The 71147-nt window shown below is 48.4% G+C and overlaps 2 protein-coding genes across 3 annotated transcripts in view; both read right to left on the reverse strand.

The window, feature by feature from the left end:
• The window catches only part of CDK5RAP1 (CDK5 regulatory subunit associated protein 1), a 36539-nt gene extending 34537 nt beyond the window's left edge, over positions 1-2002 (reverse strand). Inside the window, exon 1 of one of the 2 annotated variants that reach the window (XM_021689013.1) lies at positions 1135-1204. The gene's annotated coding sequence lies outside the window, so the exon portion shown is untranslated. Of the gene's footprint in view, positions 1-1134; positions 1205-1985 lie in introns of those variants that run through there. The other variant, XM_021689014.2, reaches the window with a different exon arrangement.
• Positions 2003-8936: 6934 nt separating this feature from the next.
• Positions 8937-37797, reverse strand: SNTA1 (syntrophin alpha 1). The gene is made up of 8 exons (XM_021688940.2): positions 37360-37797; positions 33944-34129; positions 17401-17605; positions 13707-13914; positions 13433-13563; positions 10577-10773; positions 9644-9831; positions 8937-9560 (listed from the first exon to the last, which is right to left on the reverse strand). The coding sequence occupies exons 1-8, from the start codon at positions 37667-37669 to the stop codon at positions 9468-9470; spliced, it is 1518 nt and encodes a 505-aa protein (XP_021544615.1). The 5' UTR covers positions 37670-37797; the 3' UTR covers positions 8937-9467.
• Between the last annotated feature and the right edge of the window lie 33350 nt (positions 37798-71147).

Raw genomic sequence — 71147 nt, forward strand, 5'->3', positions numbered from 1 at the left:
CATGTGTAACGCTATTCAATGCCACAGTGTTTCTAACAGCAAAGGAATGGAAAAGATTTAGATGTCATCACAAGGGGACTAGTTAAATAAGTCGTGGTACATCCATGCAATGGGATAAAATGCAACTGTTAGAAAGTAAGGCTGTATCCATACATGACAAAAACAAGGAAGCAAAGTGCCCAATACTATCTATAGTATGCTACACTTTAATCTGCAGGGGAAGGAGCACAGGAATATTAACGTACATACTTGTAAATGAACACAGTATCTCTAGAATGCGTAAGAAACAGTGGTTGCCTCCCAGGAAGGAACCTAGGTGACTCAAAGTACAAGAGATGGAGACACACTTCCCACCTCACATCCTTAACGGACGTCAGTATCTCCAGCCTGACTGCCCCATTCTAGTCATACCATTTTTGTACTGATCTTCACTAGCTTCTAGGCTTTTATACACTCTGTTCCCTCTGGCCGGTGTATCTTCTCTCTGACTCAGCCAACTCCTGTGCTTTTAGGTCTCTGTTTCATCCCAGAAGCCTGTCCTGGCCACCATTCTCAAAGTCTAGGCTGGGGTCCTCCTGTAGGTTCCCAAAGCCTCCTTCTAATCCCCATCTCAAGACTCATCATACTTGGCTGTTAATTACTACTTACACTTCTGCCATCCCTTACAGGCTGGGAGGTCCCTAAAAGCAGGGAATAAATCTCAACCATTTCTACATCTTCAGCATCTCTCATTCAGTAACTGGCTCATGGTAGGTGCTGTACATGTAAAATGAGCACATGTAGCCTTTTACCCCTCTAATTCGATCACCTGCTGTATATGCTACCAGCACTTTAGGCAGGAGCAATGCTAACCTATATTCAAGTATCAGAGAACAGACCTTTAAATGTGAGCTTTAAAGTCACGCTTTTCCTGGCGCCTGGGTGGCTCAGTCGTTAAGCGTCTGCCTTCCGCTCAGGTCATGATCCCAGGGTCCTGGGATCGAGCCCCGCATATGGTTCCCCGCTCCGCAGGAAGCCTGCTTCTCCCTCTCCCACTCCCCCTGCTTGTGTTCCCTCTCTCGCTGTGCCTCTCTCTGTCAAATAAATAAATAAAGAGAACCATAAATAAATAAATGAATGAATGAATAAAGTCACCCTTCTCTGCTCCTTGCTTGCTGTGTGACCTTGGGCAAGTCAAATTCCTATCCTGAGCTGCCGATTCCACATCTGTAAAATAAAGATAAAGGTAGTACCTATGTCCCAGAGGCATTGTGAGAATTAACGAAGATATTAAAAACCCAACGCGCCGTACGCTAAGTCTTCAGTAACGGCACACTTGCAGCCCGCACTCCCTTTCATGGGAGACACAGAGCACTCCTGTTAAGAACATGGACTCTGGAGTCACAGTCGGCCCCAACTGCTGCCTAGCCCGGTAACCCTGGGCACCTGGGGAACTTCTTAAATTCGGGGAGCTTCCATTTCTCCGTAAGTAAAATGGGGATAGTACCTATCTCTGTGTCTGCTGTGAGGATCAAATGTGATAATGCAAATAAAATGTTTGCATTGCACAACGTAGGAGCCACGGGGGGGGGGGGGGGGGGCGTGCCTCAAAACTTGGTAGTCCGTAATACCGACGAGACAGCAGCCTCATCCCAACAGAAGTAAACCTAAGCGATAAAACATCCCAAACATTTTGTTGGGGTGGCTACAATGCTTCAGGCGCGATGCTTAGCGCTTCCCATGGATTACGGTATTTAATCCTCACGGCAACATCGTCAAGCAGGTTCTATCACCCCCACTTGACGGGTGACGAGGCTAAGGCTCGGGGGGACAAGGGGGGTGACGTGCCCAAGGTCATAGGCGAGTAGGCAGCGGGGCTGGGGCGCGAACCCCGACAGAACGACTCCAGGGCCCGCGACATCCTCCCCTTCAACACCAAGCACTTGCGGGGCTCCGCCGCCCTCCGGCCCCAGGCACCGATCGCCTCCGCCCGCCGCGCCGCTTACCTCCCGCAGCCCGAGCGCCCAGCATCCGGCAACGGAAGCTCGCCTCAGCCAGCCGGGATGCCGCCTCAGCGTTCCGCCGCCGCGCGGGCACACGAGCGACTTCCGTTCCTCCACGGCTTCCGTCCGGGACGTCCCAGCGGAAGTGCTTCCCCCAGTACGGTCCGGGTGGGTACCGGTTCGCGGCCTTGTGAAACCGCTGCTACGCTGACCCGAGTGGTCGCCGCTAGCCGTCCTGTGGCAACCGAGTGCTTGGAAAGGAGTGAGTGCGAACTGATGTGCTTTAAACGTAAAATACACACCGGATGTCGAAGAAGGAGTGCGGAATAGCTCATCAATCATGTTTATATTGATTACGTGTTGAAACAATATTTAGGATATACTGGGTTAAATGAATATAATTTAAATTGGTTTCACCTGTTTCTTTTTACTTTTTTAATGTGGCTACTGGGAAATTTTAAATGGCATACGTGGCTCACGTCCTCTTTCTACTGGACAGTGCTGAGCTGTAGGTTAAAGACTTCCCATTCCCTGTTCCAGCCTGGACCCTCCAGCCCCCGGGGTGGGAGTTACAGACCCATGGTTCGGTTGCATAAGGGGCACCTCCTCTTGGGTATCTAATGACTGACCCTAACTTAATACAGAACTCTTGGGCGCCTGGGTGGCTCAGTTGGTTGGGTGACTGCCTTCGGCTCGGGTCAGGGTCCCGGAGTCCTGGGATCGAGTCCCACATCGGGCTCCCGGCTGGGCGGGGAGCCTGCTTCTCCCTCTGACTGTCTCCCCTCTCATGCTGTTTCTCTCTCTCTCTCTCAAATAAATAAATAAATAAAATCTTTAAAAAAAAAAAAAATACAGAACTCTTCATTTCCATACTCACATCCTCACCCAAAACCTGTTCCTTCCCAGTTGAGACCATCTCAGTAAATGACCCAACCATCCTCCCAACACTAGGAGAAATGGAGGAGTCTTTTTTTTTTTTCCTCTCCCTCAAACTCTACAACCTGTCAGCAAGTCCTGTCAGCTCTAACTCCAAAATGTCTCAAATTTATCCACTTCCCTTGCTATAACTCTGGCCCAGGCCACCTTCATCTCATCCGACACTACTGCGATAGCCCGCAAAGTGGTTTCCTTGTTTCTGCCCCCCTTGTCTCCTACAGACTATTTCCCATAGGGAGCCTAAGAGAATTTGTTTGGGACCCTTGGGTGGCTCAGTCGGTCAAGCCTCTGACTTCTGCTCGGGTCATGATCTCAGGGTCCTGGGATGGAGCCCTACCTTGGGCTCAGCGGGGTGTCTGCTTCTCCTTCTCCCTCCGCCTCCCCGCACTCATGCTCTCTCTCTCCCTCTCTCTCAAATAAATAAATAAATAAATAATCTTAAAAAAAAAAAAAAGAATGTTACCATGGTGGGCAGCTGGGTCTTAATTCTGTTGGGGAGTTCCAGGAAACAGTGTAGTACACACACCCCAGAATTATTTCATCCAAGAGGAGAGGAAGCTAGAGTAGTTCTATGTTAGCAGTCAGGGTGGAAAGACGCTCCTATTGTATTAGTTCCTCAGCACTTCTGCTCTGTCTGTGCACGGAGGTCTGTGGTTTGGAAGAAAGCCCGTGTGTCAGTAAGATGTGGACACTGGCCCCAGCACTCTGAGTCAGTAAGACTCTGGGGGCCCTGCTGCAATGACTTCTTTGACTCCTCATTAGAACTCTATGAGGTTATTATTGGCCCACTTGAACGCAAGAAAACTGAAAATACAAAAGGTGGTCACATGCTGAAGCTGGCACTAGTGCATGGCAGAACTGGGATCCACCCACAGGCTGGTCTGACCCCACAGCGCTATTCTTACCACTGACTGACTAAGTGAAAGTCAAACTGGCTGGGTTCCCATTGAGGCTCTGACACCATGATAGCCAAGGCCAAGTGAATCACCCCTGCTGATTCCCAGTTTCTTTGCCTATAAAGTGGCTGCTATGTGGAGAATGCACTGCATTGGGGGTAAGAGGATGCAGAGACAAATAAGGAGAGCATTTAGGAGGCTGTGGCAGTTGCCCAAAGATCGTTGAGTCCAGGACCGTTGTGCTGTCTTGGGGCAGTGGGGATGATGGAAACAAACCTGGATTTCAGGAGTTTGAGACACTGGAATCAAGCTCATACTCTCTTCTTAGATAACCGCTGGGTGGCCAATTCAGTCAAAAATACAAAGGCCAAAAACTGTATTATGGGTCTTAATTTTTACTGTGGCTTTTCCAGGTAACCTAGAATGTGATCTGATCATTTGGGGTAATTATCAGTACCGTGAGGGTACAACGTTTCAGAATTCCTGGAAAACGCTTAAACTCAAGAGACAAGTTCCTGGACACTCTGGGATCTAAAGACTCCAGTTGGAGAAATATTCAGGTTTACTGTGAAGTTTTTTACTGCAAAGGGAAGATGTCCTATCCTAATGTGGCCCCGGGGGGGGGGGGGGCACCTCTGCCACACAGAGCCCCACTATGGTGGCAGCACCTGCATCCAACATGAGTTATGTTGAGGAGGGGGATGCCTTCCACACTGCCAAGGGTGACAATGCCCCTTCTCCTTCCCTGGTGACCATCAAGCACGGGCCCTGTCCTTCCATGCATACCAACTCCGTTTCAGGTCCTGCTTATGGTATCATCATGACCCTTCCCTCTTTACTCTCAGTCTTGTCCTCTTAGGGTCACAGGAGAGAGGAATTCTAGAGCTGGAAGGAAGCCAATGTGAGAGGGTTTCAATGTGAGAGTCAGGGAAAAGTTAGGGTTTGAACCCAGGTCTCTAGGGCTCTTAGAACTGGTTTTCAAATCTGGCCCTTCCCTTAGCAGCCCCATAGGGAGATGTCACCTTCCCCCTCTGTGGGCAGGGCAGGAGGCTGCAATTCTGATTGCTCATAGAATGAAGCTGGCAGCATGAGGGATGTTCTGTTATGCCGGCACCCCCACCACACACACACACACACACACACAAACAGCTGTGCCCAACATCCCCTACTATCCTGCCCCACACCCATACCAGCCCACATGGGGAACCAGGGACCATTTCCCACCACCCTCCCCATAACATCGCACCACATTCCAACCACAAGGGTCTACTTTTAGTTGCCATGTTGTAGAGTCTTGAACAGTGATGTGTCTTGGACAATGAAGGTAATGAAAATAAACCCTCCTCCTCAGATTCCAGGAGTTTCGAAGCCCCTTTGACCCATCTCACCCCAGGATCTCTCACCTGGGATGCCATTCCCCCTTCCACCTAACTCTTACTGGTTGGTAATAGTTCCGTTACTGAGCTATTATTCCTCCCCTGCCCTTTCTCCACCAATGGCTCGGCTACAGGACTTGTTTTGGCCAATGGAATGAGAGAAGACATAATGCAGACAGAGGATGTAACCGTGCTCGTGCAATTTGCTTGTCTTTGAACTCCAGTGACTTGCCAGGAGAAGAGAACATGCCCTGAGAGCTGATGTCCCTTCACCCTGGGCTCCAGAAAGAACATAGAGTAGACTTGAGCCCAACCCATAGCCTGCAGCAAAGCCACCCAGCCAAGCCCAGCTTATAATGATCAAGCTGCAGTCAACATGCAGCCCCAGGAGCATGAAAATAAATGCTTGTGGCTGTGGGTTGGGTTGGGCTCCCGCACCGCGCCCCCCGCCCCGCCCCCGCCCATAGCATTATAGCAGTAGGAGCTGATTTTTAGCATACTCCTTTAGATGAACATTAGCTCCCATGTCTCCTTCTGAGAGAAACCTCCCCTAAACCCCTAGAGTAGGTCAGGTCCCCGCTGGGCCCTCTGCTATCTCCATGTCTGCTTAATCTGTATCACACATATGATTGTGGGAGATCTGCTGGATTTCAGTTCCCTGTGCATGGGGACCTGTCAGTCTTGTTCTCAGCAAATCAGCTCCTGGCCCCAAGAACTAGCACAGAGAAGGCATGCACTAGATATTAGAACAGTGAATTGACAGATGGATGGGCAGATGGATGGACGCATAGGCAAGGCTGGAGTATCTCTGCTCACCTGCATCTCCCCAGGCTTCCAGAACTAGCTCTGGCTCTGGCTTGTTATGTGACTTCACATAACAAGGGCCTCAGTTCCCTCATGCAAAGGCTTGCTTAGAACTGCTTAGTTCTACAACAGCCACCAGCCACATGTGGCTACCAAGCACTTGATATGCAGCTACTGTGAATGAGGAACTAAATTTTATTTAAATTTAATTCATTTTAATTAAAAACTGGCAATTCAATTATTGGAAAATTGAAGTGCATTTGGAACAACTTGGGCCTGTGAATCTACTTTTTCCAACTATAAATTTTATGAAATATAAATATAAATCAAGAATTTCCAATTGGGACGCCTGGGTGGCTCAATCGTTAAGCACCTGACTCTTGGTTTCAGCTCAGGTCATGATCTCAGGGTTGTGAGATCCAGCCCCATGTGCTCAGCATGGAGTCTACCTGAGATTCTTTCCCCTTCTCCTCCCTCCCCCTCTGCTCCTCCCCCTGCTTGCGCTCTCACTCTCTAAAAATAAATAAATAAAATCTTTTAAAAAAAGAATTTCCGGGCGCCTGGGTGGCTCAGTTGGTTAAGCGACTGCCTTCGGCTCAGGTCATGGTCCTGGAGTCCCTGGATCGAGTCCCGCGTCGGGCTTCCTGATGGTGAGGAGCCTGCTTCTCCCTCTAACCCTCCCCCCTCTCATGTACTCTCTCTCATTCTCGCTCTCTCAAATAAATAAATATATCTTTTTAAAAAAATAAAATAAAAATAAAAAAAGAATTTCCAATGAAAATTTGGCACCTAAATAGAGATGTGCTGTAGATATAAAATACACACCAGATTTCAAAGAATTAGTATTAAAAAAAAGTAAAACATCTCAATAGATTTTTATATATGTGAAGTGATATTTTTGACACATTGAGTTAAATAAAATATATTATTAAAGTTATTCTCAGGGCACTTGGATGGCTCAGTCGGTTAAGTGTCTGCCTTGGACTCAGATCATGATCCCAGGATCCTGGGATCCAGCCCTACCTTGGGCTCCCTACTCGGCGGGGAGTCTGCTTCTCCCTCTCCCCACCACTCACTCTCTCTCTCACCAGCTCGCTCTGTCTCTCAAATAAATAAAATCTTTTTTTTTTAAAGATTTTATTTATTTATTTGAGAGAGAGAATGAGAGAGACAGAGAGCACATGAGAGGGGGGAGGGTCAGAGGCAGAAGCAGGCTCCCTGCCGAGCAGGGAGCCCGATGCGGGACTCGATCCTGGGACTCCAGGATCATGACCTGAGCTGAAGGCAGTCGCTTAACCAACTGAGCCACCCAGGCGCCCTAAATAAAATCTTTTAAAAAAAATAAGGGGCACCTGGGTGGCTCAGTCATTAAGTGTCTGCCTTCGGCTCAGGTCATGATCCCAGGGTCCTGGGATGGAGCCCTGCATCGGGCTCCCTGCTCAGCAGGGAGCCTGCTTCTCCCTCTCCCACTTCTGCTCCCCCTGCTTGTGCTCTCTCTCCCTCTGTCAAATAAATAAATATTTTTTAAAAATAAATAAACATTAAAAAATAAAATCATTCTCACCTCTTTACATTTTAAAATGTGGCTACTAGAAAATGTTTAATTACGCATGTGGTTCACATTACATTTCTAATGGATAGTGCAGGGCCAGGATGTCTCCAAGGTGCACATGGCTCTGAAGCGAGAAAGACCTCATTTGAATCCAAGCTCAGACACCTCAGAGCTGTGTGACTTTGAGCAAGTCACGTTCCCTCTCTGAGCCCCAATTCCTGCACCTGTGAAATAGAGATCATAGGTGTGTGGTGAAGATCCAATGAAGAGGGCGCCTGGGTGGCTCAGTCGGTTAAGCGTCTGCCTTCAGCTCAGGTCATGATCCTGGAGTCCGGGGATGGAGTCCCACATCAGGCTCCCTGCTCAGCGGGGAGTCTGCTTCTCCCTCTGACCCTCACCCCTCTCATGCTCTCTCTCTCTCTCTCTCATTCTCTCTCTCTCTCTCTCATTCTCTCTCTCTCAAATAAATAAACAAAAATCTTTTAAAAAAAAATCCAATGAAGAAACGTATGCAGAGTACCTGGCAGACAGCAAGCACTCTCCAATGATAAGCTCTCACTACTGTTGTCACTGATTTTCTGGACAATGCCAGCAAGTAGAGAGTTATAAACGTGGCATACTCACATCCAGCCAGCACATTACAGTTCTAAAGAACATTCCACAAAGCATGTTCCAAGTGTCCTCTCTCCTGCAGGAAAGGAGCCTGAGGCTCTCTATGATGTTTTTTAAATAGGCCCACAAATTCTCTGACATTCCTTTTTTCAATAAATGGAGCCTAATTGCCCTCCCCTGGAGTGTCAGCTGGGCTTAGTGACTCCCTTCTAATGAACAGAATAAAGCAGAACTGACAGTCTGAGATATCCAAGACTGGCTCATAAGAGGCATTGTGGATTCCTCTCAGCTCTCTCTTCTGTGTCACCCACTCTGGGGGAAGCCAGCTGCCTTGTCACGAGCACACTCAAAAAGCCCTATGGTTAGATCCATGGGGTAAGGAACTGGGGCTTCCTGCCAATGGCCAAATGAGTGAGCAATATTGGAAATAGAGCCTCTAGCCCCAGTCAAGCTTTCAGATGAGTGCAGCCGCAGCCAATACCTTGATTGCAACCTCATAAAAAACCCTGAGTCAAGAACATCCCAGCTTAGCCTCTCACATATTCCTGATCCACAGATCCTGAAAAATAATAAACATTTGTTGTTTAAGCTGTTAGATTTGGGGATAATTTGTCACACAATAATAGATAACAAATACACTTTCTTTATGGCCCTGTGGTTAAAGGTCTGCTCTTCTCCAGGAAAAGAGCTCCGGTCCTGGGTCTGGTCCATCTTGGGACTACGGGGGCCACCGAAGAATCCAGAGGCCAAGGCACAAACCACCAACACTAGGCCAGGCTGCCTACGCGCTCACAGGCCATTTATTTATCCAAGAGGAAGGAGGAGAGAGGATGAAGAGGAAAACTGATGCCCCAGGTGGTGGAGCTGAGGGGAGAAATGAACAGAAAGGTTCCTCTCTTTCTCTTGCCATGGACCCCCAGGAACTCCAGCTTCAGATGAGGGCTCTGAGGGTGGCTTTGGGGCCTCCAGGAGGCCTGGCAGTTGTGGTTTGGGGTCAGGATCGCCACAGGGGCAGGTCCCAGGCTCGGAATGGCTTTTGTGTACACAAAATATCTCTCTGCAAAAGGCACTGGTAGGGGAATGGTGGGGCAGCTGGGAGGTTACCCCATCACAGGCAGGATCCACTGTGTCCTAAGTCTGGGTCCCAGTCCCAAGACTATCCCCAGCCTCCCTTAGAGGCTGGGACTTTGCACTCTTATTCCTTTCCGCTCCCTTCCCTCAGCCCAGTGGTGAGCAGGCAGTCAGTGGAGGGCCAGGTCGGGCCATGTGGCAGACACCCTCTCTTCAGGGCGAGTGCATCCGGTGACCTCTAGGCCAAAAGCCCCAGGCGGGTGACTTTGGCCGAGAGGAAGGAGTGGATGATGAAGACCATGGTTTTGGGGCACGAATGCAGGTCCAGCTCCTGCAGGGTGGATGAGAGAAGGGTCAGGAGCCCCATCCAGCCTGGCCTCCAGGACAACATGGCCCCCCGCCCCCTACACTCACAATCTCTCCTTCAGCACCCCCGAAGTCCAGGAAGAGGAGGCTGGCACCATCATCCGAGGACATCTGCAGCTTCTCAAAGGGCTGTCGAAGCAGCATGGCTCGGGCGGCGCCGGGCTCCACCGCCCACAGCGTGAAGCCCTTGTCGATGTGCACGGAGAGGCTGCAGGGACGGCCGTTCCACGTGCAGGCTGCGGGGGTGGGGGGGGGGGGACAGGGACTGCTGGCACCTCAGAGACCACGAGCCCCGTGTCCGACCCTCGCCAGCAACTCCACGAAGAGGGCTTGAATACCACTCGGGATGGGAAGCTCACTGCCCGGTGTGCCATCTGTACATTCACCCTGCATCGAGTTGCCCCACCCTCAAATACAGAAAAACGGGCGCTCAGAGAAACTATGCCCCACTTCTAGTCCCACTTCCAGCAACACCAAAAGTGGAAAGGGAAAGCTGAAACTCTGCCATGTTCAGAAGGCCCACTCCCTCACTCCCTATAAAGGTATCAGTAGACCCACCGAGCATGGCCCTTGGAGACCTTAGAGACCTGTAGAATTGCCCAGTTAAATGTGAATTTCAGAGAAGCAATGGATAATTTGGACATACTTACACTAAAAAAGTATTCGTTGTTTATCTGAAATCCACATTTAAGTGGGTGTCCTATATTTTATCTGGCAACCGTACTCCAAAAGCCATCTCTCACATCCCCCCCCCCCCCCGCCGCAGTGGAATCACGAAGCCAGGGCAAGTAAACCCAGGGAAAAGGGACTTACTACGTGCTGGAGCACCTGCACACCCAAAAGAGAGAGTTCTTAGGGACCCTAAAGCCCACTTTATATCCCCCTCCTGAAGCACCTTCCCTCCTGAAGAGGGAAGTTTGAATGCCTCTGGGGGTGAGAGGCTCATCACCAGAGAGGCACTCCCAGACCCACCCAGCCCACCTGTAGACACCTCCTGCACACCCTCAGCAGCCCGGTGACAGCCATCCACCAGTTGGCGGGTCCAGGCGGCCAGCTCTTGTGGCGACTCCACACTGAATAGGCGAGAGTCCACACCATGACGTGTGCCCGTGCGCAGGGCAAAAGAGAGCTCTGCATCGTAGGGCACCGCACCCTTGGAGGGGCCTGAATACACCAGCCTAGGGGCGGGGCAGGGGGGAGAGGGCTAAGTGTGAGGTCTCAGACAGTGGGGAATTAGGCCAAGGGCGTGCTGACCTGGGAAGGGACCCTGTGACTCCTTTACCACCTCATCAGCGAACAGGACTTCCAGCTGTGCCCTGATAGCCTCACAGGAGCCCACCTCCTGCCACCCTACCCCCTTGTTCCCTCAGCTCCAGCCATACTGCTGTCTTCAAACATACCGGGCACATTCTTGCCTCAGCACGTCTGCACATACTGTTCCCTCTGTCAAGTGCGCTCTTCCCTGGCCTGCGTGGCTCACTCCCTCACTTCCTTCAGATTTTGCTCAAACGTCGTCTCCTCTGAGAAGCCTTCCCTGTCTAAAATAGGCACTCACTAGCCTTACTTTTCATCATGATACCAGAAATTATACTTATTCTTTATTTGTTTCACTTGGTTTTTGATTGTCTTTTTCACCAAAATATCATCTAGGATATAAATTTTTGTCTAATTTGTTCACCACTCTATTCTCAGCAATTAAAGCAATGCCCGGGGGCGCCTGGGTGGCTCAGTCGTTAGGCGTCTGCCTTCGGCTCAGGTCATGATCCCAGGGTCCTGGGATCGAGTCCCACATCGGGCTCCCTGCTCGGCGGGAAGCCTGCTTCTCCCTCTCCCACTCCCCCTGCTTGTGTTCCCTCTCTCACTATGTCTCTCTCTGTCAAATAAATAAATAAAATCTTTTAAAAAATAAATAAAGCAATGCCTGGCATGTAGTACGTGTTCAATAAACATCTGTGACCTGAATTAATGAGTCACTTGATTAGTGTGGCAATCCATGACCTGCTTATTCCTGGTAGACAGCTGGCTCCTGACCCACGGGCCAGAGCCCCATCCAGAGGAAGAGACATGAGCAGCAAGGGCCCAGGCATTCAGTTCGATTCCCACTTGCATGTAACCTTGGGCAGCTTACTCCCCCTCCCTGCGCAACAGACTCGGAGCTCTGGCCCTTAGCCCTCTTTGCTCCTCACTCCACACACTGTCTCATAACTTCAGCTACGAACCAGAGCTGCTGCTGACACCCAGTTTCCCATTTTCCAGCCCAGAACTATAAACCCACAATTCCCCAAGATTCCTACCCAAGCTCCCTATCCATCCCCCACACAATTTGCACTCAACTCAGCATCTTGCTCCAGCCTCCCCGTGTTGCACTCCCACCCCTAGTCCCACTGCTCGCCCAGACACAAGTTCCAAACCTCCCATTCATCCATTCATCCTGGACACCTCCCTCACCCTCCCCATCTGGCAAGCACTAAGCCCAGTTAATTTTACCACCCGTGTGTCTTCCAATGCAAATGCGGCCTTTCTTCTCCATCTGCTGCCTCCACCCACCTCCACCATCTCTCCTGCATGACTACACCAGCCTCCCAGTTTCCATTCTGCCCCCTCCAGTGCATTTTCCACGTGGCAGCCACAGGGATTCTTCTAAAACTTAACCCAAGTCGGCACGCCTGGGTGGCTCAGAGGTAAGCATCCGACTCTCGGTTTCGGCTCAGGTCATGATCTCAGGGTTGTGAGATCAAGCCCCGCTCCAGGTTCCGCATTCAGCAGGGAGTCTGCTTGGGATTCTCTCTCTCCTTCTCCCTCTTCTTCTGCCCCTCCCCCTGCTTGCTCTCACTCTCTCTCTCTCTCTAAAATAAATAAATAAAGGGCACCTGGGTGGCTCAGTCAGTTGAGTATCTGCCTTCCACTCAGGTCATGATCTCTGGGTCCTGGAATCGAGCCCTCGTGTAGGGCTCCCTGCTCAGCGGGGTGTGGGGAGGGCCTGCTTCTCCCTCTCCCTCTGCCCCTCTCCCCTTCCTGCTCTCTCTTGCACTCTCTCATAAATAAATAAAATCTTTAAAAATTAAAATAAGTCTTTTTTTAAAGAATCTTTAAAAATAATTTTTAAAAAATTTTAAAAAACACACAACACAGGTCACCTTACTCCCAGGCTAAAACCCTTCCACTCTGCCACAACTCTTAAGGTAAGGCTACTAGCATTCCTTAATCAGGCAGGAGAAGTTCTGCAAGATCAGGCCCTGCCAACTCCCTGTCTCATTTCTCTCCATTTCCTGTATAGAGTCTACATCCTGAGTTTACTCAGAGCTCTATGAACACCCTATAGCCCTTAATACTTCTGTACCTTTGACCATGTTGTTCTCTCTATATAAGATGCTTTTCCACTCTTTCTTAAATAGCAAACTTCTACTCATTCGTCAAAGTCCAGCTCAATAGCACCTCCTGCTAAAGCCTTCCCCACCAGGCCAGGCAGAGTAAAGGGGTTCCTACAACTCTGCGCTATGAAGGCTGTTCCTAGGTCAGCCTCCCCTACCAGACTGGGTGCTCCCTGAGGGAAGACTGTTGGGATCAGCTCCCTGTCCCCTGAACCATGCTGCACAGATCTGGGCAGAGTAGGTGTCAATCAATGAGTGCCTAGTGGGACGTCACACCCTTCTCTTGCAAGCCCCCATTTTACAGATGAAGAAACTGAGGCCCAGACAACATAGAGACTTGCTTCAGGTCACCTGGGAAATAACTCAGGGCAGAGTGAGGCTGGAATCCCCCACTTCTGAGGCCCATTGAGAGCATCACCCCCCCAACCTCTGGGTGAGACAGACACCCCTGCCTGCCCGTGGATACCTGGTGGCAATGAGGGGGACAGTACGGGCTGGCTGGCTCAGAGCCTCACGGGTCTGGGGTAGGTGGCAGTAGAGAAGCAGCTCCTTCTCGGTCAGCAAGGCCAGGGTGGGTGCTGTGCCCCCACTGGGCAGCTGCAGGGGGCAAGGCAACAGTGAGGTGAAGCAGAGGGGGCGGGGGGTCAGAGGGCCAGGGTGGAGTGGGATGGTGCATGGGAATGCGGTTAGCTCCAGAGGAAGGGTCGAGGTGGGGGACAGAGGCCTGGCCCAGCAGGCACCTGCTCAGTCAGCCAGCCCATCTGCTTGATGTCCTGGCTCCCAGCTGTGCCCGTGGCTGCCAGCAGTGCCTGCAGCTCGTCCTTGACCCGAGGCATCAGAGCGTTGACCTGGGCCTGGACAGCAGCTGCCCACGACTTTGCACTAGCCTCATCCTTGGCCCTCAGGAAGAGGGTGTCTTGGCCATCTGCTGAACAGATCTCCAAATACCTGCAGGCACAAACAGAGTGGAGGGGAGGACCGGTCTACTAGGCTGCAGCTGCCCAACCTTGAAATCTGGCCCAAAACCCCATTCTCTGCAAAACCGGGAGAAACCGCAGGGTATCCATGAGACAATCAGGAGCGACACTCACTGCTGGGGCTCCCAGCCACAACTGGGGCTTCACGGGGTCTAGAGACAAGAGCCTATGACATATACACACATAGGCATATACATACAAATTAAACACATACGCACACATGTGTGATAGGAGCCAAAATCACTGTGTGAGGATTCATGATCTTGCTTTTTTTCTCCTGGTTTCTAAGGAGAAGGAGTCTCTTGCTGAGCCAGCTCCCAGCTTCTCCCCTGTGGCACAGGACCCACGTGATACACTAATGGGGGCGGGCGGAGAGCATGAAAACTGAGAGGTCAAGTCAGTCTACATAAAAAGAGCTGGAGGGGGGAGCCTGGGTGGCTCAGTCATTAAGCATCTGCCTTCGGCTCAGGTCATGATCCCAGGGTCCCCAGGGTCCTGGGATCGAGCCCTGCATCGGGCTCCCTGCTCAGCGGGAAGCCTGCTTCTCCCTCTCCCACTCCCCCTGCTTGTGCTCACTCTCTTACTGTCTCTCCCTCTCTCTCTCTGTCAAATAAATAAATAAAATCTTTAAAAAAAAAAAGAGCTGGAGGAGGGGGAAGGGAGGGAGAGAAAAAGCCATGTGGACAAGTGTGGGGGAAGGGTTTCAGGGAGGTATCAAGAGGAGCAGTGACAGGGAAAGGATTTTAAAACGTTATGTGGACCATTAAAGATTCACTCCTCTTTGCCCTTTCTGTCACAGAGGAAGTGGGGCAGAAGGTGGAGGATGGCTCACACAATACCTATCCCAACCCCTTTCTCCTCTGCCCCCCTCTACTGCAGAACTAGGAAGCAAAATACTTGAATTCCCACCTCCCTTGCAGCTAAGGCTGGCCACCATGAGATATAGACAGAAGTCTCTGGGGGAGGACATCCCTTCCCAAATGAAGGTAAAACTTCCCTAGATGGGGTGGTTACTCTCCAGAGATGGCCTCCACCAATTCCATCCCTCCCTGTCCACACAGTCCACTTTTCTCATCAAGAGTTGAAGCTTATTTCTCTTCTCCTTGATCTTGTAACTTGGTTTGACAAATAAAATATGACAGAAGTGACATTCTGGCATTCCCAAGCCACCACGAAATCTAAGTCCCCTGGGACCAATCAAACAAGGCACATAGAAAGGCCTTATGGACAGAGGAATGCTTAGCCGGTCCCTGGCTGTTCCAATCATTCCAGCTGAGGCAGCACCATGGGGGCGAAGCAACCATCTTGTACTTCCAGCCCCAGCAGATACCACATAAAGCAGAAGAACTGGCCAGCCAAGCCAGCTCAGATCACAGACTTGTAAGAAATAATAAACTCTCATCTCCCAAGCCACTAAATTTTAGGATGGTTTGTTATGCACAAAAGAACAAAATACCAGGAGAAAAGTTCCTTTGCCTCTTGCCTTCTTCCTGTCTGGAATACGAACACAGGCTTCAAGGCACAGCCACCGCTCTACCTCCAAGAAGAAAATACATAATAGGGGCACCTGGGTGGCTCAGTCGTTAAGCGTCTGCCTTCGGCTCGGGTCATGATCTCAGGGTGCTGGGATGAAGCCCTGTGTTGGGCTCCCTGCTCAGCAGGAAGCCTGCTTCTTCCTCTCCCACTCCCCCTGCTTGTGTTCCCTCTCTCACTGTGTCTCTGTCAAATAAATAAAATCTTAAAAAAAAGAAAGAAAGAAAATACACAATAAAAATGGCAGAGGAAGAGGCTGGAAGCTTGACTCATCAAGGGCATTCTTGAGTAGTGATAAAAGCCTAAGTAGCTGACCCTGGACTATTTCTTAAACATGTGGAAAAATAAATCCGTCATCTATCTTAGCCATGGCTTATCGGTGTTTCTGATACTTGCAGCCCAACGTAATCCTAACACTTAGTACAAGTGTGAAATATTTTTCATTCTATTTTGGTTACCAGATTATGTTCCTTTGACTGGGATATTTAGTGCTGATAAGGAACCACAGTTATATCCAAGTTACCTGTGTTACACATGTGCACGTGGTCAAGCACATGCGGACATGCATATACACATGTAATATTAACATAAACATGCACAAATCTATGCCCATACCCATGCAAATGCTCACATATACACACAAACACTTGAATTTACATGTCAATTCCATGTGTACACACAGAAATACATGTACACACATGCTTCAGGTGATGTCTGGGATCAGGCTGGGAACCATGATTAACCTAATGTTCGGTAAGTCTCAGGAAGAACTAATACCACCTTACCTTCACCCAACACAAAAGGGCCCTTTGGTGGAACACCTTAAATGACCTGTGAATCACCAGTTCTTGCCTCATGGGGGCAGGCTGGGGCCGGGGCATCGAGTAGGGCTAGGGTTACGGTTAGTAGATCTGGATGCTGAGCCTCCAGGCCAATATTGGGCATCCGCCTGGCATTGAACCCCAGCTGTAACTAGGACCCACAGCACAAGCCTTTTATGCTCACGCTATGTATACACCACCCCAGATAACCACATACCCCGCTTGATCCACATATACTCCATTCAACCACCACCCTCACTCAGGCACCTACAGTTTCTAAAGCAGAGAGGGCTACCTGGAGTGAGGCAAGTTCCATCCCTTCCTGGGTGTGTGATCTTGGGCAGGTTACTTCCTCTCTCTGTCCTCATCTACAAAGTGGGGGTGAAATAATAGGACTTTGCTCATAGGGTCGCTGCGAGAGTTAAATTAAATCGTGCTTGGTGGGTGCCTGGGTGGCTCAGTCGGTTGGGCGACTGCCTTCGGCTCAGGTCATGATCCCGGAGTCCCGGGATCGAGTCCCGCATCGGGCTCCCTGCTCGGCAGGGAGTCTGCTTCTCCCTCTGGCCCTCTCTCTGTGCTCTCTCTCAAATAAATAAATAAAAATCTTTAAATCGTGCTTGGTAAACACTCAATACTGTCGGCTGTTACCAATCTTATCATCATCAGTGAACCGTTAAGGGCTGCTCATGTGTGAAGGATGGTAATTTTCCATGGCCCTGACACGAATGTTACTAGACGTCTAAGAACCTCAGCAGAGTTAGAAGAGACTTGAGGGGATCACTGAGTCTGGAAACTTTATTTCCCAGTGAGGAATCTAAAGGTCAGGGAGGAGAAGGGACTAGTTCAAGGAGAACCAGGACTGGAACCCAGGGCTCTTCCACAGACCAAACTCCTCCTCAGATGTGAACTGCTCAGAGGAAAAAGAGAGAAGCCAAGCGTATCATCATCCTCTTCACTCTTACATCCATTCAACAAACATTTCTTAAGCCCTACTATGTTCAGACATTGTGCTGGTCACTTGCAACACTGGGCTATCTTTCCTTTGGCCCCACCACTTACCACCAAGGTATATCTGTTTGAGTTGCCCCCCACCCCAGACTTACCTGGGCTCCGGGTCACTGGGGGTGCACCTCCTTGAGACATATGCCATCTTCAAGGACATGTGTTTGGCATCACTGAGGTCCCGGGGAGGGGGGCCAGGGGAAGATGGCTGTCGCTGAAGGGGTGAAGCAGGAGGCAAATCCCAGCCAACCGAGGTCCCGCTGGCAGAGTTCTTGAAATACGGTGAGACCTCCTTCATATACTTGACTGGTCAGAGGACAGGTCAGCAGTTACATTGTTGTGACATGGGCTCCCATGTAGCACACACCACAATTGTCACTAATTCATAAGAGTTTAATTCATGTCCCATATCACTGTCCTCCTCTAGGTTAGTCTCTGACAGGGCAGTGTGGTAGAAAATACTGGATGCATGCCGATATCCATGCTCTCCTGTTGCCCCTGGTTTATAGACCAATCCATGTCCATGCCACCTGGAAGAAAAACCACACTTCCCAGCCTCCTTTACAGCTAGGTGTGGCCACATGACTAAGTTCTAACCAAGTAAGCAGAAGTGTTTGGGCCTCTGGGATGGCTGCTTAAAGGGAATGGACAACAGGCACAACACGACAATGAAAGGGCACTGAGATAGGAGTCGGGAGGTGTAACTGCTCTTCCACTGGCCCATTGTTTGCCTCTATTTCTCCAGCCTCTCATCTGCAAAGAGGAGGCATGGAATGAGATAGTCCTGTGGGACCAGCTGCCAATTGTCCTCCAATATAGAGATAGCCCTCCAGCTTGAGACTTCCTTTTCCAAGTGCTTACATGACCAAGTCTGGCCAATAGGATGAGAGCAGAAGGGATGTATGCTGCTGACAAGTCCTGCCTATTAAAGAAAGAGGCATGCCTTTCCTTTCCTCCTCTTTTCCCCTGACACGGTTGAGCTGGCTGGAACACAGACTGGTGAAGCACCATCCTGACCATGAGGACATGAGCCACAGTCTAAGGAAGGCTGACCAACAAAACAGAAATAAATGGACGCTGATACTTTGGAGATGCCATGTCAGACTTGTTCTCTTACCTAAGAAAGCAAGGATTTCTATTATATATTTATAAAAGATTTTTATGTATTTATTTGAGAGAGAGAGAGAGAGAGCATGCAAGCAGGGGGGGAGTGGAGGAGAAGGGAGAGGAACAAGTAGACTCTGCTCTGAGTGCAGAGCCCTATGTGGGACTCGATCCCAGGACCCTGAGATCATGACCTGAGCCAAAACTAAAAGTCAGATGTTCAACCAACTGAGCCATCCAGGTGCCCCAGGACTTCTATTATATTTAAGTCACAGGATTTTATGGGTCTCCTGTTATAGCAGCATAGCTTGTACCCTAACCAATATAGATGCTCTTAGCTCTGACCAAACATCATTGAGTAAGTATAGTGGACACCTTCTAGAATAGCACTGTCCAAAAGAGTTTTCTGTGCTTATGTAAATGTTCCATATATATGCTGTCCAATATAGTAGCCACTCACCACATGTGGCTATTGAGCACTTGAAATGTAGCTAGTACAAATGAGGAACTGAATTTTTATTTTTATTTAATCTTAATTAATTTTTTTTAATTAAATTCAAATAGGCACTTGGAGCCAGTGGTGACCACACTGGACAACAGAGTTCTAGAATAACAGCCCAGATCTACTTCTCTGCCCAACTGACCCATAAATTCATGTTCTGATATGTGATCCTGCCCTTCTGGTTATGCTAGCTAGACCAAGGTGAACACCTGACCTACACTAGGTTACCCAAATTGAGACTGGGCGAGATTCTAGACAGTGTCTTGAACAAACATGAATGCTATGGGGGCAACCACCTTCTGCTATGGGGACAGAGAAGAGGAGAAAGCTGGTTTGTAGAGAGAATTAGTGGAGATGCATGTTGAGAGACAGAGGGAAGGCCCTGCCAATCACGTGCTAATGCTCCAGTTTCTGATACTCGTCCTTTAGAAAGTCGAACTACCATCCCAACGGGAGTTATGATATTTGCAACCAAAACAGTCTTGAGTGGGGCCTGGACCCATGCCTTTTCAGAAAAGGAAGATCTCACTAACAAAGGCAGCTAGAAGTGAAAGGTAATATGATGACAAGGTTGATCTGAGAAGAGCCTGATAGGAGTAGAGATTCAGAAACAAGTCAGTTTTCTTGACTACCTACTATGTGCCAGGTATTGGACTGGCCTTAGTAGGACTGGGATGGTAAACATATGCACTTGAGCTACTACTTCTTTATCCCTTGCTCATGGAAGACATCATAAATCAATCATAGTGTTCTATGGGAGACATTATCCATCCACTAAGGCTGACTGGTAATAAAATATTTTGGTCATTCTTTTTTTTTTTTAAAGATTTTATTTATTTATTTGACAGAGAGAGACACAGCGAGAGAGGGAACACAAGCAAGGAGAGTGGGAGAGGGAGAAGCAGGCTCCCCGCGGAGCAGGGAGCCCGATGCGGGCCTCAATCCCAGGACCCCGGGATCATGACCTGAGCCGAAGGCAGATGCTCAACGACTGAGCCATCCAAGCACCCCAATTTTGGTCACTCTTGCTATATTTATTAGAGGTGCCTGGCTGGCTCAGTTGGTAGAGCATGCGACTCTTGATCTCAGGGTCATGAGTTTAAGCCCCACATTGGGCATGGAGCCTATAAAAATTTTTTAAAAATAAATTAAAATAATAAAATGCTATTTAAAAAAGCAGTCTAGGGCGCCTGGGGTAGCTCAGTCAGTGAAGTGTCTGCCTTCTGCTCAGGTCATGATCCCAGGGTCCTGGGATTGAGTCCTGCATCGGGCTCCCTGTTTGGTGGGGAGTCTGGTTCTCCCTCTCCCTCTGCCCCTGCCTCCTGCTCATGCTTGCTCATGCTTGCTCTCTCTCTCTCTCAAATAAATAGATAAAATCTTTTAAAAATAATAAAAAATAAAAAAGCAGTCTAGAGGAAGGCAATTTTAGGATTGGTTCAGTGACTCAATGACACTGAATTCAGGGTAGGCCTCTCTGCCATTCTCTTGGCCTTTGCCTCATGACCACAAGATGGCTGCCACAGCTCAAGCCAACCATTCCTTACATGACAAAACCCAAAGCAGGGAGGTGATAGGCAGAAAAAGGGCTTTCTCCTCACAACTCCTTATCAGAGAAGTAAATATTCCCAGGAATACTTATATCTCATTGGCCTGACTGGGCTCCATGCCCACTTCTAGCACAATCATTAGTAAAAGGGAATAGTCATGACTTAGACCATATTTCCACCCAATAACATCAGGATTCTGTTAGCAACGAAGAAGGGGAAATAGTTGGAAAGCAGGCAACCAACAGGGTCTGCCACATTTGCCCTGGCATCTGGACTGTTCCCAATTCTGATGAGCAGCAGTCTCCTCATCCCTAAAATCAGCTACTAGGAAGACAGTGTGTACATCAAAGTGGTTAAAAGACTTGCCCAAGTACTGGTCTCCCTTCCCCTAGCTAGGCTGTCCCCTCTGCTGCTCTACTAAGGGGTGCCTACGCCTGCTAATCCTTGGGCAGCCTCCCATTCTCTCCCTTTAACTACCATGCCCTCATGGCCATCTGGCTTGCTAACCATCTGACTTCTGGAGTCAAAGCCTTGCCAGTATGCTCTGCCTATGAGCAGACCAGCCAGGAAGGGGTGAGGAAGCAGTTACTGGCCCAGCTCCCTGGAAAAGCCAGATAAGAAGCTATTTCTATCACAGGAGACTGTCTCTCAGGCTCAGACAGGATACAAGGCAAACAGCAGTGAAAGCAAGAGGGAGTTATAAACCCTACTAGGGTTGGAAGAGCAATTAAGTTGAAAACAAGAGCAGAGGGCGCCTGGGTGGCTCAGTTGGTTGGGCGACTGCCTTCGGCTCGGGTCATGATCCTGGAGTCCCTGGATCGAGTCCCGCGTCGGGCTCCCTGCTCGGCGGGGAGTCTGCTTCTCCCTTGACCCTCCCCACTCTCATGTGCTCTCTCTCATTCTCGCTCTCTCAAATAAATAAATAAAAAATCTTTAAAAAAAAAAAAGAAAAAAAAAAGAAAACAAGAGCAGGTTTTCTTTTTTTTTATTATTTTATTTTATTTATTTATTTGACAGAGAGAGAGACAGCGAGAGGGAACACACGCAGGGGGAGTGGGAGAGGGAGAAGCAGGCTTCCCGAAGAGCAGGTTTTCTTAAAAGAATTAAGCCTAGGTCTGAAGTTTGGGAACTAGGACTAAAAATGACTCAATGACTCATCCTCATCGTTACAGCAATGACTTATCCCAGGACTGACTATTGGATTATGTCTCAAGGGGCAATGGAGGTGGAGGGGGAAATGGTTTGGCTAAATGACAGCCAAACCATTTCCCCCTTTTCTCTTTGCTAACAGAGTCCTGAGCCCTACTGGCTGGGCTTCTTCCCAAACAAGGAAGAAAATCATGATTGGTCAAGGCTAATCCTGATCTTTCCATCCCTCTTGCTTGTGATTGGTTCAGAAAGGGGCAGATGATACAATTCTGGCCAATGAGAAGTGAGGGAAAGTACACTCCCTTCCCTTTCTCTCCTCTCTCTAGCCTTTACAAGTTGCTGGGAGGGGAGTTGGTCCTAGAATAACGATAGTCACTTTTTTAACACAAGGATTGGGGTCCGCACACTGAGGATGGTGAAGCCTTAAACTAATCTACCCTGTAGTCATGCTGCTTTTAGGTATTCTGGGAAAAAACTCATTTCCTTCCATGTCTAAACGCCTTTAAACTGAGCTCCTATTACTTGCAGACAAAAGCATCCTGATTAATACAGCCTCCCCACCCCTCACCCTGTATGGGGAGAGGGATACAACTGATACATCCCCCTACTGTCACTAGCCACACCCCTGAATGAATAAAGTCCTGCTCTGGCTCCCCTGCACCTTTCATCAAAATCCAAGGCTCTCCAGGACCTGAGCCCTGCCTACCTCTCTGGCTTCATCTCCTGCCACATCCCTAATCTCACCCTCTAGTCTGATCATCCTGGCCTCTTCAGAGCTCTCAGGAGCTGTATGAGTTTCCAAACTTGTATACCTTTGAAAATGCAGTTCCCTCTGCACAGAATGCCCTTAGCACATAGTTTATTTTTTTAACGATTTCTATTTATTTATTTGAGAGAGAGTGTGTGTGTGCTCGATAGCAGGGAGGGGCTGAGGGAGAAAGAGAGAGAATCTCAAGCAGACTCTGTGCTGAGCATGGAGACTAACACAAGGCTCGATCTCACAACCCTGAGAGATCATGACCTGAGCCGAAATCAAGAGTCAGACGCCCAATGGACTGAGCCACCCAGGCACCTCAGTACATAATTTAGGGACAGGCACTCTTGGATTTGCATTCCAGCTCCAGCGCTGTCTAGCTCTGTGACCACGGACAAGGAAATTCACCTGTCTGGGCCTCGTTCTGCAAGTCGATAAAAGAGGAATAACAATGTCTACCTCAGAGAGATTTTAGAATTAAATAAGATGATATAAAACATGTGGCACAGGTAAGAGACTCAAGATATATGACTTTCTTACCTATCAGCCACCCCTGCCCTTCTTAGAACTCTGCTGTGATTTCATGTGTTGTGGCTCTCTCACCAAAATGGGAGCTCCTAGAGGACAGCAACTGGACTTGATTTGAACCCAGAGTCAGTGCTCTGTAAATGGAGAAATGAATGCGAGGGCAGAACAGGTTCATTCAGGAGGGAGAAGGTGCCACAGCCCAGCCCAGTTCCATCACCCCTCTAGGAAGCCTTCCCAGATGCCCACTCTGGATCCACTATATCCATCACTTCTGTGGTTCCCTAGACCCCACTTCCCTATGTGTCTGTGTGGGAGTCTGTGTCCCCCACCAGGCTGGGAGCACTGTGAGGGCAGGGACCTCATCTGATTCATCTCTGTGTCCCCGGAATCCAGCAGGGAACTCCTATGCTACATGCTCAGCAAATGAACATTTGTCAACTTTGAAGCCAGAGAAACTACTTAGAGCCCCTGCTCACCCAGGACGTCCCAGAACTGAGTTCTCCTTCTCCTTTCCCACAGAAACATACTATAAATGGACAGCACACCAGCTGGTGCCCAAAACAGGGCTTGGGTTTCACAAACCAACTGGCTTGTCCCAGAGTGGGGGTGGGGTTCAGGAGGCGCCAGAGTATGGCCATAAATAGCCCAAGTCTGAGGCCTCCTCGCTGCTCTGATTTCTGTCTGAGTCACCCGACCAGGCAGGGTGGGGCTGCCCAAAGGCAGTGGCCTGAGGGCTGATGGCCCTGTGGTCAGCATTCTTGAGACTCCAAAGATAAGCCTAGTTGGTATCCACACCCTCCCCAGCCAAGCCCCTGCCCCAGGAGCCTGGTGAAGCAGTGACACGTGGATCATTCCTCCTCAGGGAAGCTAAGACACACAAACATAGGACACCCTGCCCCTTCCAGAGGCCCCCATTCCCCTACAGCTCTGCCAAGAAGAGACAGGACCCAGCCCTGGCGCCAAGGATCCAGGAAATAGATTCCACCAGAAACACAAGGAACTGAGACAGGGCAGGACCATTCACCTGGCCCAGTACAACTGGGAGGGAACATACGTGCTGCAGAGAGAAGGAGATACATCTGTTTTAGCTCAACACAGTATCCCCAGCACTTATCCCAGTGCTCAATAAATGCTTGTAACTGAATGTCCTGGCTTGGAGTCTTGACTGAAGCCTGTCCTCTAAGCTCAAGCTGTTCCTGTCTGTTCAGTGGGTGGTCACTTACTTGCCCCTGCCTGAAATCACATGGTCTATCCAATTGTTACTAGGCAACCTCTTCTGTCCTCCAGCCAAAATGTCAGTTCCATGAGAGCAGGGACCTGTTTTCTTATTAACTAGGATATCCCAGAACCTAGTATAGTACCTGAATTTAGTACCAGGTAATCAGTAAGTATGAAATTTGTTTAGTGAATGAAGATAGACATGCCTGGGGCTTCTCATCCTGGAGAGAAAACACTGAATGTGGGCTCTGGAGTGAGGCAGGTTTGGGTATAACTTCTTTGCTCTGTGACCTTGGACACAGTGACTTGACTTCTGTGACCCTCTTATTTCTTCCTCTTTAAAGATTTTTTATTTTATTTTATTTATTTAGAGAGAATGAGAGAGAGAGATCACATGCAAGCAGGGAGGGGGAAAGGGGCAGAGGGGGAGAGGAGAGAGATTATCTCAAGCAGACTCCATGCTGAGCGCAGAGCCCAACACGGGGCTTGATCCCATGACCCTGAGATCATGACCTGAGCTGAAATCGAGAGTCAGTTGCTTAACCGACTGAGCCACCCAGGCGCCCCAATTTCTTCATCTTTATAATGGGAGCAAAATATATTCATTTCTCAGGGTACTGAGACTCAATAGCTATAAAGCACTTTGCCCTGCCCAGCACAAAGTCTTCAGTAAACTGTAGTATGAAAAAAAATAATAATAAATAAAAAAATAAAAAATAAATAAACTGTAGTATGGTTATTACTTCTGCTGCTGTTCTCAGTATGACTGTTTAAGGGGAGAGGCACAGGAAGCAGTGATGGGAAAAGATTTCAATCCAGGCCCTGTCACCTGCTATCTGGCTCTGATGAGTCCCAAGGTCTCTATGAGCCTCATTTCCCTTGCCTATACAATGGGCACTGATGTGCTGGCTCTCTGAGTAAGGTATTGTGAAGAGTCAAGTCCAGGCTGCCCACCTGCCCACCAAGGATGGTATGGAGAGGACACAGGATTCTAACAGGCTCTGGAAGGGGTGACCTTTACAGTTCTGCCGGTCTAGCAAGGCTGGGTTATAAATAGATCCCAGCCCCTGGCAGGCTCTGCTTCAGGCCTGACCAACAGGGCCTGCATTGCCACACTCTGGGGCATAGCAATCTCACCTGACCATACCCTTGTATAGGGGACACCATCTCTCAAGCTCCCAAAGGCAAGTGAACCCTTTGACCTAACAACACCCTTTGCAGGAACCCCGCTTCAGATAAATGCTCACAGGTACACAGAGGGCTCACAGCACCATTGTCTATGGTGCAAAAGGCTAAGAACCCCTTGAATGTCCATGAGTAGGGGCTGCTAAATACAAGATGTGAGCTCCCGGAATGGCAGAGCACTCAGTCTTGTTCATGGCTCTGTCCATGGCGCCAACATCAAGTCCTGGCACAGAGCAAATACTTGTTAAATGAATATATGAATCCCAATAATGGGATACTATACAACCATTAAAAAGAATGAGACAGAGCTACATGTACTGAGTTGGAAATATGTCCTCAACTTGTGTAATGATAAAACAAATTTGGAAACTTTCTGAAAGGGTGAAAACATCAACTGTGGTTATCTCTACAAGAAGATAATTGCTTGGGGCGCCTGGGTAGCTCAGTCAATTAACTGTCTGACTTCGACTCAGGTCATGATCTCAGGATCCTGAGATGAAGCCCCATATTGGGCTCCCTGCTTAGCGGGGAGCCTGCTTCTCCCTTTCCCTCTGCCCTTCCCCCCACCCCTCTTGTGCACACACTCTCTCTCGCTCAAATAAATAAATAGATAATTTTTTTTTTTTTTAAAGAAGAAGGTGGGGTGCCAGGGTGGCTCAGTCGTTAGGCGTCTGCCTTCGGCTCGGGTCATGGTCCCAGGGTCCTGGATCGAGCCCCACATCAGGCTCCCTGCTCGGCGGGAGGCCTGCTTCTCCCTCTCCCACTCCCCCTGCTTGTGTTCCCTCTCTCGCTGTGTCTCTCCCTGTCAAATAAATAAATAAAATCTTTAAAAATAACAATAATAATAAAAAATTTAAAAAATAAAAAAAAGAAGGTAATTGCTTTACATTCTCCTAGGGTTTTTTGTAAGTGTATATTACTTTTTACATTATTTTTAAAATCTACTTTACTTTTAAAAATATACCACCCGCATGGGGTTACATGCAACTGATGAATCACTAATCCTACCTCTGAAACTAATAATATACTATGTGTTAACTAAATTGAATTTAAATTTAAAAAATATATATATATATACACCAGTGCATTCCAAACCATGTAAGACAGGATCCAGAGATGGAGCTCGTCACCTCAATAAGCAAAGGGCTCCAGGACCTTAGTACTGGGAGAAATTCGCGCTTACTGAGAGCCCACCATAGACCAAGCACCAAGCTTGACTCTCACAAACACATCTTCACCTAATTGCAACAATTCAATGAGAAGGATCCTTCTGTAACAGTTGAATACATTGAATAAACTGTCTCCCAGGGGTGACATGACTTGAAGTGCATCAGAAACATTTAAGAGTTTTTTCATCTGGCAGATCTGAGCTCAAATCCCATCTCTGCCACAATGTGACCTTGGGAAAACAGCCTCGCCTCTCTGAGTTTCAGTGTTCTCATCTGCACAACGGGACATCTAATTCATAGAGGCGGTTTTGAGGATTCAGTGAGAAAACATATGGAAGGCACCTAGCACAGTGCCTAGCACATTGTAGGTGCTCAATAAACAGCAGACACTACCATCACGATCATTATCTCATTATTTCCTCCACCACCATCAGCAGCCAGGCTCACACAGTGAACTGAGGCCCAGAACCTGTCTCCAGAGCCCCCACAGGCATTTTAATCAAGATCCAGGGAACACGCCAGGCCCAGATTAAGTCAAGTTTTATCTACAGGCAGCCACGTGGCCTAAAGCCATGTGTGCATGTGTATGGGGTGGGTGTGTGTGTGGGTGTGTGGCCAAATAAATGCTTCCTTGAGAACAATGATTAGAACAACAGGTTTTTGTGGTCATGGAGGACTGGATGGGGGCTCCATTCAGAGGCCCCTCAGGTACGTCAGGAGCACAGCATCACTTGGCTAAGCCAAGCAGGGTGACTTCATATTTGCTGCATCCATGACTTACATCCCTCTTTTGACCGTAGTGATACATTAAGCCAGATTTTGGGCAGGACACCTGGCAGTGCCCATCTCCCAGGGGAGGAGCCTGTAGGAGTCCCAATTACTCATCATGGATACTCTCAGGACTTAGTCAAGCCCTGGTTGAGCCTTGAGCCCCATCTTAAACATTTAGGAAAGTTAACCGCAATTGACAAGGTTCAGGTAAAGTAGAAAGGGTCAGAGATGGACCCCAGGGACAAATCCCTACTGACCAAGAGCTAATGTGTGCCGCTGGGCTCAGTGCCAGGCGTAGGGCTCTGAGACAAACTGCACATGAGTCCTGCCCTGAAAGACCTTCGAGTTCACTGGAGGAAACAACAGTGAGGGCCTGCTGCTGACATAAAGATGAGAGAGGCTGACATTCACTGAACGCTTCCATGCGAAAGACATTGTGCTATGCACTTCAAATGCACTGTCCCATCCTCAAAAAGAGCAAATAAACGAAATAATCGAGTACCTACTATGAGCACCAGCCTTGGCATGTTTTAGTTTTTAATCTTGCAGATAACCATGCAAGGTAGGTATTACCCAAGGCTGAAGCAATAGTGCCTTAGGCAACCAGACAGACCTCAGTTTGAATTCTGTCAATTTATTAGTCATATGACCTGAAGGACTTATTTATTCTCAACAAACCTTGGTGACCTTGTCTGTAAAATGGGGATTTACGGCAACTGCTATCACTCTACGCTGCCTTTTTTTTTTTTTAAGATTTATTTATTTATTTTAGAGATAGAGGGAGAGACAAAGAGGGAGAGAGCAAGGGGAGGGGCAGAAGAAGAGGAAAAGAGAGAAGCCACAAGCCGACGGAGCTGAGTGCAGAGCCTGACGCAGGGCTCGATCCCAGGACCCTGAGATCATGACCTGAGCCAAAACCAAGAGTCGGTCACTCAACCGACTAAGCCACCCAGGCGCCCCACACTATACTGCCTTTTATCATGAATATTTGTGCACATGCGACTCTATGCCTGTTATCTTTTAAAAGTTTGATCTTGGGGCGCCTGGGTGGCTCAGTCGTTAAGCGTCTGCCTTTGGCTCAGGTCATAATCCTAGGGTCCTGGGATCAAGCCCAACATCGGGCTCCCTGTTCCACGGGAAGCCTGCTTCTCCCTCTCTCACTCCTCCTGCTTGTGTTCCCTCTCAAACCGTGTCTCTCTCTGTCAAATAAATAAATAAAATCTTAAAAAAAAAAAAAGTTTGATCTTTATGTGGGATGTACCTTCTCTATTTTGTACAAAGTATTGAAACTGACTTTAATTTTTACTATCCTTTAGTATTATTATTATTTTTTAAAATTTTATTTTTAAGTAATTTCTACACCCAACGTGGGGCTCAAACTCACAACCCCAAGATCAAGAGTCACATGCATGGGGCTCCTGGTGGTTCAATCAGTTAAGCATCAGACTCTTGGTTTGGGCTCAGGTCATGATCTCAGAGTTGTGTGAGATTGAGCCCCAGCTCAGGCTCTGTGCTTAGTGTGGAGCCTGCTTAAGACTCTCTCTCCCTGGGACGCCTAAGTGGCTCCGTTGTTAAGCATCTGCCTTCAGCTCAGGTCATGATCTCGGGGTCCTGGGATTGAGCCCCGCGTCGGGCTCCCTGCTCAGCAGGAAGGCTGCTTCTCCCTCTCCCACTCCCCCTGCTTGTGTTCCCTCTCTCGCTGTCTCTCTCTGTCAAATAAATAAATAAAATCTTTAAAAAAAAAAAAGACTTTCTCCCTCTCCTTCTGCCCCTCCCCCTACTCACACCCCTCCCCCCTCTCTCTTTCTCTCAAATAAATAAATCATTTTTTTTCTAAAGAGTGATGGGGCACCTGGGGGGCTCAGTCAGTTACGTGTCTGCCTTCGGCTCAGGTCATGATCCCAAGGTCCTGGGATAGAGCCCCACATCGGGCTCCCTGCTTAGTGGGGAGCCTGCCTCTCCCTCTCCCTCTGCCTCTCTCCTGGGCTTGTACTCACTCACACTCTCTCTCTCTCAAATAAATAAAATCTTAAAAAAAAAAAGAGTGGCATGCTCTACCAACTGAGCCAACCAGGTGCCCCTGTCCCTTTAGTATTATTTTTTAATGCATCACAGGCTCTCTGTTCCTGTCTTGCCAGCCACAATGGGAGTGGAGGGGGTGGACGGGGTGGATAGCATTTGGCCGTCTCTCCCTTTTCCCCCAGGCCCAGTCTCCAAGGGCCCCGGTTAGGTCTGGCTCCAGGTCTGTGCACACAATGGGCCTCTCAAAGCAGCAGACAGAAGCGTGTTGGCTGCCAGCTTGGGCCCAGACTCTGATCACAAACACACCCCTGTGGCTGAGAACAAGCTGAAAACATTTGTGCAAACCCCTGACCTAGGAGAGGAAAGGGCCTAGAAGGCAGGTTGGGCTTACCAAGGCCCAGCTGAACCCCTGACTTAGGCCAGGTAAGTAGGGCTGGCACCCAGTTAGCTAGTGACATCTGTCCTTCTAGGATGCTCTCAGGGGACTCTGTACCCACTGAGCCCCAGGCCTCAGGAAAGACGCCCAGCTGCCCTACCAGGTTCACATCCAAAGGACAGGCCATCTTTCCATGGCCCCTTGGAGGTGGCCTCAGGAGTGGAATGGGGGATGGGAAGTTTTGAACAATGTGACTAGTAATGGGCTCCAAGGCAGAACCTAGGCCCAGAGAGGGTCTCAGGAGCCCTGAGTCCAAACTGGCGAAGCTGCCAGACCCTTACCTTCTCCACAAGGTCCCCCACATCTCAAGGACCAACCACATCCGTATCCTAGCTCCCTCAAATCCTCCAGGCTTCTCAGGTCACTTCTGCAATTCAGAGACTCTTGACCCCAATGCCTGCCCCCCACCCCCTGCCCCTTTGCTGCCCTCGGTGGAATTATCCTTTCACAAGCCTGCTGGGCTAGGAGAGCAGCTCAAAAGAGACTTCAACTAAGAAAACGCTGGTAAAAACTAACAAGAAGGCCACAACCTCCAGACTCTTCCTCCTATCCAAGCCTGCTTAGGTCAAACCACCACCATCTCCTTCCTATTCATGGTCCCAGCTTCCTCGCTGCCATTCTGCATCTATTTCTGCCTCCCTCCAAACCAGGCTGATGCTGCTAAAACCCAGATGTGCCCATGTACTGCTCCTGCTGAACCCTCTTTAATGGCTCTCTGTTTCCCTCCAGAGGAAGTCCAAATGCCTTTAGCCTGGCATTCAAGGCCCTGAAGGCTCTCAGTTGGGACAGCCTCCTCTTTCTCCACTCCCTCACACCCTTGGCTCAGATAAAGCTAATTAGTCCCCAGGCAGTTCTCCAGCTAAGTCAAGTCATTTCACCCCCCTGAGGTCTTGCTCACACAGCTCTCCTGACTGGAATGCCCTTCCCCCACCCCATACCCACATCTGCTTACTGTTCATAAAGTGCCAGCACCCCCGCCTCCAGGAAGTCTTCCCTGACTATCCAGAGAGATGTAACCACCGCCTCCTCTGATCCCTGAGCAGACCCCATCTCAGCACCTACGACATATCCGTAATCTGGTAGTTTTGCTCAGCTGTCCCCCCACTAGACTTGAGATTCCCCTCAAAACCACTGAGTAGAGCAGTATAAAGGGAGGAGGAAAAAGAAAGCAGAGAGCACTCTCATCCAAAAGGGAGGAATACTATGGGAAGATTATAAACAACTTTATGCCAATAAATCTGACAACTTAGATGAAATGGACAAATTCTTTAAAAGACATAAACCAGCGAAGTTCATTCAAGAAAAAATAGATCATCAAAACCGCCCTATTAAGAACACAGAACTGCAGTTAAAAACCTTTCTATAAAAATGGCTTCCTTGGATGGGGCGCCTGGGTGGCTCAGTTGGTTAAGCATCTGCCTTCGGCTCAGGTCATGATCCCAGGGTCCTGGGATCGAGCCCCACGTCGGGCTCCCTGCTCGGCGGGAAGCCTGCTTCTCCCTCTCACACTCCCCCTGGTTGTGTTCCCTCTCTCGCTGTGTCTCTCTCTGTCAAATAAATAAATAAAATCTTAAAAAAAAAATAAATAAATAATAAATTAAATAAAATAAAATAAAAATAAAAATGGCTTCCTTGGAGAATGCTACCAAACATTTCAGGAGGAAATAATACCAATTCTAAATAAATGTGATGGGAGGAGGGTAGTTACTAATGTTTGCTGAGTGCCTACAATGTGCCACATCCTATTTTGGGCAAGAGACAGGCCAGGTTCCAGCCAGAGACCTGGGGCAAGGTTTGCCAAAGAAAGATCTTACCCTGGGAAAAGTCTCAGAAACTGTAACAGCTAGAGACCCTCAATCCTGGAACAATACATATGTTACTTCTCTTTCTTACTGTATCCATGATAGATGTTGCTAATCACTTCCAGCTCCTTTCTGCTGAGCCCAGACAAGACTTCCCAATCCTTCCAAATACGAGCCTCCCAGTAGCCACCAGGGAAGATGACACTCAAAATGAAAGCCATTAGTCATCTCTGATCTAGTCTAATCCCAACCGATAGGGAAACTGAGGGCCAGAGAAGGCAAGGGTCTTACCCAAGGCCAGAGATTCATCACAGAGCAGACAGATTTTAGAAATTGATTTTTAAACAGTTTGTATGAATGAGACAGTGTTTATGCTTTGTCCCCTCCACCAGATGGGGAACTCCTTCAGGAGAGGGCCTGGGCCTGATTTAGCTTCTGACCCAATGCTCTGCACACCAGGTACATAATAGGTGTCTATAAATGCTTCTTGGCTTAGTAAGGAAGGAATAGAGTACCAGACTGATATTTGTACCAGTCTTTTGTCTTGCTGGGTTACTAGTACCAGAAGGCTTGGGTATTAGCTCCTGAAGCCAAGAGATGCCTTAAGCTTCCAACACTCAAAGAGGCTATCTTCTCGGGGCGCCTGGGTGGCTCAGTCCTTAAGCGTCTGCCTTTGGCTCAGGTCATGATCCCAGGGCCCTGGGATCGAGCCCTGCATCGGGCTCCCTGCTCTGTGGGAAGCCTGCTTCTCCCTCTCCCACCCCCCCTGCTTGTGTTCCCTCTCTCGCTGTGTCTCTCTCTGTCAAATAAATAATAAAAAAAAAATCTTTAAAAAAAAAAAAAAAAGAGGCTATCTTCTCAGAATGACCCATGCTGAGAACCCAGATAGAGAGACATTCTCAACCTAAATATGAGAGGGTGAGGGGGACCTCGGTATGGGTTAGAAATGTGTCTACAGTAGAAATCTCACCACCTCCAGATTAAACTTTCAAACAGCAGAAACTAAAAGATCTTCTCAAGTCAACCAAAACATGACATTTTGATGAGTTTCAACTGCATTACTGGCTATAATATCAAAGTAATGAGGCATAGGGTAGGGAGAGTCCCTTATATCTATATCATTTATGAGTGATCTTGTGATTTAACTTTGCTGTTAAGATATGACTGTTACACTTAAGCTTCAAGGACCAATACCACAGAGTTGACTTTTTTTAAAGTATATATTTTTTTAAAAATGCACCAGTGGTACTTAAATACATACACCGAAAATGTAAAAATAAAACAAAACTGAGAGAGAACCGAGGTTAGGGCCACAGCATGCCAAAGATCACCCAGAGCCTGTTTGTTTCTGTGGCCTCTTGGAGACCTGTTTGGGGAAATAAAGGCAATCTATCAGGATCCAGGCCTGGGGCTCAGCTCAGCAGCTTCACTAGCTATGGCATTCTCCATCAGCCCCCGCCATCTCCCTGTGCCTGTTCTGGGCCAAGAGCCAAACACACATTCCTCAGGCCCCCACAGCTTCCGGAATTGAGGGGAGTTTGAAGAAAGGGCTGAGCAAGGCAGAAACCTCCTGAGAGAGATGGCAAAAGGCAGATATGGGACAGCCACAGCATGGAGCTTATCACAACCGATGGGGAAACCAAGGCCCAGAGAAGACAAAGGTCTCATCCAAGACCACACAATGCGAGGATAGTGGAGGGGAAATACCAAGGTCCCCCTCCAAAACTCCTCTCTGATCCTTGCTGGAAGGATCTGATGTTCTGCAACATAAAGGCCAAGTCTTCTCCCCAAGGAGGATGGGTCTTAGGGTTTCAGGGTCCCTGGAGCTGGGAGCTCTCCAGTTTCCTCAAGAGAGAATATTAGCTGCCCCTTCCCCAGTCCCTCGCTGCCCCTCTCTTTCCCTGATTCACTCACTGGGTGGCAGATCCTGCCACCTGATCACACAACCCAGCAAGACAAAAGTGACATCCCTGTTTTACAGATGAGGAAACGAAAGCTCAAGGAAATGAAATGACTTGTCCAAGTCTACAGAGCTCATGAATGGGAGAAAGGAAATGAAAACTAGGTCTGGGGGCGCGTGGGTGGCTCAGTTGGCTAAGCGACTGCCTTCAGCTCAGGTCATGATCCTGAAGTCCCGGGATCGAGTCCCGCATCGGGCTCCCTGCTCAGTAGGGAGTCTGCTTCTCCCTCTGACCCTCCCCCATCTCATGCTCTCTCTCGATCTCATTCTCTCTCTCAAATAAATAAAATCTTAAAAAAAAAAAAAAGAAAACTAGGTCTGTCTGGCTCTGCGCTGCCTCTCCCACCACCACCCCATACTATGTCAAGGCAGGTCCCCACATTCTGTTTCTGTTTTCAACCCTGCCCACCTCCCAACCCCCACTGCTGGGCTGGGGCCACTTGAGGCCTGGGGGAAGCAGGAAAGAATTGAACACCCTTGGGGTCCCCAGTGCTTACCCTCCAGCACCACCTCTTTGCCTGTCTTCTTCAGGACCTGCACCGCCTCATCATGGGTAGCAGAGGAGAGGTCCTCCCCATTCACAGACAAGATGGCATCCCCCACGAAGAGGGACTCGGTCTGGTCAGCTGCCAGGCCCTTGAAGATCTTGGAAATGAGAATAGGCATCTTGTTCTCCCGGCCCCCTGCACAGGCACAGAAAGAGGAAGAAACTGAGGCAGATACTCCAATGCTTGAAGAGTCACATGAAGGCAAAATTATTTCTGAAGGCCTACCTCAGTGCCCAGCCCAGTGCCAGGAAAGCGGGGGTGAGAGAGTAAAGAGGATCTCAGAAATGAGTCTTAAAAGTCTGGAACACTAATAAATCATGTTCTAAATTCATAAAGGAGTTTGGTCACTGGATCCTTGGCTAAATGCTTTGGGTGTTTGCCTGTGTTTGAGTAACTTACAAGTGCTTCAATAGCTTTTTCTTAAATATTTTGTATCTTAAGCAATTTTCCCACAATGGGGGAACCCACTGATACCCCTTAATCTGGAATAAAGATAGAAGTCAGTTATTGCTATGGTCCCCCAAGGATCTCTTCAGCAATTGGAAAGTTTTACAATCTGGGACCCAGCTGAAAACCAAGGCCTTAAAGTCTAGATTTCAAAGGCCTATCCAAATTACATCTCTGATACAAAAAAAAGCTAATACATCTTACTGAATCGCTTTATTGCTAAGCTCTTAAATATCCTTTTAAAATATGAAATAGTCATAATAGTTCACATTAGTTTCACATACCAAGTGCCAAGCACCAAGCTAAATGCTTTCAATGTTGTCTCACTGCATCTTCACAACATCCCCATCACACATGCATGCTCAGTTTCCTCTCAGAAAAAATGAAGTGCGGAGAGAAGCCCCTGGCCCAAGGTCATCCAGCAGTATCTGAACCTAGGTCTCCTGGCTCCAGAACCAACACTTTTAACCCTATAGTTGACTGTAAGTCAGGCCCTCAGATATCACATTACCAGTCTATCCCAGAATACTGAAGATGAGGAACTAGTGGTCCATAAAGAGGTCATTATTTCAAGGTCACACAACAAATTGGTGGCAAAGGGCAGACTGCAACGCCTCTCCTGGGCCCCACACAGGCCCAACAGTTTGCTCACTGCACTGCACAGGATCTGAAGCCTAGAAAGGAATGGGTTTCTTTCTTTTTTTTTTTTTTTAAGATTTTATTTATTTATTTGACAGAGCAAGAGAGGGAGAGAGAGAGAGAGCACAAGCAGGGGGAGGGGCAGAGAGAGGAGAAGCAGGCTCCCCGCTGAGCAGGGAGGCCGATGCAGGGCTCAATCCCGGGACCCTGAGATCATGACCTGAGCCGAAGGCAGATGCTTAACCCACTGAGCCACCCAGGTGCCCCAAGGAATGGGTTTCTATTTATATCTGCTCTCCTCCACCAGAAACTTGGGACTTCAGTTCAGTTTGAAGATATGATCATTCCAGGCTGCCTCAGGCTGGGCTGGACCCTCAGAGGGAGGTCACCACGGCAACAAGAGCCCAGGCTCTATCCATGAAGAAATGAATGGAGCTGGTCCTTCCCCTGACCCCTCCTAAAAGTACCTTCACTCCCAACTCTAAGTATGGAGCTAAGGAGTAACTTTATGTGACCTTGGAAAGTCCGTGCTCCTCTCCAAGTCTCAGCTTGTCCATCTGTAAAATGGAACTCTATATTAACTCTAAGTTCCTTTCTGCTTTAAAACACTGAGTGTACAATTTCTGGATTGATCTGTTGCCCTCTCCCATTCTGGAGTTTAGGAGCAAGACTGGTGTCCACTCTCTGTCTTTCCCATTTTTCCCTTTTATTTTTTTATTTTTTTAAAGATTTTATTTATTTATTTGAGAGAGAGAATGAGACAGAGAGAGAGAGCATGAGAGGGGGGAGGGTCAGAGGGAGAAGCAGACTCCCCGCCAAGCAGGGAGCCCGATGCGGGACTCGATCCCGGGACTCCAGGATCATGACCTGAGCCAAAGGCAGTCGCCTAACCAACTGAGCCACCCAGGCGCCCCCATTTTTCCCTTTTAAATTCCTTTGGTCGGCTGCCTGGGAATGTGCCCTTCCTTGAGGAAGAACCATATCCCCTGGGCACTCTCTTAAGGCCTGATAACTGAGGTTCAAATCCCAGCACTGTCCTTCACTGTCTGTGCCTGGGAAAACTGTTTTACTTTTCTGAGTCTCGGTTTCCCTACCTGCAAAGTGGAGATTGTGCTCCCCACTTTTTACCACTTGTCGCCTGGATGAAATGCATCATAAGCCTAGAGTACCGGGCACAGCATTCAGCACACAGTGGTAGCTGAGTCACCACCATCCCCACCCTCTCCCCCAGGCCAAACGGTCTGAAGACACCAATGAATAGACCTAGCACCAGCAGAGAGAACAGTGCATATCCAAGGTGATAGAAGAGCTGACACCCTTTCCCAAGGCAGATAGCACCCTGAGAAGCAGATGGGTAGGAATGGTGAACCCAGCTGCTGGGAGTATACTGGGATTTTAAGCAGTATGGTTAGTTGCTTTGGGAGTCTCTCCTGGCCTCCATTTTTCCTCTCATCTAACGGCAGTAATGAACCAGGCACCTACTGTGTGCTTGCAGGGTGAGTACTTCAGACTCCTGTTCTCACAGAAACGTTACAACTCAATCATTAGCTTCATTACATAGTGGGGAAACTGAAGTTCAGAGACGGGAAGTGACTTGTCTAAGTTCACACAGATCCAGGACTCAAACATAATCTGGCTGCATCCTAAAGAAAGCTCTCAGTAATTGGAGAATTTCTCAGAGAAGAGTAACAACTCTATGTCCACTCCTCTCAATTCTGCCTAAGGTGACGATGGCCAGATCAGGTAACTCAAGCCCAGGACTCTCTGCCTAGGCACACAGGGTCCTGGGTCCTCAGATTTCTAGGTCCTTCCTGGACCCCTGTCTGTGAGCCCGGCTTGTGCCTCTACCCAAGTCTCCAAACCTGTACTCCCAACTCCAGGCCTTACCCCTCCCCTCCACCTTGGTTGTGTCTCAGGGACTTCCTTCCTCCTGGCTTCCCAGGCCTCAGTCCCCTTTCTCCATCCTTTGCTCTCCTAAGGCCCCTCTTGTCCTTGATGTCCATGCAACCCCGACATCTCTATGCCTCCACACAGAACTCCCCACCCACCTGTCCTTGGTGCGCCCCAACCCGCTCCACCTGTGCCTTCGGACTGAGGCCTCCGACTCCCGAAACCCCTCCGACCTTGGTGCTCCCGGTGTCCTCGTTCCCTCTGCCCCCTCAGACACCCTCCTTGCCCCCAGACAGAAGTCTTCCAACTCCACGCCCTCCGTAGACTGCCAGCCTCCGCGACCCCTGGGCCCTCGGCGGCCCCACAGACACCGCGCCCCCCGTGCCCACCTTTGATGCTGATGCCCAGCCCGCCGGCGTCGGCCTTGCGCACCGTCACCCGGCGCCGCTGGAGCAGCAGAGCCTCGGGCAGCTGCGGGGGCGCCGCGCCAGGCTCGGCGGCGCCGTTGAGCTGCGCGGGTTCCGGCTCCCGCGGGGCGCCGGGCTCCGGGCCGAGCTCGCCGTCGGCGGGGCTCACGGTCAGAGCGTCCTCCGCCAGACTGAGCAGCACTCGCTGCCACCGCTCGCCGCCAGCCCCCGAGGCAGGCCCGGCGCGCAGTTCCAGCAGCCCGGTGCGCGGGGAGCGCCTGCCGGACGCCATCTTCGCCTCCGAGCCCCCGGGCGGCCGCGCTCGCCCTGCCCCACAGTGCCCGGCCCGCTCCGACCGAGCGCCCAGGGCAGAGGGCAGCGGGTGCCCGACTGGACCAGCCGCTACCCTACCCCCGGCCGCTGGGGGGTTGGGGGGGGTGGAACCTCGGGGCGGGGCTGTCCAGGGGGTGTGGCTCCGGCGAGGGGCGGGGCCGCAGGCAAACAGGTTAGGACGCGGCGGCGCCCAGGTCTTGAAGGATGCAGTGTGGGACTACTTGGGGTTTGCGGGCGTAGGGGGCAGGAGGTAGGGGTCAAGAGGTAAGGAGAGAAGCGGATAAGTGCGGGCCTGGGCGGGGCCATAAGGGGGCCGGGCTTCGTATCGGGAGCAGGATCCTGCGACAGAGACTCTGAGCTTCCCCAGGCCGTCGAGGGCCGGGACCGTATCTCACGGGGGTAGGAGCCCAAGAGAAAGAGATGGAACCATGGATCCTGGTGCGAGGCTTTGGCCGTCGGGGCTGAGCTATGTATGGCGGAGAGCTGCTCTCCAGGGACTGGACTTGTGGAGACACCGAGCCCCCAGGGACTTCGCAGGCGGGGTTTGGAAGGAGTTGGGTTTACGATATGGGGCCGGGCCTTAGGTCTGTGGGCGTGGCTTAGCTGGGGCGTGGTTTCTAAGGCGGACAGGTCCCGCCCACCGGGAATGAGCACGTTGCTGGCTGTTTAGGGCTTGGGGAGGGGATGGACACGGTCCCCACCTCGAAATTGCATGGGAGTTTAAGAGATTAACCACCTGTTCTGTTAACAGTAGAACAGAGAAAAGCCTGAAGACCCACACTCTCAGAGAGACCTGGCTGGAGGAGAGCCCAGAGCTCCTGGTGTAAGGAAAGAGGGCTGGAAGGTGGGGCTCTAGGTCTGGGCCTCACTCTCTTACCTCCTTGTAGACCTGGATCCCATCACTTCACTTTTCTAGGCTTCAATTTCCTTATCTATGAAATGGGGATCACAAGAAATGCTACCTCACAGGGTTTGTGTCAAGGATTAAATCAATGTGAAAATGCATTGTAAACTGTGACTCCTGTGCAATCAATATAGTCGCTTTTGGGCGCCTGGTGGCTCAGTTGGTTAAGCGACTGCCTTCGGCTCAGGTCATGATCCTGGAGTCCCGGAATCGAGTCCCGCATCGGGCTCCCTGCTCAGCAGGGAGTCTGCTTCTCCCTCTCCCGCTCCCCCCTCTCGTCTCTCTCTCTCTCTCACTCTCTCTCTCAAATAAATAAATAAATAAATAATCTTTAAAATATATATAGTCGCTTTTATTTATTTTTTAAAGATTTATTTTTTAAAAAGATTTTATTTATTTATTTATTTGACAGAGAGAGAAAGCACAAACAGGCGGAGTAACAGGGAGAGGGTGAAGCAAGCTCCCTGCTGAGCAAGGAGCCCTATGTGGGGCTCAATCCCAGGACCCTGGGCTCATGACCTGAGCTGAAGGCAGTTGCCTAAACAATTGAGCCACCCAGGCGCCCCAGATTTTATTTATTTATTTGACACAGAGAGAGAGAAAGCACAAGCAGGGGGAGCAGCAGAGGGAGAGGGAGAAGCAGGCTCCCCACTGAGCAGGGAGCCCCACGTGGGGCTCCATCCCAAGACCCCGGGATCATGACCTGAGCCACCCAGTCACCCCTAGTCGCTTTTATTTATTGAATGCTTACTATTGTCCAGAACTAGATCTGAGCATGTCCCTGTTTTATCTCAACTTTACAGTAGCCTCATGGAGTAGCTGCAGTTAACAACACTCCCATTATACAGTAAGGGAAAACTTGGATTTAGAAGGCCTAATTGGCCCATCACACATTTGTGAGTAGGACAGAGCAGGGACTCAAACCGAGGCTTGTTTGACACAGTGCCTAGGCACTGAACCACTGCCAGACAGCTGCCAAATACAGAAGTGAGGTAGGATCCTTACCAGAAAAATCCCACCAAATCACACACTTCACCCAGCCTTCATATCTGCCCCTCGTCTCCGGCTCCCACACCTCGCAGGGAGGTGTCAGGCAATAAATAGTTAGGGCCACATCACTATGTAGACTCCCTGCACCTTCAGGTAGATATGATCAAGGGAAAAAGGAAACTCACAAGAAAACAGGTACATATACCAGTTGTCCACAGCAAACTATGTTTGCAAATAACTAGAGACCAGCCCAACTATCCAACTATAAGGAAATAGCTCTATACCACCGAAAATCCACGGAGGCCACATCATAATACATATGTGTTACATACACATGTACATATAATACACAGATGCCATCTATTCAACTTGCTGTACATTGGCACACCAGCTGGCTGATTTACAGACATTGTCATTTAAACCTCACACATCCTGCACAGCTTATTATCCCCATTTTAGAGATGGGGAAATTGAGACATGCTCTTCTGACTGAGCCAGCCAGGCGCCCCTATGCATTGATTTTTTTTTTTAAGATTTTTTATTTATTTATTTGATAGAGAGAGACACAGCGAGAGAGGGAACACAAGCAGGGGGAGTGGAAGAGGGAGAAGCAGGCTTCCCGCCGAGCAGGGAGCCCGATGCGGGGCTCGAGCCCAGGACCCTGGGATCATGACCTGAGCAGAAGGCAGATGCTTGATGACTGAGCCACCCAGGTGCCCCTGCATTGGTATTTTAAAAGTATGAGTTTTATGCTCTAAAGATGGTAGAGCAACCTGAGAAAAGTAAGGGTGAACACTTGTGATAAATGAAAACTATCTTCTACTTGGCTTTTGGAAGCTTCACTCTAAAGGTGGGGAGGAGGGATCAAGCAGGAGGCAAGAAAGCAGGGGAGGGCAAGAGACCAGACTCCTTTCCCAGGACCAAAGCCTGGAGCCAGATCCTTAAAAGTCCCCCCACGTATTGCCCTGCTTAAAAAAGACTTAATGAGCCCCAGACAAACTTGGTGAGAAAGAGCCCTGATACAGAATTCCTCCCCTGGGGGACTGTTTTCTTTGGTTAAATGGGAAGGGAGGAAGGAGAGAGATGATGTGTACAGAATAAGAGGAGGCTAGCAGAGAAGGGCAAAGGAAAAGGCAAAGAAAAAAGAGTGATGTATGCATGTATATATGTATATGCGTATGTGTGTGTATATATGAGTATGTGTGTGTATTTTATGTGCCTGTGTGTGTGTTGATGATCGCACAGTATGGGCAATGGCAATCCACTGTGCCCCCATCAGCCCACCCCCAGGAACCCTGTAGCTGGAGGAATACTCTACCCCTCCACTGTGGTCAGCTGATGCCTCTCTGCTGTAGCTCAGGAATTGGCCTTCCAGACACACACACACACACACACACACACAGAGGCCTGGCTCCCCACCAAACCCCAGGGCACAGCTCCCAGAGGAAAGCAGTTCAGTCCCAAGGAATGAGAAGGGGGAAGGGTAAAGGAAAGAGGAAAGGGACCTGCCCAGCGAACTAGTTTCAAATGCCCACTGCAGGCCCTGCAGGCTCAACCCCTTGGACCTAGAGTTGGGACCCCTAGTCAAAGGGGGAGGCCTCTAGGCACGGGCTCCAAGGCAGGAAACAGAGATTCGTACATCCCTGGCCTCCCAGACCCAACGATGGCAGCAATAATGGGAGTTTACACGATCCACCGCTTAACATAACTGCTTTCCAGAGGTCATCTCATTTAATCTTCAAGACAACCCAGGATATAGGTCCTGTTATTATCCCCATGAGGCAGATGTGGAAACTGAGGCTCAGGGACCTGAAGTGATTAGCCCAGTCAGTCTGGCACCAGGGCTCACTGTGACATCATACTGCACCCCAGGAGAGATTTGGATCTTACTGGAGGCTTTTTTCATTTAAAAAAATTTTTTTTTAAAGATTTATTTAGGGGGGCGCCTGAGTGGCTCAGTCATTAAGTGTCTGCCTTTGGCTCGGGTCATGATCCCGGGGTCCTGGGATCGAGCCCCGCATCGGGCTGCCCCCTCAGCGGGAGCCTGCTTCTCCCTCTCCCACTCCCCCTGCTTGTGTTCCCTCTCTCGCTGTGTCTCTCTCTGTCAAATAAATAAATAAATAAATCTTAAAAAAAAAAAGATTTATTTAGGGGCGCCTGGGTGGCTCAGTCAGTTGCGCGTCTGGCTCTCAATTTCGGCTCAGATCATGATCTCAGAGTCGTGAGATTAATCCCCATGTTGGGCTCTGAGCTCAGCGGGGAGTCTGCTTGAGATTCTTTTTTTTTTTTCAAATTTTATTTTATTTTTTAAGATTTTATTTATTTTTTGACAGAGAGAGACAGCGAGAGATGGAACACAAGCAGGGGGACTGGGAGAGGGAGAAGCAGGCCTCCCACCAAGCAGGGAGCCCAATGTGGGGCTTGATCCCAGGACCCCAGAAACATGTCCCCAGCCGAAGGCAGACGCATAACGACCGAACCACCCAGGCGCCCCTCTGCTTGAGATTCTCTCTCCCTTTCCCTCTGTCCCTCCCTCACTCACTCTCTCTCTAAAATAAATAAATAAATCTTTAAAGAAAAAAAAAAGCTTGTTCAAATTAAAGCTGAGAAAAAAATATAATTCTCCCACGACCATCCTATTCATTTCCTTCACAGCACTCATCACAATTTGTACTTCATGCTTTACATGTTTATTTACCTGTCACCTGTCTCCCTACTAGACGGGACACCCCCTAAGTGCAGGAACTCTATCTACCTAGCATAGTGCCTGGCATTACAAACATCTCTTAAATGAATGAATGAATGAATGAGTGAATGCTTGCTGAGGGAGAGCAATAGGAGCTAAGATCCCTGAAAGATAACTAGGGAAATGGTCTTCCAGGCAGAAGGCTGGGAGAGGGGCTGAGCCCAGCACCTCATACCTTCAGGCAGGACCCAGTGATCCCCTGCTGTTAGGGCAGGCACGGTATTGCCCACCATTAAAGCCCCACAACAAGACCTGGTAAACAGTAAAAGTCCAGTAATGTTTGATGAATGAATGATGAATAGCAGAAAAGGGTTCTTGTTTCCACTTTAAAGGATGCCATCCACAGCTACAATTCTTTTCTTCTTATTTTAATTTATTCAACAAATTTTGTTTAGTGGGGCTAGGGTAAATGTGGAAAATCACATCCTTTCTGATCAAACAGACCCTTCCTGGGCCTCCTCTCTCAGTCTATCTGACATCAATTCATTTATTTATTCATTCAAAAATATTTATTAAGTCCCAGCTCTGAGGCAGGCACTGTGGTATGTACCAGAGATAGACCATGGACAAGATGTATACAGTCCTGGGGAGCCTGGCTGGCTCAGTCGGTAGAACATGCGCCTCTTGATTTCAGGGTCATGAGTTCAAGCCCCATGTTGGGTGTGGAGCCTACTTAAAAATGAGTGAATGAATGAATGAATGAATGAAATCCTGCCCTACTGGGATCTATAGCCTAATGGGGGAGTCTCTTAAACAAGCAAAAAAAACAATTAAAATAATTACCAAACCTAGTGTGTTCCTGAAAAAAAAAATATGAACAGGGGACAATGATAGAGGATAACAAGGGGCAGGAGGACCTTCTGGAGGGTAGTCAGGGAAGGAGGTATCAAGCTAAGACCTAAAAGTTAACAAGGAGCCAATTGTGCCTGGAGGGAAGAGTCTGTGCAAAGCTCTTGAGGTGGGAAAGACCTCGGCTTCTTTGGATGGCTCTAGTTTAATGACTAAGGCAGAAGATACAGAGAGGTTAGAGGGGCCAGATAATGCAGACCCTCTCAAACAAGGAAATACACCCAGATTGTATTCCAAGCTAGAGGATACTGGAGGGTTTCAGTGGAGAACTGACACGGTTTGTTTGATAGGGTTGTGTTCAATTTTTATTAACTATTAAAAATATTTAGGGTGCCTGGGTGGCTCAGTCGTTAAGCGTCTGCCTTCGGCTCAGGTCATGATCTCAGGATCCTGGGATCGAGCCCCGCATCGGGCTCCCCGCTCAGCGGGAAACCTGCTTCTCCCTCTCCCACTCCCCGCTGTTTGTGTTCCCTCTCTCGCTATGTCTCTATCTGTCAAATAAATAAAATTAAAAAAAAAATATTTAAGGGGCGCCTGGGTCACTCAGTCAGTTAAATGTCTGACTCTTGATTTCAGTTCAGGTCTCAATCTCAGGGTGGGGAGTTCAAGCCCCACATTGGGCTCTGCGCTGGGCTTGGAGCCTACATTTAAATACATACATACATACACACATACATACATACATAAAAGTTTTAAAATATTTATATACTTAAAATAATTACAACATCTAGGGGCGCCTGGGTGGCTCAGTCGTTAAGCATCTGCCTTCAGCTCAGGTCATGATCCCGGGGTCCTGGGATCAAGTCCCACATCGGGCTCCTTGCTCAGTGGGGAGCCTGCTTCTCCCTCTCCTCCCCACTTGTGCTCTCTTTCACTATCTCTGTCTCTCTCAAGTAAATAAATCAAATCTTGGAAAAAAAAAAAAAAGTCTGCCAATGGACACTTCCGTTCTACTATTTGGAAGTTATGCTCTCTAATTGTATTAACTCTATTACCTTCCATTACTCTCTCCCAAATTATTTGCTGTATTTATCTAGTACTTTGGTGCTCATTTTTTTCTGGATCCCACAAATTAGATATCATCATTGTCTACACTGTGAACGTTCCCTCGGGGTTACTGACATGTTTTCTTTGCTCTTCGGTGTTTCTTGCATCTCAGAACTTTCTTCTGGGATTGTTTTCCTTCTCTGAATTATATCTTCTAGAATTTCCCATAGTGAGTGAGGGTACACTAATGATAAACTCTGTTTTTCTTTCTGTTTTGACTTAAAGAATTTTATTTTCTTTCTCCAGATAGGAAGGAGGATACAAGTTAGAAATTTTACCAAAGATTAACAATAATCTTTGATTCTTCCAAAGGGGCGCAGGCCTCTAGACAGTCCTCAGGTTACACAAAAGCCTTGTGAGACTGATTCAACCAGAACTATTAAGTAACCTTTCTCGGGAAAGCACAGGGTCAGTGCTTTTCAAGAAGCCTTGTACTCCAGGGACACCTGGGTGGTTCAGTCAGTTGAGCGACTGACTCTTGATTTTGGCTCAGGTGATGATCTCCTGGGATGGAGCCCCACCCCCACCCCCACCCCATCAGGCTCCACACTCATTGCAGAGTCTGGTAGGGGATTCTCTCCCTTCCCTCTCCCTCTGCCCCTCTCCTCTCTCTCTCTCTCTCTCTCTCATAAATAGATAAATCTTTTAAAAGAAGCAGAAGCCTTGTATTCCAACCCCACAGTTGAGAGACTCCTGTTACAGAACAGACTGAGCCAAGCAGATGAGGCTGCAGTCAATCTACTTACTGCCCTGTGGCTCACAGCGCTCCCAACCAACACCTTCCTACTCCTGGTCCACTTGAAGTCTGCTTTTTGCCACCAGTAAATCCTAGAGATCAAGAGACCCAAGGCTGTAGATGTCTACATGACTTCTCTTGGAGGCCCAGCAGGGATGCCCTCCTCCAAGATCCATCCTATACCCTCTGATCCTGCTAACCACACAGAGGCGCAAACCCTGGTTCCCAGACCAGCTGACATCAGAATGAGGCACAGCCTGAGGGGAAGAAGAAAGGAAAGTGCCAAAGACACAAAAATCTCTGTTTCTCTTTAATCGGAAAATGTTGTTTTTGTTTTTGTTTTTTTAAAGATTTTATTTATTTATCTGACAGAGAGAGAGACAGGAGAGAGGGAACACAAGTAGGGGGAGTGGGAGAGGGAGAAGCAGGCTTCCCGCCGAGCAGGGAGCCCGATGCGGGGCTCGATCCCAGGACCTTGGGATCATGACCTGAGCCGAAGGCAGCCGCTTAACCGACTGAGCCACCCAGGCGCCCCTAATTGGAAAATGTTTTAATTGTATGCTGTTCTTGAAAGATAGTCTCGCTGAGTGGGAATTCTAGGTTGGCAGGTTTTCCCTCAGCATGTTCCCTCAGCCCTGTCTTCTGGCTTCTCCTGAAGCTATTGACAAGTTTGCTGTCACGCAAATACTCCTACCTTTTGTAGATAATCTGTCTTTTGGTCTTTCTTTCAAAAACCTATAACCCAAGTCTAATCATGAGAAAAAACCCCAGACAAATCCTAATAGAGAGACATTCTACAAAATACCCAACCAGTTCTCAAAACTGTCAAGGTCATCAAAAATAAGGAAAGTTGGAGAAACTGTCCCAGCCAAGAGGAGCCTAAGGAGACATGACAACTAAATGAAATGTGGGGGCGCCTGGCTGGCTCAGTCAGTACAGCAACCAACTCTCCATCATGAGTCCGAGCCCCATGTTGGGCGTGGAGCCTACGTAAAATAAATAAATGAAATGTGGTGTCCTGGAGAATGACCGGAACAGAAAAAGGGCATTAGGCAAAATCTAAGGAAATCTGAATGAAGTGTGAACTTCAGGTAATAATAATGTATCAACATTGGTTAATTGTGACAAATGTACCATAATAATGTAAGAGATTAATAATAAGAAAACTTGATGTGGATGGGACGCCTGGGTGGCTCAGTCGTTAAGCATCTGCCTTTGCCTCAGGTCACGACCCCAGGGTCCTGGGATCGAGTCCCGCATCGGGCTCCTTGCTCAGTGAGGAGCCTGCTTCTCCCTCTCCGTCTACTGCTCCCCCTGCTTGTGCTCTCTCTCTCTGACAAATAAATAAATAAAAATCTTAAAAAAAAAAAAAAGTTGTTTAAAAAAAAGAAAACTAGATGTGGAATGTATGGAAACTTTCTGTACTATCCTCACAATCTTTTGGTAAATCTAAAACTGTTTGGGGGCGCCTGGGTGGCTCAGTCAGTTAAGCGTCCAGCTCTTGGTTTCAGCTCAGGTTGTGATCTCAAGGTCACGAGATCGAGCCCCATGTCGGACACTGTGCTCAGTGCATAGTCTGTTCGTCCCTCTCCTTCTGCTCCTCCCCCTGCTCTCTCTCTCTCACTCTCTCTCAAATAAATAGGTAAAATCCTTAAAAATTTTTTTTAAATAAATTGCTCTAGTTTTACAGTTAGGCAGTTCCTTAAATGCTAAACATAGGGTTACCATATGACCCAGCAGTTCTACTCTTAGGTATATACCTGAGAGAAATGAAAACATTGACCACACAAAAATTTGTACACAAGCTTTCACAACATTATTACTACTATTGCCGAAAGGTAGAAACAACCCAAATGTCCATCAACTGATGAATAGATAACCAAAATGTGGTCTGTCCATACAATAGATGATTATAAGTAATAAGAAAGAATGAAGTACTGAGTCATATTACAACATGGATGAACCTCAGAAACATGCTACTAAGTGAAAGAAGTCAATCGCAAAAGACCACATATTATATGAAAGGAATAGGTAAATTTATGGAATAAGCCAATCTATAGAGACAGAAGATAGATCAGTGGTTGCCTATGGCTACAGCAGGAGGAAGATAGAAAGACTGCCAAGGGGTAAAGGGTTTCTTTTAGGGGTGATGAAAATGTAAAATGAAGGGCACCAGTCAGTGGAGTGTGCAAAGCCCCACGTTGGGTGTAAAGATTACTTAAAAATAAAATCTTTTAGGGCGCCTGGGTGGCTGTCGTTAAGCGTCTGCCTTCGGCTCAGGTCGTGATCCCAGGGTCCTGGGATCGAGTCCCACATCGGGCTCCCTCCTCGCGGGGGAAGCCCGCTTCTCCCTCTCCCACTCCCGCTGCTTGTGTTCCTGCTCTCGCTATCTCTGTCTCTGTCAAATAAATAAATTAAATCTTTAAAAAAATAAATAAATAAAATAAAATAAAATAAAATCTTTTAGGGCGCCGGGGTGGCTCAGTTGTTAAGCTTCTGCCTTCGGCTCAGGTCGTGATCCCAGGGTCCTGGGATCGAGCCCCGCATCAGGCTCCCTGCTCAGCGGGAAGCCTGCCCCTCCCCCTGCTTGTGTTCCCTCTTTCGCTGTGTCTCTCTCTGTCAAATAAATAAATAAAATCTTTCAAAAAAATAAAAAATAAATAAAATCTTTTAAAAAAGAAATAGGGGTGCTTGGGTGGCTCAGTTGGTTAAGTGCGTTCGGCTTAGGTCATGATCTTGGGGTCCTGGGATCAAGCCCCACGTCAGGCTCTCTGCTCAGTGGGAAGTCTGCTTCTCCCTCTCTCTCCACCTCTCCCCCCACCTCCAATCATTCTCTCTTGCTTTCGTTCTCTCTCTCATAAATAAATTTTAAAATATAAATAAATAAATAAGAAAATATAAAATGAAAATCTGACTAGATTATGGTGGTGGTCACACAACTCTGTAAATATACCATTGTGCACTTTATTTATTTACTTTTTTAAATATTTTATTTATTTATTTGAGAGAGAGAGAATGAGAGAGAGCATGAGAGGGAAGAGGGTCAGAGGGAGAAGCAGACTCCCCTGCTGAGCAGGGAGCCCGATGCGGGACTTGATCCCAGAACCCTGCTATCATGACCTGAGCCGAAGGCAGTCGCTTAACCAAACGAGCCACCCAGGCGCCCCTCCATTGTGCACTTTATTTTTTTAATTTTTTTTTTTTTTTGAAGATTTTACCCACTTATTTGACAGAGAGAGACACAGCAAGAGAGGGAACACAAGCAGGGGGAGTGGGAGAGGGAGAAGCAGGCTTCCCACGGAGCAGGGAGCCTGATGTGGGGCTCTATCCCAGCTACTGCAGCTATTCAGATGTTGCAGCCTGATGTGGGGCTGGACCCCGGGACCATGACCTGAGCCAAAGGCAGACGCCTAATGACTGAGCCACCCAGGCGCCCCTCCATTGTGCACTTTATTTATTTATTTTTTTTTAAAGATTTTATTTATTTGACAGAGAGAGACATAGTGAGAGCAGGAACACAAGCAGGGGGAGTGGGAGAGGGAGAAGCAGGCTCCCCGCGGAGCAGGGAGCCCGATGTGGGACTCGATCCCAGGACCCTGGGATCATGACCTGAGCCAAAGGCAGACGCTTAAGGACTGAGCCACCCAGGTGCCCCATTGTGCACTTTAAATGAGTAAACTTTGGGGCGCCTGGGAGTCTCAGTCGGTTAAGCATCTGTCTTCAGCTCAGGTCATGATCCCAGGGTCCTGGGATCTAGCCCCATGTTGGGGTCCCTGCTCAATGGGGAGTCTGCTTCTCCCTCTCCCTCCACCTCTCCCCACCCACCACCTGGCTCATGTGCTCTCTCAAATAAACAAAATCTTTTTTAAAAAATAAAATAAAATAAATGAGTAAACTTTATGGTATGTAAATTATATCTCAATACAACAATGTACTTATGTGATTCCAGTCTTATTCCAATGAAAGAAACATTTACAATTTTCAGAACCACTGTCATACTGGACTCATGTCCCCAAATATGAGAGAGAAGATCTAGAATGGATGATAGCTATTCCTGTCCAGTCATGTTTGAGATTCACATGTGGCAAGCCTTTTTTTTTTTTAAGATTTTATTTATTTACTTGACAGAGAGAGACACAGCAAGAGAGAGAACACAAGCAGGGTGAGCGGGAGAGGGAGAAGCAGGCTTCCAGCTGAGCAGGGAGCCCGAGGTGGGGCTCAATCCCAGGACCCTGGGACCATGACCTGAGCCAAAGGCAGACACTTAATGACTGAGCCATCCAGGAGCCCCTCACATGTGGCAAGCCTTAACGAACTGATAATTTCCTTTATTTCCATATTATAAGTTGTATGATTCAGATGTTGCAGAAATACTTGTGTATCAAAATAGGTTTTGCCACATCCATTTCACTCTTAGCAGCGCAGTAATGTATTTTTAGATTTTTATCCAGCACTGTGGATTTATTTATTTTTTTTTTTTGAGCAAGAAAGTTGTTCAGAGTATCTAATCCTCTAAATTGTTAATTGATTTATGTTTTTAAAAGATCCCTCTGGCCACCAAACAGAATATGGACAATGTGAGGGGGTTTGGATTGGAAGCAGGGAGACCCTTAAAAAGGGTATTTAGTTTATATATTACTGTGTAAAAAAAACAACCCCACTCAGAGGCTTAAAACAGTGACAGTCAATTATATACTCACTCTCTGCAGTCGTGGCAGAGCTCAGTGGGGACAGCTCATCTCTGTCCCACATAGTATCAAATGCAGTGGCTTGACTGGAGGATGGAAGATCTATTTTCAAGATAGCTCATTCATTTGCCTAGCAAATTGGTATGGACTCTTGGCTGGGAGCCCAGGTGAGGCGGGGGACTGGGGACTTCTGTTCCTGTCCATGAGCTGCTGGGCTTCCCCACAGCATGGTGGCTGGAGTGCGAGATCAAATGCCCCAGGAAAGCAAGGTGGAAGGTCATGGTGTTCTTAATGATCTAGCCTGGGAAGTCACATAACATCATTTCTACTGGGCTCTGAGGGTCAGGACAGTCACAGAAGTCCCCCCATATTCAAGAGGAGGAGAATGTTACTCCACCTCTTGATGGAAGAATAAGAGGATCCCAGAAGAGCATATGGAATGGGAGCTATTGTTATGGCCATCTCTGGAAAATACAATCTGCACAGTGGCTATTGAAGTTGTCCATATGGCAGATGGCAGCAACCGGGACTAGGGAGTGGCTGCAGCAGGGATGGAGAGGAGTAAATATAATTAGCAGGTATTGGGGAGGGAAGATGGATAAGACTTGCCAAAAGCTTGGGTGCAGAAGGTTCAGAAGAGTCAACAGCAGTTGGGAGATGTTGAAAGTGTGTGACCACCGAAAATAACCTAGGAAGAGTGCAGAGAAAGAAAAGAAATGAACCAAGGATTGAGCCCCGGGGTAAAAATCAAGCCAAAGAGGAGAGAGAAAGGTTAAACAACCATCTCAGGAAGCAGGACATTTGCTCTTGGGTGTGTTTTGTTGAGTGGGGTGGGAGGGATTAAGAGAGGGTTTTTCTCTTTTAACCAGTCATCTTGGGGCTCTGATTCTAACTCCTGGGCAAGAAAATAAACCTTGTGGGGGGATGCTACCGGTTCACACTGGGTTTTGATAATGCCCAGGTAAGAAGCAAGAAGGTTTCAGAGGCTAGAAGTAAGGGGACAGGAGGCAGGGCAATGGGTTTGGCTTTCTTGCTAGAGAGAATGAGGAGCCAGGAAGGTGTCAGCCTTGGCAGAGACCGATTCAGAGTCATGGTCTAAGAGCCTTTAGTCTCAAATCCAACATTTCACAAAAGAGGAACCAGAGGTCCTAGAGAGCCTCACTAGCCCTGTCTCCGCCCCAGCCCAGTATTGGTCACTGGCAAAAGACACCGTTAATGAGCTGGAGACCAGTTTATGACGCTGGGGCCCCATGGTTTCCACAGCCTAGCGCCACCTCTGACTGCTGCCTGCAGAGGGCAGCAGAGAGCCGGAGCTGCAGGGTCCCAAGCGGGCTGCCCATCCAGCCCTGGCAGAAGAAAGAGGGGAGTCTAGAATGCGTGAGGCACTTTCTTCCCTTCCTCGCCTAAGGATGATACATCCATTTCACAGATGGTGATAATAATAATAATTGTTGGGCGCCTGGGTGGCTCAGTTGGTTAAGCGACTGCCTTCAGCTCAGGTCATGACCCTCGAGTCCCGGGATCGAGTCCCACATCGGGCTCCCTGCTCAGCAGGGGGTCTGCTTCTCCCTCTGCCCTCTTCCCTCTCGTGCTCTCTGTCTCTCATTCTCTCTCTCTCAAATAAATAAATAAAATCTTTAAAAAAATAATAATAATAATTGTTACCATTATTATACCAGCCACCCTTTTTTAAGCCCATCCCATCTCTGCATCCCTACCACCTTATCACTGACTCAGCCAATGGAAAAAAACCAGTTTTGGTGGGTCAGGCAGACTTGGCCTCACACCCTGGCTCTTCCACCAACACCGTGTGACCTCAAACACATCACTTCTTCTCTGAGTCCTCCTTTCCTCATCTGTGAAATGGAGATAATATAACAAAAGGCTGAAGAGCTCTAAGAGAAATAAATGGCCCTGTATGGAAGAGCCTCCTTCCATTTTAATTCCTTCTTCTGGCTTCCACGGACAGTTCTATTTAGACAAATGTTATTAATGTCACTTAACAGACATTCACTCTGTGTCTGCACCTATCCTGGGTGCTTGGGGACACAGGGTGGGCATCCCAAATGGACAAGAACCAGGAAAGCAGGGGCGCCTGGGTGGTTCAGATGGTTAAGCGTCTGCCTTTGGCTCAGGTCATGATCCCAGGACCCTGGGATCAAGCCCCACATCCGGCTCCTGGCTCAGCAAGGAGCCTGCTTCTCCCTCTCCCTCTGCCTCTCTCCCTGCTCATGCTCTCTCTCTCTGTATCTCTGTGTCTCAGATGAATAAATAAAATCTTTAAAAAAAAAAAAAAAGAACCAGGAAAGCAGCTCTGTGTAAGGGTGGGTCCCCACCAAACCTAGGGTCTGCCTATTTGGATTAAGAGCCAGGGTTCCAAATTCCTGTTGCCTTGCTTGAAATTTTTCTTGTGCCACTCACTATGTGACCTTGAGAAGCTGACCCTGTTTTCTTTTTTTCTTTAAAGATTTTATTTATTGGGGCACCTGGGTGGCTCAGTTGTTGAGCATCTGCCTTCGGCTCAGGTCATGATTCCAGGTACTGGGATCCAGCCCCGCATCGGGCTCCCTGCTCCAAGGGAAGCCTGCTTCTCCCTCTCCCACTCCCCCTGCTTGTGTTCCCTCTCTCGCTGTGTCTCTCTCTGTCAAATAAATAAATGAAATCTTTAAAAAAAAAAAAAAGATTTTATTTATTTATTTGATAGAGAGAGAGAGAGAGCAAAAGCAGGGGGAGTGGCAGGAAGAGGGAGAAGCAGGTTCCCCGCTGAGCAGGGGACCCTGTGATCATGACCTGAGCCAAAGGCCAACACTTAACTGACTGAGCCACCCAGGCGCCCCCTGACCCTGATTTCTGAGTCTCAATTGCATCATCTGTAAAATGCGGACAGTTGAAGTACCTAGAGGATCCAAGTGACTTTTTTTTTTAAGTCTTATTTATTTAAGTAATCTCTATGTCCCATGTGAGGCTTGAACTCACGACCCAGAGATCAAGCGTTGCATGCTCTTCTTTTTTTTTTTTTAAAGATTTTATTTATTTATTTGACAGAGAGAGCACAGCGAGAGAGGGAACACAAGCAGGGGGAGTGGGAGAGGGAGAAGCAGGCTTCCCATGGAGCAGGGAGCCCGATGTGGGGCTCGATCCCAGGACCCTGGGATCATGACCTGAGCCGAAGGCAGACGTTTAATGACTGAGCCACCCAGGCGCCCTGAGTTGCATGCTCTTCTGATTGAGCCAGCCAGGTGCCTCCAGAATGACATTTAAAAGTGACAAAAAAAAAAAAATTAAAGTGACAATGCACAAGCAAATGCACATAGTAAGGACTCGGTAAATTTAAAATCAAAACAGGGCTAGCCTCCCTTAAAGTTATTTCTCCCCTAAGCAGTCTTTATTGCTCATTCAGGTCACTAACCACCCTCCTCAGATATACCAAAGCAGGCTGGTATCAGAGAAGAAGCCAAACCCCAGTATCTGAAGATTGGCTCTGTGGGACCTTGGGCATCTAGCCTTTCTGTTCTTCAGTTTCCTATCCAAACTATTGTGTCCACAGTCGTCCCTACCTGTGAGGGTTCTCATGAGGTGAAATGAAAGTCATAGCAAGAAAGTGCTTAGCACAATGTCCCACTGAAGGAGTACACAGCATAGATTTGCTTCTTCTGCTTATTTCTATGACTACTGTTACCATGCTATCTTCCATGTCCACCCTGTCAACTGTTCCTAAGGAGTCAACCTCCTAAAAACCTCTCAAAGCCGTCTTTGCGCCCCATTTCCCAGGACTGGCCCTGCCTATCATCCCACACTTGTACTCTGGGCTTGTTCAAACACACATTACCGGGCCCCATCCCAGAGCTTGCCATTCAGCGGGTCTGCAAGTTCCCAGGTAGTGACGATGCTGTGGTCCAAGAGTCACACATTGACACCCTCTGCTTCTAAGCTCTTCCCAGCTCTTCTCTGACTCAGAGGTCTTCCATCTAACCCTTCTCCAGTCAGGGGCTGGGAACTGGGGTGACTTTGGGGCAGGTCACTCACTCACGGAGTCAGAGGTTATAGGCTATCTGCGAGAGTAATTTTAGGGCCTAAAAATCCCACACGCCCCCCTCTCTGTTCCTTTCCCAAGCTCCCTCACACAAGCACCCCCCACCTCCCTGCCCCCATAAAAGCAGAATTGGGTGCTGTCCTCCACTTAGTCACTGCAGGAGGAGTCCCAAGCTGTGGAGTGTGGAGGGAGCTCCCCCTGGGCCCAGAGCCCACCACCCTCATGCTGCATCCAGAACAATCCTTCATCCTTTCTCACAGATGTTTCACTCACCCTACTCTCTGCTCTGAAATTCCCTCAAAAGCATTCACTAGCAATTTTTCCAAATCACAGTAATTACCTTATTACTTTGATATTAATAGACTTCAATTGGCATCAAGGAGTCAGTTGGAACATGCCTGGACCCAGTGTGTGCGGAGGGATTCAAGGAGGCAGCCGGCATGAAGGCTGGCCTGGCTGCAACTCTGCGGCTAGGCCCTGCTGGCCTCCTTCCCCAACCCCTTCCCTCCCTCATGCCCCTGCACAGCTCAGAGAATCCCGCAACCAGACTCCTGGGATACAGTGGAGGTCGGATCATCCACTCTCCAGAGGCCTCGAGTCACCCAGCCAAACAGAGGCAGCACCCAGAAGGGTATCCAGGGCCCCTGGCCCCCCAGGGCAGCATTTCCCCCTTCCTACCCTCCGCTACGCCCCCAAGACGGATCTGACTCCGAGACCCTCCAAACCCTAGCCTGCGTGAGGGGAGTCAGAAATGACTCCTTGCCTCCCAGTAATAACTAATACTGATTGACTATGGTCCATAAGCTCTCGAGGTGAAAACTGACTTAATCCTGGCAGACAGCCTCTCTGCTGTCCTGCCTGTCTCTCCCTTGTGGTGTATTCAATAAACTTCTATGTCCTTAAAAAAAAAAGGGGGGGGGCATCTGGGTGGCTCAGTTGGTTGAGACTCTGCCTTCGGCTCAGGTCATGATCCCAGGGTCCTGGGATCGAGCCCCACATCGGGCTCCTTGTTTAGCAGGAAGCCTGCTTCTCCCTCTCCCTCTGCCTCTCGCCCTGCTTGTGTTCTCTCTCTCTGTCAAATAAATAAACAAAATAAAATCTTAAAAAAAAAATGACTTAATCCTTACAGCCTCCTATGAAATAATGCCGTCATTTAACCCATTTTACAGATAAGGAAACAGAGTCCTGGTCAAGAAGAAGGTTACACAGGGACGCCTGTGTGGCTCAGTCGGTTAAGAGGCTGCCTTGGGCCCAGGTCATGATCCCGGGGTCGTGGGATTGAGTCCCACATCGGACTCCTTGCTCAGTGGGGAGCCTGCTTCTCCCTCTCTCTCCCTCTGCTTGTGCTCTCTCTGTCAAATAAATAAAATCTTAAAAAAAAAAAAAAGAAGAAGAAGAAGAAGAAGGTTACACATTGTAACTTGGAAAGTCCTCAGGGTCGATCCCAGGCCTGAACCAGTCAACTACTGATGCCCTAGGATCCTCCTCTCCTCACTCTGAGGCTTTCTTGTCTCTAGCAGCGCCTGCACCCTCCCTCTGGGTCCCAGGATAATAATGAGATGTAGCTCATATGTACTGGGGGCTAGCTCCATACCAGATGCTTTCCAGGCATTATCTTACTTCTCCCTCAGGACTGTCTTCTGTGATAAAGATTTAATTAGCTCCATTTCAGATGAGCAATGAATGAGAGCTTAGGTGATCCCAAGAACTCACTCTCAGTAGCAGATCTGGAATTAATTCAGATGGTCCTGGCTCTCAAGTCTATTCTTCTAACCTTGAGACTCTTGGGCCAGCGCCCTCCTCTCTAGGCTTCAGTTCCCCCGTTACAATAATCGCAGGGACCATTGATGAGGGCTCACTGAATGCCAGGCACCAGTTTGCCACAATCCCCACCTGGCCCATTGCACTTGATCTTATTAGTGCATTTGGATATGTGACCTGTCATAACCACCAGGCAACATGCCTTGGTCATACCTGACCACTCTCAGGTGGATGATGAGTGGGTTTCCAAGTCCAAGGCTCTCCGGGAACATTGCTTGGGAAATTCCTCCATAAATGGGATGGGGGAAGGGACCTTCTAGGCAGAAAGGCTGCCCAGGGCAAGGCAGGCCAGGGCTGAGAGTGATTGGCAGTCAGACTAGGCCAGCCACGCCAGTCAGGGTGGGGGAGCAGTACAGAGGATCCTTTGTCAGGCCAGAAGCGGCAAGGCCGCCCCATCCCCACCATCTGGCTCCAGCTCCAGCCCAGTGATGCATGATGGGGAAGTGGGGGTGGGGGTGCTGGGGGCTGCCCACCTGCTCTGCCTCCTGGGATAAGCCAACCCAAGACCTCCCAGGCCCATCTGGCCAACACATCCCCAAACCCTAACCACCCCCGAGGCCTCCTTTCAACAGGCTGAAATTGGCCGGGAGTGTGGCCAGCCTGTCAGGGTCACAGGTCACGTTAATCTGCTAGAACAAGGGAAGGCGGGAGGGTGGGCAGGCGGGCAGGCAGCCGGTGTGGGCAAAGCCCTGGCAGTTCCTGCCGTCTGTTCTGGTGGCTGATCGCTTCTCGGCCTTTTGACTAAGATCAAGTGTTCTGGTGGTTGAGGAGGGAGGTTTTCCTCTTCTGGGAGTCAGGGAGGTGGGCCGGAAAGAACACAGGGCTCTAGGAATATTGCAGATGCACACATCTTGCTACCCAGCAATTGCACTTCTGTGTGGGGACCCCAGAGAAGTCTCACAAAGTATCATTGCAGGATTGGGTGTGATAGCAAAATACTGGCAATAACCTAAATGCCCATCAATAGGGGACTGGGTAAACATAAGAACCTAGACAACCGTCCTCAGTGTTACTCAACTACTGGGCCTGAGTGGGGAGTCCCCCAGCCCCCTGATGTTAACATGACTCTACTATCTGATCCAGGAAATTCTTGCCTGGAAAGATAGGACTGGAAACCAGTAAGTAACTTCACTATTTGCCCCAGGAAATTCTTGCAGACCAATTTGTTTGGGCAAACGGTTTGCTCACCTTGGCAAATACCTCTCTGACAACAAACAAATGAAATGTGGTCTCTCTTTTTTTTTTTTTAAGATTTTATTTATTTGAGAGAGAGAGAATGAGACACAGAGAGCATGTGAGGGAAGAGGATCAGAGGGAGAAGCAGACCCCCCACTGAGCAGGGAGCCCGATGCGGGACTCGATCCAGGGACTCCAGGATCATGACCTGAGCCGAAGGCAGTCGCTTAACCAACTGAGCCACCCAGGCGCCCGAAATGTGGTCTCTTTATACAGTGGAAAACTCTACAGCATGTAAAGGGAATGAACTCAAAATGGATGCATCTTGAAAACATAAGGTGAAGTGGAAAAACCAAGTTGCAGAAAGGTGTGGACATATATGAGGACATATATGACATTTTTAAAAACACACGAATAATATTGTGTATGATTTTAGTAAGCACGCTTGTATAAACACAAGTCTGGGTATAAAAACATGCATGTGATGTGTGGAAACCCCAAACCTGAGGCGTTTATGGAAACCACCAAACTCCCCGATGTGGTGGCAGGAAGAGCAGTCCAATGCCACACAGACCTAACTCCTGGGTTATGGAGTTGAGTCTGACCTGCCCTTCTTCCTTTAGCTCTGGGAATGTTTTCTTTTTTTAAACACAGAAAAGCATACAAGATGATTTGCATTAAGGTATTTACAAAAAAAAAAAAAAAGCCCAGGGGTGCCTAGGTGGCTCAGTCCACTTGGTTAGTCAGTTGAGCCTCTGACTCTTGGTTTGGGTTCAGGTCTGTGATCTCATGGGTTGTGGGAGCCAGCCCTGCGCTCAGCAGGGAGTCAGCTTGAGATTCTATTCCTCTGCCCTACCCCCCAACTCATGCCCTCTCTCTAATAAATAAATCTTTTTATCTTTAGATTTTATTTATTTATTTGTCAGAGAAAGATCGAGCACAAGCAGGGAAAGCGGCAGGCAGAGATAGAAGCAGACTCTTCACTGAGCAGGGAGCCCAATGTGGGACTCATCCCAGGACCCTGGGTTCATGACCCGAGCTGAAGGCAGATGCTTAACCGACTGAGCCACCCAGGTGTCCCACAAAGAAATTTAAAAAAAAAAAAAAAGCGCACTTCACAGACCCATTAGGTTGGCTATTATCCCAAAAAACAGAGACTAACAAGAGTTGGTGAGGATGTGGAATTGAAACCCTTGAGCACTGCTAAGGGGAATGGAAAATGGTATGGCAATTTCTTGAAAAATTCAATATAGAATTCCCATATGATCCAGCAATTTCACTTTTGGGTATATACCCAAAAGAACTAAAAGTAGGAACTCAGGGGTGCCTGGCTAGCTCAGCTGGTGACCCTTGAGCTTGGGGTCATGAGTTTGAGCTTTATGTTGGGCATAGAGATTACTTAAAAACAAAAAAAGAGGGGTGCCTGGGTGGCTCAGTTGGTTAAGCATCTGCCTTTGGCTCAGGTCATGATCCTGGGGTCCTGGGATTGAGCCCCGCATTGGGCTCCCTGCTCAGAAGAGAGCCTGCTTCTCCCTCTCCCTCTGCTGCTCCCCCTGCTTGTGCTCTCTCTCTCTGTCAAATAATTAAATAAAATCTGGGGGTGGGGGAAGGTCAATTCGTCAGCCTACAAAAAGTTGGGAAGCAGAAGGTAGGTGAAGAAAATGGGAGACCCACTAACCCTCTAATGAGGACCAGGCATTTCCAAACTTTAAAGCCCTCCCCATTATACAAAAAAGGAAGTGGAGGCTCAGAGGGTAGGGGAACCTGCCCATAGGCACACCAGGCAGAGATGGGATCTGATCCCAGAGCTGAAACTCTAAGCCTCTATAATTCACTGCCTTGCCTGTGACCTTATCCTGATCTCAACAGTTCAATAGATTAAGGCCTTGCAGATCAGAAAGTCCGAGTAACTCCATGGTAACAATAACTAATCTTTAATGAGCACTTGCCATGTGCCAGGCACCACACTACACTCGGGGTCCTCACACCCCAGTGAGTAGGTATACTTCTTGCTCACTGATTGGGAAATGGAGTCTTAGATAAATCAGGAGTTTTGCCCAAAGTCACGAAGTTAATAATGCTGGCCAAATACTGCTGTTTGGTCTGTGGGGCTACAGAATCAGAACTCGCAATCTGTGTATGGGGGACACAGAATTTGAAACCAGAACACACCAGGACTCCACACTCGTGCACATTTTTGGCCCCCTCTGCCTCCCAGGGAATAAAGGAATTCCTCAGACCACTTTTCTGCTGTCCCTCTTTGTGTACCCCTCTCCTCCCAGTTGTGGGCACAGCCCATGTGACTTCCCATGGAACTTTGAGGCTGACCTGCCACAAGGTCACTGGGCACCATGAGTGGGAGCCTGCAGGGTTGCAGTTTCCACAGCATCTCTGAACTTGATCAGGGGCACGTTCTTCCAAGGCTGCTGATGCTTCCGCAGCTGTGTGATCTGCATCTTGGTCTCCTGGGTCCCCAAAGCCTCTTCCCAGGCCCAGCCAGCCCCAAGGCATTTTTGTAGGCCCTGGCTCAGGTACCAGGTACTCACACTTGCCTGTGGGTTCCCAAAAGAGCCAAGTCAGCCCACACATATATACATATCAAAAGGTGGCCCTGGAGGGGAGTGGGAGGGGTGAAACTGGTGAAGAGGATTAAGAGTACATATATCATGATGAGCACTGAGTAATGTACAGAATTGTTGAAACAGGGGCGCCTGGGTGGCTCAGTCGTTAAGCATCTGCCTTCGGCTCAGGTCATGATCCCAGGGTCCTGGGATCGAGCCCCACATCGGGCTCCCTGCTCCACGGGAAGCCTGCTTCTCTCTCTCCCACTCCGCCTGCTTGTGTTCCCTCTCTCGCTGTGTCTCTCTATGTCAAATAAATAAATAAAATCTTAAAAAAAAAAGAATTGTTGAAACACTATATTGTATACTTGAAACCAATATAACACTGTATGTTAACTATACTGGATTTAAAATTTTTAAAAAAGAGGGGGCACCTGGCTGACTCAGTCCATAGAGCGTGTAACTCTTGATCTCAGGGTTATAAGTTCAAGCCCCATGTTGGGTGTAGATATTACTTAAAAATAAAATCTTTTTTTGTCGGGCGCCTGGGTGGCTCAGTTTGTTAAGCGACTGCCTTCGGCTCAGGTCATGATCCGGGAGTCCTGGGATCGAGTCCCACATCGGGCTCCCGGCTCAGCGGGGAGCCTGCTTCTCCCTCTGACCCTATCCCCTCTCATGCTGTTTCTCTCTCTCTGTCAAATACATAAAAATAAACAAAATCTTAAAAAAACATTTTTTTATAAAGATTTTATTTTTATGTATTTGACAGAGAGAGACAGCGAGACAGGGAACACAAGCAGGCAGAGTGGGAGAGGGAGAAGCAGGCTTCCCGCTGAGCAGCGAGCCCAATGTGGGGCTCGATCCCAGGACCCTGGGATATGACCTGAGCCGAAGGCAGCTGCTTAATGACTGAGCCACCCAGGCGCCCTCTTTTTTTTTTTCTTCTTAAGATTTTATTTATTTTTACTTGAGAGAGAGAGAGAGGGAGCATGGGTGGGGTAGGGAGGGACAGGGGGACAAGCTGACTCCCTGCTAAGCAGGGAGCTCGATGCTGGGCTCAGTCTCTGATGCTTAACGGACTGAACCACCCAGGCACCCCTTGAAAAATAATATCTTAAAAAAAAGAGGTGGCCCTGGGTCATCCTCACCTCCAGATTCCCAGCACTTGCTCCTGTAAGCAGCTTAGACTTCAGGCCTTCATAGAGGGGAATAGAAACCTGTTTAGGTTTTAGAATCGAGCTTCAGGCCACAAATCATTCTTTAAAGGCAAGGGAGGGGCACCTGGCCGGCTCAGCTGGTAGAGCACACAAAATCTTTAAAAAATGAAAATAAATAAAGAATAGGGAAAGAGGCCTGGGCTGGAATAATTATGAATAATAATTATTATTACAGTTCAACTAATTACAGTACTAAGAGAGCAACAACAGCAACTGCTGACCTTGAGAGCTTATCAGTATGCTCAACAAACATTTTCTCCTTTAATCATTGAATTCCCTTAAGAATGCTGTGAGGTAAGACTGATTTCTTTTCATTTTGAAAAAGGGAAAACCAAGCTCAGAGAGGTTAAAGAATTTTCCCAAGGTCACACAGCTGCCAGGTGGTAGAAGCTAAAGAATGAAGAGAGACCTGGTAACCTAGACCTTACCCTGCCTGATGCTTCCTGAGGGACTCTGGGAAAGTTAAACCCTTTCAGAGCCTCAGTTTGCACAGATGCAGGGGGAGGAAAAGACAGAGGATAGAATAGGAGCCCAGAAGCATGGAGCTGAGGCTACAGAGGCCAGGACACAAGCTGTCTTTCCACAATGTCAGCTTTATTCAATCATAAAGCAAAATCAACATAATTGTAAAGCAGGTTCGGGATTTCAAGGTCAAGGATATCACATTTAACTTGGCTTCATACCCATCACACAAAACACAGTACAATACAAAGTCATGCAACAAACAGGATACCACAAGGGTAAGAAGTTAACTAACCAAACCCGAAGTCGGTCTGTGAGCCTGAGATGGGGATCTGGTCCCAGGTCAGCTCTCGGCGCTTACTGCTCATTATGTTCAGGCAGTGGAGGATCTCTGTTATTTTCAGAGATCAGTCGGGCCTTGGGCAATTACCTTTCTAATGGGGTCTGACTTGGAAGAGTCAGTGTCTGGAGAATGTGACAGTTTGCTGCAGAAATCATCTCTTTTTAAAGGAATTTGATCAGTGTTTAGCCCTTCCAGACCTCTTCTGGTTCTAGTGATTATCACTTCTTGGTTCTTCCAGACCCTCTTGGCTTTGCTAGTTATCAGTTCTGAGGGCCACCAGCGTGTTCTGGTTCTAGTGATATCTATTCTCAGCTCATCGCCCTTGGCTGCCTTCCTGATTCATTACGTCACTCCTTGGCATGAGTGACTGCTTGACATGAGTGACTCCATCTTGCTGTCTCTAAGCAGCACAATTTGGTGTGCAGTGGAAGCAGTATCCTAAGGATTGTAAGTAAAATCTAATTAAGCCTAGGAGGTAGGAATTCTTAGTCCCATTTCACAGATGAGGACTTGAAGGCACAGAGAGGTTAAGTAACTTACCCAGTGCCACACAGCTTGCGGACACAAATTTGCATCCAGATCTATTAGACTCCAAAGCCCTCTCTTTGTGACTATTACCCCAGAGGTCAGTCAGCAAGTTCCTGATCCAAAACCAAAGGCCCTGAGTACTGTGTGAGGTTTGCACTTTTTCCTCTCTAGATCTGCACGATCCAATACAATAGCCATCAGCCACATGTGGTTATTTATAATGACACTTAACAATTTGTTCCCCTGTCACATTAACCACCTTTCAAGGGCTCAATGTCCACATGCGACCAATGCCTGCCGTACCAGACAAGCAGATACAGCATGTCCCCATAGTCTCAGAGACTTCTGTTGGAGAGTGCTCATCTAGATGGCGGCAAGGGAAGACACTGAAGGGTGGGAGTAGCAGGGAAAGGAGCAGGGCAGGTATTTGGGCTGGAACCACCATTCATTAGGAGTCAGGGGAGGAAGAGGTGGGCACCTGTCGAGTTAAAATAAACGGGTTATGGAACCCAGATGGCAGATGGGGGCCGAGAGGTGGAGGTGGTGAGGGAGCAGGGAGGTGTGCCCAAGAGTTCAGCCTCCTGTTTCTGACAGACGTAGAAGCCTCTCCTTGCCACTTGCTTTGGGCAACATGTTCATGCAACTTCCCTGAGCTTCAGTTCCTTCAACCAGAAAGTGGAAATAATAGAAGTTCCAGCTGCAGGGACGCCTGGGTGGCTCAGTCGGTTGGTTAAGCATCTGGCTTTGGCTCAGGTCATGATCCCAGGGTCCTGAGATCAAGTCCCGCATCAGGCTCCTTGCTCGGCAGAGAGTCTGCTTCTCCCTCTGCCTGCCGCTACCCCTGCTTGTGCTCTCTTTCTCTCTACGACCAATAAATAAATAAAAATCTTCAAAAAAAAAGTATCAGCTGCACAAGGCTTGTGAGTTTTAAAAGGATAACGTGGATAAAGTGAGCTTCTACCATCTGTGATGAGGGACCAGTTTACTGTTTCTTTTTTTCTTTTCAGTTTATTGTTTCCAATCCACTGTGGACTGATACTTTTTGTACAATACGTGGAAAATGAAATGTTGGAAAAATAGTCATGTGCCTGGATGTCCCGGCAATGTCAAATTATCGTAGAAGTTTCTAAACACTCTTCATTTCTTACATATTTTACAGTGATGATTTTGGAACAAACACTATCCAGGAACCATACTCTGAGCAGCAATGATTATAGATCACCTGGTTTCATGGTTGACACAGTCAGTAGTAGCCATTGCTATTTTTAATAATGATATTGATGGAGCAATGAATAATAAATGTGGGGGGTGGGAGAAGCAGTCTTGGGCAATACCATCTTATAGCTAATATTCATAAGGGCAAGAGGTAGGACTGAGGCCCAGATTCGGTCACTCCAGAGTCCTCTCATTCCACGCAGTAGGAAGAGAGGTCTGATTGGAAGCAGACCTGGAATTGGGGCCTGACTAGCCCCGACGTGCCTCTGTGCATATTATTATTATTTTTTAAAGATGTATTCACCTATTCGAAAGAAAGAGAGAGCAAGCAAGTGCGGATGGGGGGAAGCAAGGGGGTAAGGGAAACAAACAGATTCCCCACTGAGCAGGGAGCCCGATGCAGGGCTTGATCCCAGGACCCCCAGATCATGACCTGAGCCAAAATCAAGAGTCATCGGGACGCTTAACCTACTGAGCCACCCAGGTGCCCCCAGGCACATCATTTTTACCAGCTTCTCTTCTGCTGAAACTCGTGTCATGGCTCAAAGGTAAAGAAACAGATCCTTCTGCAACAGTTTGTCTTACCAGTTGAATGACTGGGTAGGGGGCAGGTTCCAGCTCCCAACCTCTCTGCCCTCCTGCCACAGGACCATTGAACATGCTATTTGTACTCTCCTCCTGGGCATGATATTCCTCCCTTCACCTAGTTAATTCCCACTGATCACTGAGATTTTTGCTCCCTACCTGCTTTCACATGTAGGTTTCCTGATTGACTGACTGATTTTTGAGTAAGCCCTGCACCCAATGTGGGGCTTGAACTCACCACCCTGGGCCCATGAGTCACATGCTCTACTGACTGAGCTAGCCAGGCGCCCCAGGGAGGTTTCCTGATTGATTAGAATTTCATGGCTTCAGAGTTTTATTAGTTAGAATTTCACAACCAGAGAATTCTATTGATTAGAATTTTATGGCACCCAGAGAAGTATTGATTAGCATTCCATGGCCCCAGAATTCTATTACTTAGAGTTTCATGACTTGAGAATGTTATTGATTCGAATTTCATGGCGTCTTAGCATTCCATCAATGCATGCTTCCCCCCAGACACCCACACAGATCCTCAGCTCTCTGCTCAAACTGTTACGTTCTTCTTCTTTTTTTTTTTTAATTTTTTTTATTTGTCAGAGAGAGAGGGAGAGCACAAACAGGGGAAAAAACAGGCAGAAGGAGAAGCAGGCTCCCCACTGAACAGGGAGCCCGATGTGGGACTCGATCCCAGGACGCTGGGATCGTGACCGGAGCTGAAGGCAGGTGCTTAACGGACTGAGCTCCCCAGGCGCCCCCAGACTGTTACCTTCTCAGGGAGGTCTTCTCTTACCTCCCTATTTCAAAGGGTGTGTCCACCACCTGCTCCTGTTTTATTTTTGTCCATGATGGTGGTCACCACTTAACATACCCAATACGTTATTTACTGCCTCCCGTGCCAGAATGTGAGAAGCTCCACCAGGGCAGCAATTTTTTTTCTGTCTTGTTCACTGCTGTATCCCCAAGGTCTAGAACAGTGCCTGGCATACCGTAGATGTTCAATAAATATTTGCTCGGGGCGTCTGGGTGGCTCAGTTGGTTAAGCGACTGCCTTCGGCTCAGGTCATGATCCTGGAGTCCCTGGATCGAGTCCCGCATCGGGCTCCCTGCTCGGCAGGGAGTCTGCTTCTCCCTCTGACCCTCCCCCCTCTCATGTGCTCTCTCTCATTCTCAAATAAATAAATAAAATCTTTAAAAAAATAAAAAATAAAAATAAATAAATATTTGCTCAGTGTTTACAGATGAATCAGTTACACAATGAATAAACTGCTATACTTACTACATAAAGGTACCATGCAATCATTTTTAAAAGAGTGACTGCCAACTTATCCACCTACCTTCTGCCTGGACTCAATACTTCAACTCAGGAAGGAGAGGGGAGCGCCTCTCTATAGCTGTGCCCCTATGCCCTAAGCCTGAGGTTTCATCTGAGTCCAGATCTAGGCTCTGAGGAGAGAAAAAGGAATTGAAATGGGGAAGGGAGTCTAAAAGGGGATCCCTACAATTTGGAACCCTCCTAATTTTTCAGACTTTGAATGTTACCATTACCTTTTTCAAGAATTTCTCCCTGATGGCCAGATTAACTTGGCTCTCTTGTCAAATGCCCTTCAACTTCCACACACCTTGCTCACAGCACTCTGCACTGTTTGTATTTAGAGATGTGCTGGGTGACAGTTGATATCTGTAGATAAGGACCACATCTGCTTTGTCCCTTATGCCTAGACCAGTGCCTGGCACATGGCAGGTGCTCCAGACCTGTTTGCGGAATGAATGCATGAACACCATAGCACACTCCTGCTGGCAGGATGGAAAGGGAGGGTCGATAGTAGCTAGGGTCAATAGTAGCCGAGGGTCAGGGAATGTCAGAAGGAGGAAGACCCTCAGGGGGGGCTGTGAGTTTGGGTCTCCAGCCTCCCTCTGGAGCCAGGGGTAGGGTAGGAGTGGGCAAACCTTCCCTATAAATGGACAGATAGTAAAACATAGGCTGCCCGCTGTTGTAGCAATTAGTCATAAGCAGTATGTAAATGGTAAAGTCGGCTGCATTCAAAAAAACCACTTACAGACCTAAAATTTGAACTTAATATAAGTATCATGTCACAAACAACATTCTTACTTCTTCTCAATAGTTAAAGGGTGTAAACACTTCATAAACAGTACAAAACAGTGGGGCAGGGGTAGAGCTATAATTTGCAAAACCCCAAAATAAAACTTGAAAGTAAGGGTGGGAGACTAGGGTGAAGAGGGGACGTTTTTTAAGTCTTCTATGCTGGGCAAGTCACTTAACCACTCTGGGCCTCAGGCTCCTCCTTTGGAAAAGGGAGAGAATAAAAGCCCTTGGTTCCCTAGGTGGTCCTGAGGATTAACTGAGATAACACCTTCCATTCCAGACAGGTGGGCTGAGTCACTGGGTTACTCTGTTAATGTTAATAATAATCATTATTATTAAAACCAGGGGGACTGTGGGAGGAGCAAGTGCAAGGATGTTTGCAAAGTCCCCGGCAAAAAGTCTGGCACTAAGGAGCCCTCCAAAGAAGCTCCCAACTTCCTGTTTTCCACCTCCATCCCCGCCGCTCACTCCACTCTAGGTCATTCAAGATAGACCTCCCCGGCCTCCTGCATCGGCCCCTCAGGTCTCCTGCTCCCCAGGCCTTGCCCAAGACAGGAGAAGGTGCCCATGGCAGCTGGCCAGGGTAGGGGATAGGACCGGGTGTGGAGGGAGGAGGGTTCTGACCAGGTCCCCCGCCCATTGTCTGAACTCGCCAGCCCGCCAGCCAGCTGATGTCCTGAGTCTCCGGCACCAGCTGGCTGCCCACAACCCCCCGCCCCCCAGCATTTCCCTTCCTCCCAGCTCCCTCCTTGTCACTCAGCCTCCGCCCCCACCCACCCGCAGCTTAGAAAGATGCAGGGTGTGACTAGAGGATCTGAGCTTTGTCCCCCAAATTGTAGGCTGATTTGCATTCCTTTAGCAATTTGCACACTCCATTCATTTGTAGAGAGCTAGAAGTTGCAAAGCCTGCAGGGGTCTTTGGGTTTATTTTATCTGAGTCCGGTTTGGAAATGGGATTTTGGGTGTTCCCTTTCAGCCTTCAGCACTTCCTTATTCTGGAAAATCGACCAAATTATTTTGCCACTCTGATCCTCAAGTTTCCTCATCTGTAAAATGGGGACAATAACTGAGCTTTCCTACAGAGTAGCAGATGGGAGTAAATAAGAGAACGTATGCAATGAACCTGGCACAAAGTGTGTGCGCAACAGATGTTAACTTGCTATTACTTAGACATATTATCATCCTTATGTCCTCCAGAGCCAACTGTTAAACCTGTGCTGGCCAATAAGGCAATCACTAGGCACAAGTGGCTATTTAAATTTAAATTAAACCAGAACTTTAGATCCTAGTCACACCTGCCACACTTCAAGTCCTCTAGCCACATTCTCTCTCTTTTTTTTAAGATTTTATTTATTTATTTGACAGAGAGAGACACAGCGAGAGAGCGAACACAAGCAGGGGGGAGTGGGAGAGGGAGAAGCAGGCTTCCTGCTGGAGCGGGGAGCCCGATGCTGGGCTTGATCCTAGGATGCTGGATCATGACCTGAGCTGAAGGCAGACGCTTAACGACTGAGCCACCCAGGCGCCCCTATAGCCACGTTTTCTGATGGCTGTCATACCTTGCGGCGCAGATACAGAACATTCTCATTACTGAAGAAAGTTGTGTTAAACTGGGCTGATGCAAAGCTTCTCGTTCCCCAGAGCTTTTCTCCCTTTCCCAAAGAGGGCTCTCCCTATTGCAGTCTTTCTCCCCGCCCCCTTCAAGGTAATGACCTTGGTGAGTGGGTGTTCTTTTGTTCTCTGCACCTGAGTAGGAGGGTGGAGAACAGGTGTGGAGCTGTGCCCTGGAGCACCGAGGGGGTGGGCGCGATCATTCGCATTGTAAAGCAAACAGCTGCACCCAATTCTGCCCTAGCCACCAGCAGGAGCCTCCTTGGGCCCGGATGCGGATGAGGGAGGGGAGACACTGGGAGTTTCAAGCCCTGTCCCCACCGCCTCCCATAGGCGGTGTAAGGTCACACAACATGTCTGAGCCTGGGATGAGCAGTTTCCAGCACAGCTGACACCTGGGGAAGGTGCACCAGATGGGAGGCCCAGAGAGGAGGGGAGGAGAGGATTAGCAACCTCTCCATGCCAAGGCTCAGCTGCACCAGAGGCTGAAAGACATAAATAGGTCACATTCAGGCTATTTCAAACGATATGCATCCGCTGTGATCCCACCTCACTAATGGGAGTTTAACAACCCCAGCAAGACATGTATACCTCCTTGTGACTGTCTACTGGCATCCCAAAGTTAACATCCTGGAACCAGAATCCTTGCTTTTGCCTCCAGGATGTGTCTGTTCAGCCCACAGCTGTCTCCATCTCAGGGGATGGCTGCCCCATCCTTCCAGTACTCTGACCCAAAATACTAGAATATCCCTTACCCTTCTCTTTCCCATACCCTACAAAGGAGCCATCAGCAAATCCTATTGGCTCCACCTTCAAAATATATCTTGAGAGGCGTCTGGCTGGCTTGCTCAGTTGGTGGAGCGTGCAACTCTTGATCTCAGGAGTGTGAATTTGAGCCCCATGTTGGATGCAGAGATTACTTTAAAAATTGGGGGGGGGGCCTGGGTGGCTCAGGTGGTTAAGCGTTTGCCTTTGGCTCAGGTCATGATCTCAGGGTCCAGGGATTGAGCCCCATGCTGGGCTCCTTGCTCAGCAAGGGAGTCAGCTTCTCCCTCTTCCTCTGCTCCTCCCCCTGCTAGTGCTCTCTCTCACTCACTGTCTCTCTCAAATAAATAAAATCTTTTTTAAAAATTTGTTTTAATCTTAAAATCAATCAATCAATCTTGAATCCAACCCCTGCTCACCATGGGCCTGCTGTCACCTTGGACTGAGCCATCATTGTCTCCCTCTCGGAACTTTCCTTACTGCTGCCTACTGGGCCCCATTTATCTGGCCCTGGACCCCTTGCCCAGCCACATACTGGTGTTCTTTCTGTGCCATGCACACACCTGCCTCAGGGCCTTTGCTCCTGTACCCTCCACCAGGAGCCACTCTTTAACGCACACAGCTTCTAGTAACTTTCTTTTTTTTGTCCTTACCTTAAGGTCTTAGGAATGGAAATACCCTTTTCAGAGAAGGCTTTCTTTTCCACCTTATATAAAACAGACTCGCTGGGCCCCCGTGCCTTTGTCTTGTTTTATTTCTCCTCAGGGCCCCTATCTTAGTATTTATTTACTTGCTGTCAGCCCATTGTCTCTGTCCCCTCACGAGAATGGCGGCTCTACGGGGCAGGGATTTTGTCTATCTTGTTCACTGCTATATCCTCAGTACTCGCACATAGTGGGTGCTCAGTAAAGGAAGGAAGCTCAAGCCTTGTGCTAGAAACCATACTTAGCACCTAATATGGTTATCTCTTCGAATCCCCGGGGCCCCCAAGGCAGGCACTGTTATTATCTGACTTTGCAGATGGGGAAATGAGGCTCAGAAGCACTGATTGGCCCCAAATTAGTAACAGACTTAAAGCTTGTCTCTTGTACCACTCCCCCACATACAATCAGAATTGACAGTCAAGGAGCTGAAGCGACTGAATTCTGAGTGCCCCAGGGCGTTCAGTTGCATAAGCATGACGTCTGAGACCCTCTGCTCTATGAGTGGGCGACTCTCAATAGATGAGTCTCTTACACAATCGCAGAGGAGACTCTAAATCTCTGGATTTCTCTTCTCTTTCAGTGTGGCTTGTGGCCAATTGTTTAAAGGGGAAAAAAAAAAAAAAGCAAATCAGAGCCCTCTAAGGAGTACTTCAAATCTTTCATATGCGTTCCCTTGCCTCAGGTTGTGACATATCTTCTCTGATCTCCAAGGGGCAGCCCAGCCTCCCCGCCCAGAAGAAAGAGTAGTGTGGCTGAGGGTCTGGAAAGCTCTGTGCCAGGGACAGGTCAAGAAGACATGAGAGGGCTGGGGGAGGTCTAAGAGATAGGTAGGGGCCAGGCAATATAGGCCATTGAGGAGTCTTGGAAGTGTTTTCTTTTGGTTTTGGTTTTGATTTTTGATTGAGGAAAAACGTATAGAACACAAATCTTAAGTGTGCATTTTCTCAAGCTGAACACACCTCCATGAAGGTGAGCACCCAGATCAAGAATCAGAATTATCACCAGCCCCTGACGTGCCGCTGAGTCACTATCCTTCCCCCGTCCTAAGGGTCACCACTGTCCCGGTTTCTAACATTGCAAATTAGTGTTACTTGTTTTTGAAATTTTATATATAAATGGAATCATACAGTATATACTTTTTTTGCGTCTGGCTTCTTTAACTCAACACTATGTGAAATTCATTTCTGTTGTCTGTATAGCAATAGTTTATTCACTGTCATTGCTATGTAGTATTCCATTGCATGAATGTATCACAGTTGATTTATCCTCCTGTTGACAAACACTTGGGTACTTTCTTGTTTGGGCTCTGGTAAATAATGCTCCTATAATTGTGTACATGTCTTCTCACGTACACACGTAAGCATTCCTGTCTGGTATCTACCTACGAGTGAAAATGCTGCATGATAGGACAGGCATGTGTCTAGCTTTCGTAGATAAGGTTTTCCTAAGTGGTTGTACCACTTATACTCCTGCCACAAGAGTAGGAGAGTTCATGAGCGTTTCAGGTAGGGAGTGACACAATGTGAGTCCTAGTCCGACATCTATGGACTAGATGGCACTGTCCTTGGCACTTTCTCATCAGACACCATCCGGGGCCCAAGGACCAGACATAAACAAGAAAAGATCCCTGCCCCTAAAGCATTCACAGCCTATATGGAGGGTTTAAAACTGTGCTCCAGAGGAGTTTATGGGGTCTGTGTTTAGTACACAGGACCCTGTATTGTCTGGCAGGACCGTGGTACCTGAAGAAATGAACGGATGTGGAGGAACATGACAACAGTTAGGCAGGACTTTTTTTCTCTTTTTTTGTAAAGATTTTATTTAGGGACGCCTGGGTGGCTCAGTCCTTAAGCGTCTGCGTTTGGCTCAGGCCATGAGCCCAGGGTCCTGGGATCAAGCCCCGCATCGGGCTCCCTGCTCGGCGGGAAGCCTGCTTTTCCCTCTCCCACTCCCCCTGCTTGTGTTCCCTCTCTCGCTGTGTCCCTCTCTGTCAAATAAATAAATAACATCTTTAAAAAAAAAAATAGGAAAGACTGATACACAGTGGTGTTCAGCAAGGCATTATTTATGATACACAAAAAATTAAAAAGGAGCAGCGCTAATGATTATACCAATTGGATTTTACCGAAAGTAGACTATTACGTGACTATCCACTAAAGTGATGTGACATTGATGAATAATTTTTAGTGACAAGGAGAAACGCTGTGCATATAATAGCAAAAAAAGGCAGGATGTAGAAATACATTAAGAGCCTGATGTCAATTATGTACGAATACTCATGAATAGAAAGAAATTGAGGCTATCTAGTAAAATGATGAGAGCATTTCTGTGTTAAGAACTAAGAGTGATTTA

Source organism: Neomonachus schauinslandi, chromosome 10 (assembly GCF_002201575.2).
Source record: "Neomonachus schauinslandi chromosome 10, ASM220157v2, whole genome shotgun sequence".
Classification (NCBI taxonomy): Eukaryota; Metazoa; Chordata; class Mammalia; order Carnivora; family Phocidae; genus Neomonachus; species Neomonachus schauinslandi.

What these genes read in the sequence shown, in the direction of transcription:
- SNTA1 (XM_021688940.2), bottom strand. Translation starts at nt 37,669, where the DNA reads ATGGCGTCCGGCAGGCGCTCCCCGCGCACCGGGCTGCTGGAACTGCGC. An exon ending in CAAAGAGGTGGTGCTGGAGG is followed by an intron (nt 17,606 to 33,943) that starts GTAAGCACTGGG and finishes TCCTCTGACCAG; the next exon opens with TCAAGTATATGAAGGAGGTC. An exon ending in GTCCCCCTCATTGCCACCAG is followed by an intron (nt 10,774 to 13,432) that starts GTATCCACGGGC and finishes CCCCGCCCCTAG; the next exon opens with GCTGGTGTATTCAGGCCCCT.